At 61.9% G+C, this 66,393-nt stretch overlaps 4 protein-coding genes, 1 long non-coding RNA gene and 1 other non-coding gene across 8 annotated transcripts; 3 read left to right on the forward strand and 3 right to left on the reverse strand.

Annotated features, from left to right (window-relative positions):
- Positions 1–3,787: 3,787 nt before the first annotated feature.
- Positions 3,788–12,931, reverse strand: CYGB (cytoglobin). The gene is made up of 4 exons (XM_036412377.2): positions 12,720–12,931; positions 7,702–7,933; positions 7,346–7,509; positions 3,788–4,979 (listed from the first exon to the last, which is right to left on the reverse strand). The coding sequence occupies exons 1-4, from the start codon at positions 12,860–12,862 to the stop codon at positions 4,940–4,942; spliced, it is 579 nt and encodes a 192-aa protein (XP_036268270.1). The 5' UTR covers positions 12,863–12,931; the 3' UTR covers positions 3,788–4,939.
- Positions 12,932–15,563: 2,632 nt separating this feature from the next.
- On the forward strand, positions 15,564–18,951 carry PRCD (photoreceptor disc component). Its single transcript, XM_045572171.1, has 4 exons — positions 15,564–15,694; positions 15,985–16,053; positions 17,834–17,910; positions 18,770–18,951. The coding sequence occupies exons 1-3, from the start codon at positions 15,621–15,623 to the stop codon at positions 17,850–17,852; spliced, it is 162 nt and encodes a 53-aa protein (XP_045428127.1). The 5' UTR covers positions 15,564–15,620; the 3' UTR covers positions 17,853–17,910; positions 18,770–18,951.
- A 7,283-nt stretch (positions 18,952–26,234) lies between these two features.
- LOC118704587 lies at positions 26,235–30,702 on the forward strand. 2 transcript variants are annotated; one of them, XR_006739892.1, is made up of 6 exons: positions 26,235–26,380; positions 27,075–27,166; positions 27,827–27,924; positions 29,437–29,495; positions 29,575–29,639; positions 30,596–30,702. It is a non-coding gene; the product is annotated as an uncharacterized LOC118704587 (long non-coding RNA). The 2 variants fall into 2 exon arrangements; XR_006739891.1 differs by having other exon boundaries at positions 26,237–26,380; positions 27,075–27,149.
- On the forward strand, positions 27,671–27,748 carry LOC118704656. Its single transcript, XR_004983468.1, has one exon. It is a non-coding gene; the product is annotated as a small nucleolar RNA R38 (small nucleolar RNA).
- Positions 30,703–31,181: 479 nt separating the features above from the next.
- Positions 31,182–44,023, reverse strand: ST6GALNAC2 (ST6 N-acetylgalactosaminide alpha-2,6-sialyltransferase 2). Of its 2 annotated transcripts, XM_036412412.2 has the most exons (9): positions 43,850–44,021; positions 40,714–40,765; positions 37,765–37,939; positions 37,148–37,313; positions 36,622–36,760; positions 36,367–36,470; positions 34,607–34,690; positions 32,866–32,965; positions 31,182–32,322 (listed from the first exon to the last, which is right to left on the reverse strand). In XM_036412412.2, the coding sequence occupies exons 1-9, from the start codon at positions 43,969–43,971 to the stop codon at positions 32,149–32,151; spliced, it is 1,116 nt and encodes a 371-aa protein (XP_036268305.1). In that variant the 5' UTR covers positions 43,972–44,021; the 3' UTR covers positions 31,182–32,148. The 2 variants fall into 2 exon arrangements, with proteins under 2 accessions (XP_036268305.1, XP_045428113.1); XM_045572157.1 differs by lacking the exon at positions 32,866–32,965 and having other exon boundaries at positions 43,850–44,023.
- Positions 35,742–58,526, reverse strand: ST6GALNAC1 (ST6 N-acetylgalactosaminide alpha-2,6-sialyltransferase 1). Its single transcript, XM_036412331.2, has 11 exons — positions 58,486–58,526; positions 58,145–58,330; positions 57,709–57,916; positions 56,755–56,923; positions 55,858–56,029; positions 55,289–55,427; positions 54,990–55,093; positions 54,737–54,826; positions 54,564–54,663; positions 54,180–54,390; positions 35,742–35,757 (listed from the first exon to the last, which is right to left on the reverse strand). Exons 1-10 carry the CDS (start codon positions 58,524–58,526, stop codon positions 54,199–54,201), a joined length of 1,401 nt encoding a protein of 466 aa, XP_036268224.2. The 3' UTR covers positions 35,742–35,757; positions 54,180–54,198.
- Between the last annotated feature and the right edge of the window lie 7,867 nt (positions 58,527–66,393).

Below are 66,393 nucleotides of genomic sequence, written 5' to 3' on the forward strand. Positions count from 1 at the left end.
ACTTTTTAAAAAATTGATTTTTTCTTTTTTAAAAAAATATATTTTATTGATTTCTTACAGAGAGGAAGGGAGAGAGATAGCTAGAAACATCAATGAGAGAGAAACATCCATCAGCTGCCTCTTACACGCCCCCCCCCCCCCACCCACACACACCACCACCACTGGTACATGCCCTTGACCAGAATTGAACCTGGGACTCTTCAGTCTGCAGGCAGATGCTCTATCCACTGAGCCAAACCGGTTAGGGCCTTTTTTTTTCTTAATATATTTTTATTGGTTTCAGAGAGGAAGGGAGAGGGACAGAGAGAGATAGAAGCATCAATGATGGGAGAGAATCAGAGATCAGCTGCCTCCTGCACACCCCTGCACTGCGGATCGAGCCCACAACGCAAACATGTGCCCTGCCGGGGAATGGAACCCTGATCTCCTGGGTCATAGGTCAAGGCTTAACCACTGAGCCATCGGGCCGGGCTCCCCCTGGGCTCTTCATCTCCCCCTCCCCCCGCCCCCAGCTGATGTGGGACCCACCGGGGCCTGCCTTCAGCACGAACCCTGCCGGTCGGTTTGGGCTGAACTCCCTCCCTCACGCCAGGTGTTTCCTCTCAGTAACCTCCCCTCCAAACCGCCACCGCCAACCCCCTTCCATCCAGCACCTCAGCTGCCTCAGTCCGCCTGCCCACGCTGCCTTCTGCGCTGGCCGGCTCTAGGTTCTATGCTGAGGTCTCTCTTTCCCGTTGCAATCGTCCTGAGCAAAATTGGCTTTTATGCTTTAACGGCTGTGCAGCCGTTTCTCTAGGACAAAAGTCACCCTGTCAGGCAGGCATGCTTCTCAGGAGTCACCTGCCATCCCTTTCTTAGCAAATCCTCTCCCTCTCCTCCACCCTCAGTGCGCGCACCCACTGGCCTCTCGGGGAATGACCTTGACTTCAGGAGAGGTGGTCAGCAGGCGGCTCCCGGCAGGTCCTCTGTGGCCTCAGGACACGCTCTCCCGGCAGCTTCTAGGTTCTGTCCCAGCCCCTGGCTCCGCCTCCGTCCCTTCCCGGGCTGGGCTCCTCCCTTCACCTCTGACCTCGGGGTCCAGTGCTCCAGGGCCCTGGCCTGCTCCTCCTCTCTTCCCACAGCCTCTGCCCAGGGACCCCATCCCACCCCCAGTGTAAGTCCCCATGGGCTTCCGGGGACAAAGGGACCTCGTGATGGGCTGCCCGCCCCCACCTGCTCTTCCCTGGCCGTGTCCCCGGGGGACCGGGCGCGCTCAGCTGTCCTCTCTCTCACCCCCCAGCGTCCAACCCACCAAGAAACCGTGTTGGGCCAACTTTAAAAATAATCCTGACTCTACCGCCTCCCAAGCCTCCGCTGCCGAGGGCGCCCTGGCCTCCCGGCTCCCCCACGGCCCCCTGCGGCCTCGGCCCCGCAGCCAGGCAGCCACCGAGCCAGGCTAGTCAAGGGGGCAGGCCACCCGCCCCTCCCGGGAGGAGGCGGCGCTCAGCCATCAGCATTCTGAGCCAGGGCTGGTGCCGGTTCTCATGAGCCTCCGAGCTGGTTCCCAGCTGAGCCGCTTGTCCGTGCGGACGAGGGCAGGCCGGCAGCTGGGCTTGGGGGGGGGCCCACAGAGGAGGCCTTTCTTCCCATCAGAGCACTGACTGCATGCTCCCACGCGGCCCAGATACGGAGGACAGTCCCCTAAGTGCGGGCCGGGCGCACCTGCGTCCTGCTGGCCTCGCTCAGCCCGGTGCTGCCTCTCAGGTTAGGAAAGGCCCGGGTCCTGTCGCCCCAGCCCCGGCGGAGGCTGCGGGGTGAAGTTCCCACCGCGGCCAGCAGGGGTCGCGGCGGGACCGCGCGGCCAGGCCGGCTCGGCGGGAGGCGCCGCAGACTGCGCCCCGCGGCTGCTGCTGACACCCCGCCGCGCGCAGCAGGAGCCCGGGGTGTGTGTGTGTGTGTGTGTGTGTGACCCAGTTGCTCGGCTCTCCCGTGACAGGGCGGCCCTGCGTGCAGAGCGCAGAACAGAACCCCAGGCAGCGCACGCCTCCCCGCGGCCCCGGGCCCGCCCTGCCCAGCATCGGCAGAGGACCGGGGTGCCCCCCACCCGGCGTCCCCCCACCCTCCCAGCATCGACTAGCGAATCATTGATTGCCAATGTCCTCTCTCTGGAGGGTGGGGAGTGGGGAGAACCTTTCCCAAGGGCGACATTCCTGAATGATTCTGTTTGGGCTGGTTCAGCGGCCCCTTCATCACCCAGAAGCCAATGGAAGTGAAATTGGGGAGGGGATCTTCCTTCCCAGGGACTAGCTACCCCCCACCCGACTGCGGACACCCCTCTGTCCGTCTGCACAGTCCCCAAGGCCTCAGCTCACCTGCCCGGGAGGCCCGCTGCCGCCAGGCAGGCCTCCTGGGTTGCCTCCACTTCCCTGTCCCTCGCCTCTGCCTCCCAAGACCACCCTGTCGTTCCACCTCCCAGCCTCTTTCCTCCTCTGCCCGCCTCTCTCCCTGGCTCCTCTGGCCCAGTCCAACCTCCTCCTCCTCCCACTCCTGCTTCCGATGGCCAGACCTTCCCTCTCTGAGCACCCCGGCCCCCAGCCCTGGGGCACCCACCCTCCTCCTCCTCCTGGCACCTGCCCTGCAAGGCAGGCCTCCGGTTCACTCCCACTTCCGTTCTTAAAATTTTCCATGGACTTCAGAGGACGTGGAAGGGAGGGGGAGAGACGGAGAGAAACATGGATGTGAGAGAGACACAGGGCCTGGCTGCCTCCTGCAGGAGTCCCCACCAGGGCAGCCTCGAGCCTGCCTTCAGCCGGTGTGCGTGCCTTTGACCCCCTGCCTGGACTCAAACCCGGGACCCTCGGTCCCTGGGCTGACGCTCTCGCCCCTGAGGCGGCAGCGGTGCCTGTGGCCGCTCAGCCCGCCGGAGCGAGGCACCCAGTCACAGGGCACCACAGGGCGTCGCGCTGCCAGCCCGGCACCGGCCTCGCTGGCAAGGCTCTGCCCACGCGTCCCGTCCACTCCGCACTGGCGTCCCCGTCCGCACGGCTCCCGCTTGGCCGGAGCACGGCTTCTGCTTTCTAAGAGCGGCATTTGTTTATTCCCCGGACTTCCATCGCGGCTCCCGGGCCAGGCCAGAGCCGGAGGCGGGGTTCGCGGCTGCTCGGGGAGCCTGTGTGCCGGCCGCGTCTTCCCAGGCAGCCCGGGTCTCCCCAGGGGCAGAGGCTGCTTCCTGCAGCACCCGCAGCCCCGGGGGCAGTGACCTCCGGTCCCTCCTCCGGGAGTCCGTCCTGCTGCTGCTCCATCCTGTGCGGGGGCTGGGCGGCCGGCCGGGCCGTGGGATGCAGGACGGACGGCTTGGGAGGGGGGTCTGGGAGCAGAGAGCTCGGGGAAAGTGCTGGGATTTGGGACTGAGAGCACAGTCCTTCCCCCGCACCCACAGCGGACCCCCCACCCTGAATGTAACCTGAGCAGCAGGCCAGGCCTTGGCCCCAGCCCCCTCACCCCCCTAACCCCCCCCCCAAAGATCAAGGCCTCACTGGGACCCTGGGACCGGCTGGGCCCCCCTCCCTCCCTTATCCCACTCTCACTGGGGAGGTCGCCAGAACAAAAGATGAGAGCCCCCCCTGGCCCCGACTTCAAACCCCCCACCCCCCACCAAAGCCCGGCTCCCAGTCTCCAGCCGGGCGGACCCCTCTCCCAGGGCCCAGCACCAGCCCAGGCAGACACGGGGTTGGGTGGGGGAGATAGGGAGGCTGGGGGGTGGGGGAGGCCGAGGGAGAGGCAGATGGCAGGAAGCGCGAGGAGCAGACACAGGAAGAGGAGTCTGTTTAATGACACGCCGGGTCTGGTTACAAACATCAGAAACTACAAAAGGAGGACAGGCAGTCACACGGAGGGCACCGGAGGGGACACGGCACAACAGTCACAGCAGCAGAACATCCTGAGGACGGCGACACACGTGACCGAGGGGCGCACACGGGGTGTCCCCGCCGCCCTGACCCAGCAGCCGGGAGGGCGGGGACGGGGGGCCCCAGCCTCCGAGCTCCACAGGGAGGCGATGAGGCAGCTGGCCCTGCCCGCCGCCCCCTCCCGCTGGGGCCGCCGGCTTCGTGACAAAGGCAGATGGGGCTCCACCTCCGCCCCTCCCCCTTGCAGGCGTCCCGGCCTGGGACTCCCGGCCCCCCTGCCTGCCCTTGACCTTGAGGGAGCAGGGCAGCGAGCCACACGCATCCCTCTGTGTGGGGTAAAAGCGGGGAGAGCCAAATCCTTCTCGCAGGGAGGCGGGAGCCGGTCCCAGAATGGGCTGCGTCACCCCAGCCCTGCCCACGCGGGCCCTGGGGTCGCCCCCAACCCCGCCCACAGGCCCAGCTCCCCTCTGTGCCCACGCGGGACCCTCATCTCTGCCAGAACACCCCGTCCTCTGCCCAGAAGCACGGGCAGGGCCCCTCCCTGCCCCGCGCGCAGGGGAGCAGGCCCGAGGCCCCTCCCCGGGGGTACACAGTATAGATGTGAGTGTATATATATCTTTATAGAGGCTGCATATAGAATATATCGTGTGTGACATGGTAGATACGTGTGCGTGATGTTCTAGAGGTGACGGAGACCTGCATGCTGGCCGGGCGACAGAAGCCGGGCGGGCCTGGCGCAGCCGCGGCCACACACAGACCCGCCGCGTCCCGCCCGCCGCCTGCGGGCTCTCCACGGTGATAAGTAGAAAAGCTAAGGAGCGTGGGCCTGGCTCTTGGAGGGGAAAGGGCCCCCCACCCCGCAGGCCGCGCCACCGCGGGGTCAGCATCCAGCGCCGCCTCCGGGGGCTGGAGGCAGAGGCCCGTCCAGGAAGACGCCCGGCCGGGGTCCCTCCGGCCTCCCTGGCGCCCAGCAGCGGAGGGTCAAGGAGGGTCTTCAGAGCGCGGCCTTCCGCTCCGGGTGCTGCCGGCGAGCGGGGCAGACAGCGGGGGCCCTAGGGCCCCGACGAGGGGGAAGGCAGCGTGGCCGGGGGGCTGTGGACGAGAGAGGGAGCAGCAGGTCACGGGGGGCACAGACTGGGACCGGGGGTCAGGAATGGGGGGGCGTGGGGCGGGGTGCTAGCAGCTGAGACCCCGCATGGCACAGGGGACAGCAGCCCAGGGGCCCGTGGAAGGGGACCTGGGCCTCAGGCAGGTCCGTGGGCCGCCCGAACCCCAGCCCGTGGTCCCTACAGCAGGGGATGGTGGGCACGGTCTCCCAGCTGCCAAGAGCCAGGCAAATGGAGCTGCTCTGCTGTGATGGACAGGAGTGCGTGCTCGGCCCGCCTGCGGCCCCCGCGGACCACCCAGGGGCAGGCTCCGTACACACGGCCCTTTGCTCTCGGCACCGCATGCCCCCCCCCGCCCGCCTTCGCACCCACAAACACGCACCCACACCCTCAGGCAGAGACAGCTCGGTAAACAGGGCGTCTGGCCCACCCGTCCCGATAAGAGGACCTGGATGGAGGCCCTCCTCCCACGTCGGCCGGTCCCTCCCTCCCTCCTGGCTCCCGGCTCCGGCTCCGGGCTCCGGCCGCCTGGGGCCTCAGCAGAGTTGGGGGGGATGGAGGGGGGAGAACCATCCCCACGATGGCCCAGCTGGGGAGAGGGGTACCCCCATTGCTCGGTGGCGGGCCCAGGTGGGAGCAGGGCCTGGCCACCCTCCCCAGAAGCCGTCTCCACGGAGACGCAGGGGCGGATGAGGAGGCCGGATGGTTTCCTAATTCTCGGGGTTGGGGGGGGGCGTTTAAGTCCCCGGGGCCCAGCGGGGGCAAGAAGGGGGCGGGGCGGGGCTTGGTGTCGGGAAGCGGGTCCACGTGTTTCTGATTCACGGGCCTCGCTGGCCAGCTCGCGCTCGGTCCCTGCAGGCCCCGGTGGAAAGGCCTTCTCTGGAAGCAGGAAGTGTCGGCCCCTGGCTGTAAACAAGCCCGCTGGCGGCAGAGGCTGCCTGGGGAGAGGGTGGGAGGGCAAGTCTCTCCCCTCTATCCCCACCCACCCCCAGCCACTGGCCCCCTGCCCCTCTGGCTCCCCAGCCCGTCCCCGGGCCCTGTCAGCGCCTCCCTGGCAGGTAACCGTCTGCCTCCATCCACCCGGGGCCGGGCAGAGCAGGGCCAGCTGTGCACACCCGGAGGCTGAGGGCGATGGGGGCGGGGAAGGAAGCGAAGAGCCCGGCCAGCATCCTCAGGGGACGGATGGATGGATGGCCGGTCCGAGGCCTGGCCTCCCAAGGCCGCCCAGGGGACCTCCCCTCGGAGCTGCGCCCACAGCCCACCAGGAGGCTGAGAGCAAGCAGCCCGGCCCCGGGCCAGTGGGGAGCGGGGCGGGCCGCCCCAGGCCTGGGAACCCGCGGGGGATGTTTCTCTACAGCGCGTGTCCGGGCTGCTGGCTGACCCCGCTTCCCATCCCGCCTCCGCTCCCGCCCCGCCTCGCCCAGCTCCGCCAGCCGCCCCTGGGGGCCCCGGAGGCCGAGCCTTCCCAGCCGCGTCTGGGCGGGGGCCAGCCCGCCCCTCGGCTCCGAGCCGGCCGCCACCCTCGCGGAGCCACCCGGCTCACCCAGAACTGGGAACCGCCCTGGGGTCAGCGCAGAAGTAAACACCGTGGTGTGTGTGCGTGAGGGACACCCCGGCCTCCCGCTGGGCTGGCCGCGCTGGCGAGTGTGCGGCCCGCGTGACTGCCCTCCCGCCGCGCTGGCCCAGGAGAGCGGCCGCCCAGGTGGAAACAGCCATGTACCCGTGCCCAGGGAGCGGCCAGCAAGCGCCCGCTGCCTCTGGGCCCGGGAGCCAGCCTCCCCGCCCAGGCTCTGCCCTCCCCACCCAGGCTCTGCCCTCCCCGCCCAGGCTCTGCCCTCCCCGCCCAGGCTCTGCCCTCCCCGCCCAGCCTCTGCCCTCCCCGCCCAGCCTCTGCCCTCCCCGCCCAGGCTCTGCCCTCCCCGCCCAGGCTCTGCCCTCCCCGCCCAGCCTCTGCCCTCCCCGCCCAGCCTCTGCCCTCCCCCACCAGCCTCTGCCCTCCCCCACCAGTCTCTGCCCTCCCCTCCTAGGGGCTCTGCCCTCCCCTCCTAGGGGCTCTGCCCTCCCCTCCTAAGGGCTCTGCCCTCCCCTCCTAGGGGCTCTGCCCTCCCCTCCTAGGGGCTCTGCCCTCCCTGCCTAGGGGCCTAGGTGCTGAGAAGGCGCCCCCTGGGCTGGGGTCTAATGGGCGCTCACAGCTCACGCAGGCCGGGCGGCGGGCATAGAGGCCCAGGTTTATGCGGCCTTTCCAGCTGCGTCTGCTCCCAGGCCCGCCTCCCTCAGGGCTCCTGCCAGGCCCGCCCTGGGCCCCGGGGAGACAGAGACCAGGGAGCGCCCGGCCCACCCTCGGCTCCTCACGTGGTGGCGTTGGGGACCTGCTGTACCCAGCCCACGTCCTTGTAGGCCGCGGTCACGTGGCTGTAGATGAGGCCGCGCAGCTTGGCCCAGGCTCTCTGCGTCTCGGGCGGGAAGTCGTTGGCAAACTCCTCGGCGATCACCTCCAGAATGACCCCCAAGAGGATCTGAGGGCGGGAGGAGGAGGGGGCGTCAATGCCTGGGCGCCCTGCCCCCCCAGGCCCCAGCACCCACACACCAGCCCCTCCATCCTGCTGCCCGTCCCTGTCACAGCCCAGCCGGGGGGACTGGGTGGCCCAGTGGTCACTCGCTGTCTGGGGAGCCCCCCGCCCCAGCCTGTAGGCGAGGGGGGGACACACCTTGAAGTACACGGGCTCCACCTTGTGCTTGAGGGCGTGGGCCTTGCCCACCAGGGCGAGCACGGAAGACACCCTCTCGGGGTCATGCAGGCTCTCCACCACCGAGTTGAGGGCTCCCATGACGCGGCGGGCGTGCTTCCGCAGCTGCGGGCTGCGCTCCATCTCCAGCGGCTCCTCCATGTGCTGGAACTGGCTGAAGTACTGCTTGGCCGACGGGAAGTTCACGAAGAACCTGGGGGGGGGGACGGGGCGATGAGGCAGGGGCGGCCCGGGCCCCCCTCGGGCGACCAGGACACGGGGTGCGGGCCGGGAGAGGCAGGGCCCACGGCCGCCCGTTTTCAGCACCCTGCGCTGTCCCGCACAGACAGACCTCCTGCGGCCCCCTCCCCCACCCCGGCCATTCTGTGGGCCAGACTCGGCCTTACCCCGGCCTCTGCCTTCCTTGCCCTCGCCCCTTCCCAAGCCCTCACTCCCCACAACGCGCAGCGAGGCGAGAGCTTATCTCTGTCTCTCTCTCTCTCTCTCTCAGGAATGCCCGGCCCGTTATTTAGCCTTTGCCAGCCTCAGGGTCCTCATCGGTGAAATGGCTCCATGGTTCCTCTCGCGTCTGTGAGCTGTCTGAGATGAAACGAGACCTGGACACTGAGCGGAGCCCTCACAGAGCAGGCCGGGCCCGGGAGCCGGCCGTCGGGCTGCTGGAGCCGGAGCCCCTTTGTGGCTGCCCCCACTCCCCGGCCTCCCAGCCGACGGGACAGACAGACTCGCCCTTCTTCACCCGCCTCTGCCCGCAGTGACCAGCAGCTGGGGGGGGGGGGGGACGTAGTCACAGAGCCGCGGAGTCCCTGCCTGGCAGCCCTGAGTGCCTTCGCGCCCTCCCGGGAGCCTGCCCGCTGCAGCACCAGGCCCTTCTCCAGCCCCTCCCATGCCGTGCGTGTGTGCACATGTGTATGCATGTGTATGTGCACATATGTGTACGTGCATGTGTGTGTGCATGTGGAATGCATGCACGTACTCTCATCACATCCCTCTCAGGCTCCGACACTGTCAGCGGCTCCTCACTGTTCACCTCCCTACCCTGGGTCCCAGCCTCCTTCAGACGTCCACCCTCAGACCTGCCCACGCCCGCGCCTCCAGCCCCATCGCACTCCCTGCCTCCGGACAACCCCAGCCCCGCAGCCGCCCCGGCCGCTGGCAGGAGTCCCTGGGTGCCTTCCCCTGGCCCAGCACCCCGCTTCCCCGCACTGGGCTGGGTTCCCGCCACCCGTTACCGGGCTCCACAGCCGGCGGGCAGAGCGGGGCTCAGCTCCCTCTGGCTCACCCGCAGGCCCCAGGCCCAGGACGCTGACAGCGCGCAGGAGGCCCCGGGAGGCGAACGCACAGACCGTGGGCACGCAGACCCAACGGAAGCCTGGAGGACACAAGGATGTCTCAGACCCGCTTCCTCAGGCTGTTTCCTGTTCTGCAGCGGCCCCGCGGTGAGCAGAGAGCTGATCATCTGCCCAAACGGCCCTCAGACCCCAGAGCCAGAGCAGAGGCAGAGGGGCCGCTGGCCCCGTCCGGAGGGACAGCACACGGCCCGGTGGAGCCGGGGGAAGCCCCTCTCTGAGGCCAAGCGTGGCCTCGGGCAGAGGATTCGCCGTCCCGTCTGCGCACGTGAGAGGGTCCCTTCGCCCGGCACGCGCCACCTCACAGACACGTCCGCCAGTGCGGACAGCGGAGGCGATGAGTCTCAAGATAGAAGCATCGTGCCCTGACCGGTGTGGCTCAGTGGATAGAGTGTCGGCCTGTGGACTGAAGGGTTCCGGGTTCGATTCCGGTCAGGGGCATGTACATTGGTTGCGGGCACATCCCCAGTAAGAGCTGTGCAGGAGGCAGCTGATGGATGTTTCTCTCTCATCGATGTTTCTAACTCTCTATCCCTCTCCCTTCCTCTCTGTAAAATAAATCAATAAAATATATTAAGAAAACAAAACAAAAAAAACCCAGAAGCATCGCCACGAAGCACAGATGTGCAGACCCGGCCCTCCTGGGGCTGCGGACCCTGGGGAGTGAGAGTGCAGTGAAAAGAGTGGTTTCTATTGGCAGGTGGTGTGTGTGTGTGTGTGTGTGTGTGTGTGCGCGCGCGCGCGCTCGGGGGGCACAACCTCCCCGCCTGTTCTCTCCGTTAATTCGCACGACTGAGCAGTCACTCCACCCACTTCACGGTGAGGACCGACCGGGAGCACTTGCTGAGCACCTACTGTGTGAGCTCGTTCACCGAGCTCTGCCCGGCGCTGATGGAGCTGGCGGCTGGCCAGGAGGGGGCGGCGGTCCCCGCTCGGACAGTTTCCCCCTGGCAGTGTGGGGGTGGGGAGGGGGTGTCCTGGGACCCAGGTCAGTGTCCTGCCTCAGCCCCTGATGGTGGCCCTGAGGGATGATGGTCCAGGGAGCCCCTCTTCCGTGCAGGGGAGTCCAGGGCCGGGTGCTCTGCTCCTCCGTCCTGGCTTTGCTCCTGGCTCCCAGTGTTTACTCCTGACCCTCCTCCCCCCGCCCCCATCGGGGCCTGTGCATCCCGGAGAAGCCCCAGCCGCGGGGAGCTGCTCTGCTCCAGAGGCAGCGAGGCTTCCGGGGGAGCCTGCCCCCGGCTTGTCTGCGTGTGGGGGGAAGCGCTTGGGTGTTCCCTCTCCACTCCCTGCAGGGAGTGGGGGTGGGCTGCTCAGACCCCCAGCCCTCCACTGCCACCAGCGCTGTGGCTGCTAACTCCCGGGTGGGGGTCAGGGGCTCCACTGCCTCAGCCCAGGGGGAGGGCGGAGAGTGGTGGTCCCGGGGCCTGTCCTCGGAGGGGGAGACAGGAGGGGCTGTGACAAACCTGAGGGCACATGGCTGCTTTGGGACACCTGAGAAGCTTACCACACCCTTGCCCTTATCCCCTATAGGCCCCATGGGCCAGGTCCTGGGAGAGAGCGGGGGGGGGGGGGGGACGAAAGGGAAAAAGGCTGGTGAGGCTGGGGCTGGGGCTGGGCTGGGCTGGGGCTGGGGCTGGGGCTGGGGCTGGGGCCGGGTTGGGGCTGGGGCCGGGTTGGGCTGGGGCTGGGCTGGGCTGGGGCTGGGCTGGGGCTGGGCCCGCTGGACCCTGCTCAGCACAGAGTGGGCTCCGGGGAGCGTGCCCTGGGTTGCGGGCAGGTCAGATCTCGGGCCTTCTCAGACCAAGGGTGGGCCCGTCTCAGTGCCCAGCGCTCGGGTCAACACGCCTGCAGCCCAGCCCAGGGCCCTGTGAGGGTCAAGGTCGGAGCACGAGGGGTGCCGATGGGGGAAGGAACCTTCGCAGAGCTCAGAGCTCAGAGCTCAGGCAGCCCAGCGCCTTCCTCTGTGCGCCCCCATCCCGGGGGGGGGGGGGGACGACCCAGGAGCCACATCTTAGACACGTCCTGTCCCAGGACTGTCATTTCCTCCTGGCAATCCCTGGTGCACCCTCGCGTCCTGAGGCGGGGCGGGGGGCTGGGGGGGCGCCTGCACAGGGCTGAGAGCGGCCCGGGAGGCAGCTGGCTCTGGCGCGGCTGGGACTGCCCACGGTGGGCCTGTGTGGGCGCTCCCCCGTGTGGATCTGCGCCTCCGAATGCCTGAGGCTCCAGGATCTGAACCCCCCTCTCCGCTCCCCCTCCACCCCTGTCCCCACCACCCCCGGGCGCTGCAGAAACAGCTGCCCCTCCTCAGGACGCCTCCTCCAACTCCCCGGAGTGCTGCCTGTTCTCTCTCCTCCCAAATGTTTCCTCGTTGGAACTGGGGCGCATCCGTGCGGAGCTGGGAGGTCCCAGGCTTGGGGGAGGCAGAGGGAGAGAGCGGGGCGGGGAGAGGGGAGAGGAGCCAGGCTGGGCCAGGACTGGGAGACAGACAGGCGGACGGACAGACAGGCTGCACTCGAGTCCTTTCCCCAGCGAGGTCCCATCGTCAGGGGTATGACGGCCCTGCTCTGCCCCAGACTGCAGAGCTCCCCTCGGCCAGGGCCAGGGGCGGGGAGGGGGGCGAGGGCAGGGGACAGCCCTCTCTGCGGGCACCCCAGGCCCCGCACTTGTGGGAAGTGAGCAGCGATCGGGAGCTACAGTCAGCAGTGGCGAGTGGGGCTCGGGGACACTTTATAGGAACGGTGTGAGTGTGTGTGTGTATGTGTGTGTGTTGTGTGTGAGTGTGTGTGTATGTGTGTGTGATTGTGTGTGTGTGTGTATGTGTGTGTGAGTGTGTGTGTGTGGTGTGTGTGTATGTGTGTGTGATTGTGTGTGTGTGTGTGTGTGTGTGAGTGTGTGTGTGTATGTGTGTGTGAGTGTGTGTGTTGGGGGGGGCCGAGGGGCCCCTCCGCCCACCTGGTGCCCTAATGACCCCTGAGCTCAGACACATGGCCTCTGCCCCCAGGAGGTGACTCAGGGTGCGGCCTGCCTCCTGTCCTGCCCCCTTCCCGCCACAGGAGCTGGAGGGATGGGGTCGGGGGACTCTGGCTCACCTGCACCTCACCTGGGACTCCCAGGGCGCTCCGGGGCGGGGAGGCGGGGAGGCCTGTGGGCTCGGCCTCCGTTCCTCCCGGCCTCTCCCCTCTTGCCCTTTGCTCTGTCCTTCTGAGAGGCTTTACCATCTTCAAGGGGATGAGCTGCAGAGAGTGCTCCGCTCCTCCTGATCCCCTCGCGGGCTGAGCCTCAGTTTTCCCTTCTCTAAAATGGGGAGCCCCGCTGAGGCACCCCTCTGGGGGTGAGTGAAACGTGTCCGGAGCAGCTCAGCCGGATGCCTGGCTGAGTTCCCAGGGCAGGAGGCGGGGGACGGGGCGCCCTCCTTCATCGGGGTCCTGGTTCCCGGGGAGCCCGCGCCCCGAGCCAGGGAGGCTCCGTGAGAGCTCTGCCACCCACGGCGCCCGCGCTGCTGGGACCCTGCCGGCTGGCCCCGCCGCGTCTGGGAGCTCGGACCCGGGCCACCTGGGCCACCCGGGCCGAGCCCGCCCGCCCGCCCGAAGCCAGCCGCTGCCGCCTCCCTCCCTCCCCGGCCCCGACACCTACCGCACCAGGATGGCCACCCCCACGTCCTCGCAGTTGGCGTAGAGCCGGGCCCACGTCGCCTGCACCGCCGTCCTCTCCGCCTCGGACAGCTCCTCGCCGCGCTCCCGGCGCTCGCTCTCCATCTCGCCCGGCACTTTCTCCATCGGCGGCGCCCGCGGCCTCGCTCGGCGGCGGCGGGGGGCGCGGGGCGGAGCGGGCGGCTGCGTGCGCGGCGGGCGGCGCGGGAGCGGGAGGCGCGGGGGGGGAGGGAGGGAGCGTGTGTGCGCGCCGCGCGGGTGTGCGTGCGTGTCTGTGCGTATCTGTGTGTGCGCGTCTGTGTGCGTGTATGTGCGTATCTGTGTGTGTGTGTCTGCGCGTGTGTGCGTGCGCGTGTCTCTGTGTGTGTCTGCGCGCTGGTATATGTGCGGGGGGCGGGGGCCGCGGGCGGGGCGGGGATGCGGTCTGCTGGGAAAATGTTGCAAAAACAAATCCGCTCCAAACCCCCAGCCCGGCGTCCCGGGCCGGGCCCTGCAAGGTGAGGGCCGGGCCGTGCGGGGCGGGGCGGGGCGCGCGGAGTTTGGCCGCGGGAGGGGCCGCGCTGGGTGGTCCCGGCGGCGGGCGGCCGGGCGCCGGGGCGGGGGCCGCCGGGAGGCGCGGGGCGGGGCAGGTCTGGGGAGCGGCGTCTCCGCTCGCGCTGCGGTGGGAGTGGGGCGCGGGCGTGTGCCCCCTTCTCGCCGCGGGGAACGGGCTGAAGTCCTACACGTCCGGGCATTGGCGGTGGGGCCGCCCGCCACGGGGTGGACGCGAGCTCCTCCGGGGCGCCCGGTCCGATCGGAGTTCCCGGGGAGGGAGGGGGCTTCTGGCCTCGCCCCCCGCGGCGCCGCCCCCAGCCCCGGGCCGGCCACGGAGGTTGGGACTGAGGTCTCCCTGCCCCAGTGCCTTCCGCAGTCACCCACTTCGGGGATGGGGACTGTCAGACGGCGCGCCAGAGGCCCTCCGCCCAGCCCCAGCCCCCATGTAACACCCATGTCGTCGGAGGGAAGTCCTGGGTGGCCTACATGGCACTGGCCCTGGTGAGCAAAGTGTGGAGAGGCAGCCGGCTGGGCACAGCGGACCTGGGAGGGTCAGGCAGGCGTGGGGAGGCCCCTGGTAGGGAGGGTCCTGGGTGGAGGGGACACATTCTGCCTCTGAGCGCCCCAGGGGTCCCGCCCTGCCAGCAGAGGGGCGGCCAGGTCCCCATGGAAGCCGGAGGCCAGGCTAGGCGGCTCCTCTGAACCATGTGAGGGCATCCATCCGGTGTGTCCAGTCCCCCGCCCCCAGGCTCCCTGTGACCCCGCCTCCCAAGCCCTCATCCCAAGGACTGCCAGAGGCCGGCTCCCTCTTCAACCTCATGTTTATCTGAAAACACGCACTTCCGAGCAGACGGCCCCCCTGGGACCTCAGGCTCGGCTCCTTCCTGCAGTCCAGGCGGCCGTGGCAGGGGCCTCTGGACATGGCTCCATCTCAGCGGAGGGAGGGAAAATCTGGCTTCATCTAGGAGAGGGTGTGGGCTCAGTGTCTTATCATCACTCCCGGATCCAGGTCCCCCTGCACCCCGTCTGGGCCAAGACCGAGCGCACTGCCCTGGGCCACCCCCAAACTCATGACCGTTTCCCAGAGCCAGTTCGGCGGCCTTCCCAGCGGCCGCCCAAGAAGTTCCTCTGGGATGTGGAAAGCGAGTAGAAGAATTGCTCATTTTTATCTCTTATCTTCTAAAAAGATACATATTTTGATTGATCTCAGAAGGGAAAGGGAGAGAGAGAAACATCAATGATGAGAGGGAATCATGGAGCGGCTGCCTCCTGCACGCCCCACACTGGGGTCAAACCCACCACGTGGGCCTGTGCCCTGACCGGGAATCCAACTGTGACCTCCTGGTTCCTGGGTCAACGCTCCACCACCAGGCCACGCGGGCGGGGCTGTTTTTACTTCAATCTTCACACGTTTTAGGTGTGTTGGTGGCGCAGGACGTGTGTGCACAGTAGCACGTATACCATCCGTGAGCGGATGCACAGATTATTCCGGGAGCACACGCTTACCCACCGCCGTCCTTACTGAAGAGCCGCTGGGAGGGAACTGCCCGGAGGGTGGGACGGAGCCACTGAGCCGGCCTTCGCTCGCTGGCCTCTGTCTTTCCGGCTTCATCTGCTATCCCTCCCCTCTCCTCCCCTGGGCGCCCCCGGCGCCTGTGACATCACCGCCCTCTGCCTCTTACCTTCCGGTTGCTGGAACCTTCGCTTTCAGGCCCCTGGCAGGGCCTCCGGTCTGAGGACCACCCTTCCCTGAGCGCCTGCTTCCCGCGCTCCAGCTCCCAGCATGCCCGGTGGCCACTCTGTGATGGTGACTGCTCACCTTAGTGCCCTGGTCGGCAAACTCGTTAGTCCGCAGAGCTAAATACCAACAGGACAACGATGGACATTTCTTTGGAGAGCCACATTTTTTAAACTTAAACTTCTTCTAACGCCACTTCTTCAGCATAGACTCGCCCAGGCAGAGCCACACTCAAGGGGCCAAAGAGCCGCATGTGGTTTGCGAGCCGCAGTTTGCCCACCATGGCTTTAGTGCGTTGGTCTGCACTACCTCCGCCTGGAGGGCCAGGCCACGTCTAGTCCGTCTAGAGCCAGAACAGACCAAGGCCTATTTCCCTGGCACGGGGGGGTGGGGTGGGGTGGGGGGGGTGGGAGGGGACGGTGGGGGGGGCAGCGGGGCCCAGGGAGGGTAATCATCTGCACAAGGTCAGGCCTGCTGACCCCAGTAATCAGCTTGAGCCTCCTAATCCATCACAGCAGGAACATAGGATGCACGGCGGGGGCCTGGGAGCCGGCAGGGGCCATCTTGGCCTCCTTGGCAGACTCAGCCCCGAGGGGATGGGGCAGCCGAGCCATGTGCACCACCCTCCTCCTGCTCAGCACCTTGGCTATGCTCTGGCGCCGACGCTTTGCCAACCGGGTCCAACCGTGAGAAACCGACTGGGCCATGGGCTGGGGTGGGGAGAAATTGTGTGGCGGAGCTGGAGGGGGGCAGGGCTGCCCGGACCTCTGCAGGGAGTGGGGGGGGGCGCTCCAGGGGTTTGCAGGGACTTCTCAGGAGGCTCCCCATCAGAGTAGGGGACTTGAGCTCTTCAGAGACATTGGCTGCCACCACCTCCGGCCAGTCCCACAGCCCCGGTGGCCAGGCCCCGCGGAGGAGCGGGAGAGGGGTCTGGCTCTGGCCCACAGCTCTTGCCGCCTGCCCTCTCCTCCCGCAGAGAGCCGGGCGAAGTGGACGGGGCAGCCCTGGGCAGCAGCCTGGAAGCAGACACCCGGTCCCGCGGCAGGTAAGGCAGAGAGTCTGGGGCGGAGGAGGGTGCTGTCTGTCCCCAGACCCTGTCCCCGGGGAGGTACAGGGGTGCACTGTGAGCTGGCCCCTGCCCCCGGTGCCTGGTGGGCAGGCTCCACGCCTGTGTTCTCCAGCCTGTCCTGGGCCAGAGCGGCTCTGCTCTGCTGGCCCGGGGGTGCAGGTGGCCCCATCCCTTCGTCCCCGGTAGGATGCTCAGGGGGACCCGAGGGAGGGCTGAGGCCGCTCTGCCCGCAGCCCTCCCTGCCCGCCCTCCCGGCCCCGCCCAGCGCCGGCGGCTCCGCGGCAGGATTGGCGGGCCAGCCACCAATAGGAGGCGCAGGAGGCGCATGACATCACCAGCTCTGCGTGTCATTGGCTGGGCAGCCCCGCCGGCAGGGCGCTGTCTCCGGTGGCCACAAAGTGAACTCCGCCCGGGGCAGAAGTCATGTGGCCTTTCCAGGGGGTGAAGTTGGGGAACTTTGGGCTTGTCCTTCCCTGGGTGACGGCGTCCTGTGCTGAGAGGGGCTCCCAGGCCCAACAAAACACAGGAAAACCAGCCAATGTTTATGAAGAACATTCTAGTGCGGAGACGTCTGCAGAGTTCGTTCTTCCTGCAGAAGCAGGAGTTGCCCTGGCACAGCCGGGCCCCCTCCTCCTGGGGCCAAGGCCCGGGGCCCCGGGAAGGTGCCTCTCAGGGCTCAGGCGGCTGTGACAGCAGCATGCCTGTGCCAGGTCCCTTTGGGGCTGAGGAACCTGCCTGCCGAGCGCCCCTTAGAGGTAGTGGGAGCCCAGAGGCCTGGTCTTCGGGTCCGATTCCCCAGGTTCCAGTGTCAGGAGCCACTGCCATCTCATCTGAAAACTGCGCCCCAGGAGCAGAGGCACAGAGCAGACCTTGCCGGGAGTCCCTCCAGATCTGTCTCTGAGGATGGTCCCTCGGGGGCCTAGGAGGCTCTGGCCAACAGGATGACGTGAGCAGCGTGAGGGGCTCCTCCTGTACTTCAGAGGGTGAGAGGGAGGAGAGCATCCTGATAGGCCGCTGGCCACCGGAGTCAGGCGACCGAGGTTGAGTCTGGATGTGATGCCCACTCGCCTGCCACCCTATTGTCACCCACCAGTAACCGCCTGGCGTCTCAACACTCTTCCTCTGTTAGCACAGCCCCAAGCTGTGGGGGGTTCAGTGGGGGAATTCCGGTGAAATACGCATCTCGGAGCCAGGCGCAGAGTCTGTGCTGGGTAACTGGCAGCTGTGCTGCCCCCCCCCCCCCCAAACCCTAGAACCTCCCCCTCCAGCCGCCCGGGGCCCAGGCATGGTTCAGGCAGCTTTGTCCTCCGGTGGGGGAGCATCTTTCCCTCTCAGCCCACTCAGTCTCCAAAGGCCACGCTGAGTGAAAGACCTCTCCAGGCGGACAGCCTTCCTCTCCGGGCAGAGCAGGCGCCCGTAGAACCTGCTACAGGAGTTAACGTTCAGCCCGTGGCCCCGCTGCCCTGCCCAGAGCCCTGCTCAGCCACCCCCGGCAAGGACAGGCTCCCGGCTCTGAGCCGGGCTGTGCGGGGATGGACGGCGCCAGCGGCGGGCTGTGGGCTGGTCAGGGTGTGGGCTGGGACCACGGCAGCTCTTGTGCTGCCGCGTCAACTGTATTCTCTTCCCAACACCGATTAAAGAGTCAAAAAGATGGTGGGGTGAGTCACTAGGCATGGGGTGTGAGGAAGCGGAAGGCTGGAAACCTGGGAAGGAGCCTCACCCCTGCACCCCAACTCCCAAGCTGTCCTCTGTTCAGGGAGAAGCCTGTGGAGTGAGGCCTCACCTCCTCAGGTGCAGCTCAGCCCCAGCGAGTGGGATCAGCTGGCCCAGCAGGTAGGCCCTGAAAGGCAGAGGGCAGAGGGCGGGGCTGGGGACTAGGAAGGAAGGATGTGCAGGCCTGACCATGAGTCTGTATGTTCGCTGCCAGGGGCCAAGTGTTAGCTGTAAGAGCACCACATGCATCATTTATTTTATTTCATTATTATTATTTTTATCAATTTCAGAGAGTAAGGGAGAGGGATAGACAGAAACATCAATGATGAGAGAGAGTCACAGATCAGTGGTCTCCTCGCCCCCCATAGGGGATGGAGCTTGCAACCCAGGCTTGTGCCTGACTGGGGATCGAACTGTGACCTCCTGGCTCATAGGTTGACGCTGAACCACTGAGCCACGCCAGCCAGGCCATCACGTGGGTCTTGGCAGTGTTTTCCAGGATTGGGGAGGAGCAGTGGCCGTGCTGCGGCCTCTCGGCGGAGGGCTGCTCCGCCTGGGCGCGGGAGGAAGGGCGATCTGGTTGGGCGTCTGCAGCTCAGGTCCCGTGTGCCCCTCCCCCGGGAGGATGCTGTGGGGGAAGCAGCTGCAGGTGGGGAGGGGAAGAATGAGAAAAGGCAGCAACTGAGAAGGTAGGCCCTCCCTCTGCGCCTGGACCCCATCCTCACCGCTCCCCAGGCCCTGGCTGTGCGGGCCCAGAGGCCGGGCTGGCTGGAGCAGGCAGGAGGGGCAGAGAGATGCTCACTGCTCTAGGACGGACTCCCTCTGAGCTCCTGGGCACCTCACCTCGGAGGCAGGCCGAGGGAGGGACTCAGAGGGCCCACGGGGTTAACCCCGCAGCCCAGCAGGGGCAGGAACTGGGGAGTGGGAGACTTTACCAAGCAAGGGCTTCCCATTTATTCTCTGCTCTACTCCGTGCGAGAACCCGGAGGCCTGTCCTGTATCCCCGCATCGGAGAAATGAGGACACAGAGAGGCTAGCTGATTTGCCCACATCACCTCGCTGGTAAGTGGGGGGCCCGGGGGCCCCCATGGAGGCTGCACGAACCTCCGGAAGCGCTGGGAGTTCACAGCTGCGGGGGGCGGGGGGTGTCCCAGCCTGGCCGCCTCCCTGGCTCAGGAGCTCCATGGTAACCCTTAGCCGTGGTCCAGGGCTGAGCGGTGGCTCTCACTCCCGGTGGCATTGGCCTCTCCTGGTCCCCAGCACTCACCTGCCACCGGCTGTGCCGCTGAAGTGATCAGTGAGACGGCCAGTTGGCTTCGTGACCTGCGTGCCTGCAGCTAGCCGGCAGCCGCCCTGGCCTGGCCCGTGTTTTTTGAGTGTGTTCACGTGTGTGCGTGTTCCAAATGGGCAGTAGCGTGTGGGGAGGGGAAAGCATGACACTTGTTTTTGTGGCCGGCTGACTGTTCAGCTCCTGGAGCTGCCAGGGCCCCCCGCTGCTCTGCCATTTCTCTCCTCCAAGTCCTGCTGATCCGAGCAGAGATAAAAGCGGATTTCCGCTCCTGCTCCCCCTGGATCCCGGCGCAGACCCTAAAGGCAGCTGCTCCCCACCAGCTGCAGAGCCCAGAGCCGTCCATCTTCCACAGCCCCCCCCCCCGCCAATCCCCCCACTGCCCCTGCACGCCTCTCCCCCCATCCAGCTGCTGGGCCCACCCAGGAAGCAGAGGGGAGATGGAGGGGCGCTCTGGACAGCAGCACCCCGCCTCTGAAGGGGAGGAAGGGAAGGGGGAGCCGGAGGGGACCATGTGAAGCCCCGGGGAGGGGGTGCTGGCCTGCAGGGGGCTGGCACGCCTGGTGGAGCCCCCAAAGTAGGGCAGGTGGAGGCTGGGGAGGAGTCACCCCGGCAGGTGCTCTGTGCTGGGACCACGTCAGGGCCCCGCTGCCCACCTGACAGGGGCCGCAGGTTCCAGCCACCGTGTGGGTGCCTGTCTGCCTGTCTTCCTCCGGAGGCAGGGCCCTGTGACAGGCTGTCAGGCTGAGGGCCAGAGGGCACTGTTCCCAGACAGTCTGGGCTCCTGGCCGTTTTCACATCCTCCCTCTAGTCCACGTGCCACGTCCCTGTCACTTCGTCCTCGCCTCGCTCCCTGCTGTTTCCGAGTTGCCTGTCTCCTTCCCTGGGACTGAGGAATTGGCCGACAAGGTCAGCGGGCTGTGCCGGGCTGGCTCCCAGCCAGGGACACCCCTTCGCAGCACTCAGGGCGGCTCAGGAGCCGTGGCTCCTCCAGGGACCCACTCCGGAGGGAGGGAGGGACCAGGAGGAAGGGGCTGGGGCCGTGGGGGCTCTGGCCGCGGAGTGGGGACGGGGTGGTGGGGAGGCCATGTGGGCCGGGAGGGAGGGCTGTCCCCCGGGGCGCAGGCTGCTGTGGGGGAGCAGGTTGTTTACGCCTTTCCCCACACCCAGCCCACGCTCCCCCCGATTCCTGGGCCCCCCAGCCCGGGCTGCCTGCACAGTCCGCCCCGAAAACGGCTGCCCTGGGCCTCGGACCCTCTGCACAAGGTGCCGGCCCGATCGCCCTTTCCTGGCCCACTGTCTCCGTCCCAGAGGCTGGGGTGAAGCCCACGGACCCGCCGGACACCATGTCCCCCAGGCTGACGGCTCCTCCCCCCACTTCCTGGAAGAGCCGCTGCTTGGAAAGTCCAGGCCTGGGAGACACCGTCACTATCCCCGGAGGGAGGGACGGAGGGCAGGGGAGCCGCTGAGCGCGGTGGGCCACCCCGGTCCGGCTCAGGAGCGGCTGTGCGGGTTCCAGAGTGAAGTGTGTGGCACGCTGCGTTCCACGCGTGAGCTGGGTGCTTGTTTGTGGCCGTCCGTTACTGAACAATCCTGGCTCCCAACAGCCAGTCCTCATCCCCTGCCCTCACTCCTGCCCTGTCTCTGCACACACAGTATCTGGGGGGAAGGGAGGGTTCTGGGGGGGGGATGACATAAATGAGAGGACAGCAGAGGGAGCACTGCTGGCTGGGGGCCTAGGAAGGCTGGAGGTGAGAAACCGGGAGCCTCTGGAGCCCAGCAGCCTGTGCCCACCTCCCGTGGGGTCCTGGCTGGACACCTCCCGCCGTTGGCTCTGCTTCCAGCCACGAGTCTCAATCTGCGGAGACAGGAGGTGGCTGTCCTGTCGCTTTCCGTCCTCCATCTGGACGCTCACCTCTCTGTCCTCTCCGATGCCAATCCCTGCCGGCGGAGCCCGGTGGCAGGGCGGGCTGCTCCTGGCTGCCGAATGAGATGCACTCTAGAAGCAGAGCCCGAGGCCGGGAGGGGGACTCAGGGCGCTGCGGTCTCCCCTGGAAGACGCCCGGGGGCTGAGGAGGGGGCGGGCGGGCACAGCACCGCTGTCCTGTCACCCAGCGTGCAGATGCCACCTCGGGAGCACTGCCCATCCCGAACGTGTGCTGTGTGGAAGCGGGCAGTGTGGTCCCGGAGGAGGGTACGTAGAGAGGCGCTGGCCCGAGATGAGGTGGGCACGGCCTTCCTGCGGCCGCTGGCTGGCATGGGGGCAGGGTGCCCGCTGGCCGCAGGCTCCAGGGCCTCCGCTGGAGGAAAGTCACGCTGCTTTGGGGGCCTCAGAGGGGAATGGCCGGCGGCTGGCACTGGGCCCACGTTAATGCAGCAGTAATGATGCACTAACGTGAGTAATAATGGCTCACGTGTCTCAAACGCTGGTGAGCTGGGCATGGTGGCTGGTGAGCTGGGCACGGTGCCCAGGGCTGTATCGGAGCCTCGTCTTGTTGGTGAGGCAGGAATCACGGTCTCCGCCCCTCCCGTAAGGGCAGAGTCTGCTCCAGGTCACCCCAGCCAGGGGGAAGCAGGACTTGCACCAGCACCTGATGCCAGAGCTTGTGAGCCGTGGGGCACAGGCCCTGAGTCCAGAGCCGGTGTGACCTGTGGCCGGGCGCAGGGATGCGCGGTGGCCCCGCCCTGTGCCGCCTTTGCAGGTGTTTGCCCGGCCCCTCCCATGGCTCTCTCCCCGGGACCCTGCCACTCAGGGCCGACCAGACAGGCCATGAGGACTGCCAGGGAGGGGGCGAGGGAGCTGCCGCTCCAGGCCCTTCCTCAGGGAGGAAGCGGCGGCCGGGATGACGGACAGTGAGGTCACCGCTCAGCCGCGGCGCCTGCTCCCCCTCAGGGGTGGGAGAGGGAGCTGGAGGAGGGAGGGTTTGTTTTGGGTTCTGCGGGGGGAGGGTGCAGAGCATGGGGACCAAGAGGGACCCAAGGACGCAAGGGGGACCCGAGGACGTGAGCTGGAGAGATCCCTGTGCCCATGACTGCAGGCCCTCTCTGTGGGACACGCATGCCCCCTGGTGGGGTATTGCTGAGGGCGGTGGAGAGCATTTAAGATCTGCTGAGGGGATGGGTCTAGCCGCTAGACCCATGAGCCTGGGTAGGAATGGTCAGTCCTGTCTACGTGAACACACACACACACACGCACACGCTTTATACTACAGGCAGGAGCCAGCTGACATAAGCATTAAAAAATATACATTTCATCTATTCCACTGGGCCCTCCGGTTAGCACAGCATGAGATCCCCACCCAGAACGCCCAACTCCGCCCGCCCCGCAGCTGGCTGGCCCCAGACCCTGCCCTCTCTGGCCCTCGGTGCCCCCTCTGATAAGCATGTGTGAGCCGGTGTGCTGTGCTGGGGACGTTAGGACTAATGACCGTCTTCGGGAAGACACCTGGAAGTGACATGAAGGGAAGGGGGGGCCTCTGGGGCCCTCAGAGCCACCCAATCACAGAGGAGAGTGAGTCGCACCCGGAGACCTCACCAAGACTCGCCTACGCATGAGCATTTCGGAGCGCCCGTGTGCCAGTACTGTGGGCACAAGAGGGATTCCAGCGCCTTCCACAGACAAGCAGAACACTGGGCACAACGTAAGCACACCTTCGCCCACAGGCAGCAGCTGGGAAGGTGACCCCGGACCCTCAGCGCCTGCCTCCGACGACGGGGCCCGTGGCTCCGGGAGGGAAGCCAGGCCGGACAGCCTCGCCGAGGACAGGAGGCGAGCTCCGCGCTCGGGCAGCGTGGCGTCCCCAGGACGGGCACACAGGTGCCACGAAGGCGATTCACCGGGGAAAGGGAAGGCCCCTGCGCAGACCACAGGAAGCACTGACCAAAGAGGAAAAATGGACTCACTGGACTCGGTCAAAATTCTCGGAAAGACTGTGAGGAAATACCTGCCAAGCAGATAGCTGAGGAAGGACCTGGATCCAAAATAGAGAGAGAAATGTTACAATTTAACATGAGTAAGACAGCCCATCAAAAGGGGGAGGGTCTTAATAGACACGTCACACAAAAAGTATTCATATGGCCAATCCACACAGAAAGATGTTTGACATGATAGGTCATCAGAGAAATGCAAATCCAAATCTTGAGATCCTACTAATTTCAACCACCAAAGTGGTTAAAATGAAAGACTGGCCACATAGGTGTTGGCGAGGGTGTGGACAACTGTCATATCTGCTTGGGAAACAAAGCCCTCAGCAGTTTCCTGTGAAGTTATCCATGAGGAATGAAGACTCGTGTTCACAAAAGGGCTGATGCAAAAAAACGTTCTCAGCAGCTTTCTTAATAATCGCTGCAAGCTGGAAGCTGGAAGCCACCCAGATACAAGGGAGCAGATAAGAACAGTGGTATGTTCATATAATGGGATAACAGTCAGCAATGGAAAGGAAATGAACTCCTGACGCAAGCCACAACGTGGATAATTGAGAGAAGCCAGACATAAAAGAATACCCGCTGTACGAATCCATTTGTATGAAATTCTAGAACAGGCCAAACTAATTCATAGTGACAGGAAGCAGACCAGTGGTTGCCTGGAAACGGAGACTGGCAGCAAAAATGGTATGAAGGTGCTCTCTAGAGTGATGACATGTCCTAGATGGTGACTGGGGTTGAGGTTATGTGGGTGCATATGTTTATTGGATTATTGAACTGTACACTGTAAATAGATGCAATGGTATGTAATAAAGATGAGTTAAAAAGAAGCAACACAAGAATGAAGACCTGATCCTTGTCTAGTGGAAAAGTCAGATTTGGAAACAATCATAAAAGAGTGAATATTTAAAGAATTATGTTCAGCCCTAGCTGGTTTGGCTCAGTGGATAGATCATTGGCCTGTAGACTGAAGGGTCCCAGGTTCGATTCCGGTTAAGGGCAAATGCCCAGATTTTGGGCTCAATCCCCAGTATGGAGCTTTCAGGAGGCAGCCGAATGATGATTCTCTCTCATCATTGATGTTTTTATCTTTTTCTCCCTCTCCCTTCCTCTCTGAAATCAATCAAAAAACTATATTAAAAAAGAAGCACGTTCAGCCGAAGCCGGTTTAGCTCAGTGGTAGAGCATTGGTCTGCGGACTGAAAGGTCCCGGGTTCAATCCCGGTCAAGGGCATGCACCTTGGTTGCGGGCACATCCCCAGTGGGGGGTGTGCAGGAGGCAGCTGGTCGATGTTTCTCTCTCATCGACATTTCTAGCTCTCTATCCCTCTCGCTTCCTCTCTGTAAAAAATCAATAAAATATATTTAAAAAAAAAAAAAAAAAAAAAAAAAAAAAAGAAGCAAGTTCAAACCACAAGAGTCCTGTTTCTTGCCCGAGTCCCAGTGCCAGGCCCGTGCTGGGTGCTTCCCAGGCACAATCCTAAGAGTCTCCTCCATGTGTGAGATGGAGGAAGAACAGCTGCCGGTGCCAACCAGCAGTGCCTACCGTGCCAGCGCCCCATGTAAGCAGCCAGCTGCTCGGGATGTGCCTACCCTCCTCATATTCTTACTAAGAGAATGAAAGACCCTCTCCAGGTTAAGAAATGAACGTATGCCAAAGACTCTGCTTTCTATTCCTGTGGGTTTCCGATACCATATTTGTTTGTTTGTTTGTTTGTTTGTTTTTACAGAGAGGGAGAGTTAGAAACATCAATGAGAGAGAAACATCAATCAGCTGCCTCCTGCACGCCCCCTACTGGGGATGTGCCCTTGACCGGAATCAAACCTGGGACCCTTGAGTCCGCAGGCCAATGCTCTATCCACTGAGCCAAACCGGTTTCAGCCTTTTTTTATTTTTTATTTTTTTTTATTTTTAATAAATAAATATTTTTATTGATTTCAGAGAGGAAGGGAGAAACATCAGTGATGAGAATCATTGATCGGCTGGCCCCCTACTGGGGACTGAGCCTGCAACCCAGGTATGTGCCCTGACCGGGAATTGAACTGTGATATCTTGGTTCATTCTGAGGCTCAATCACTGAGCCACGCGAGCGGGGCCGAGTTTCCTCTTTAAGTCTGAAATGAAAGGGGCTTAGTTTGCAGGGAGAGAGAACCCATTCTTCCTCCCAGTATGAGACAAATAATGTCTTCAAGGGTAAGGCAGAGAAACGCAACAACCAATTTCACAAGATAGAGGTTACTGCTGAGTTAATGATTATTTGTTCAGTTCTTACTGGGAGCAAAGGCAACTGAATAGCAAGTAGGCACTGTGAGGACATTAAAAAAGGGAAAAAATGGTAATTAAAAAAAAAAAAGACTTCTCCTGCTCACAGGCCTGGTAATCAAATTAAGGGAGTCAAATGTAAACAGATGCGGAAACTTGAAAACAAGCACCTGGGACATATTACCGCTCCAACGCATTAGCAGGCATTACGGTGCACAGAATAATCCAGACGAAATACCTCCGGGCAGAGCCGAAGAGCGGCGGAGGAGGGGAGAGAGCAATGCAGAAAGGGCTCCCTGGTCTTGCACATTTAACCTGATTCCCAGATCCGCGTGGATTCTGGCCCTGGCTCCAGTTGTTTTGTTGCCCTATTGTCTGCTTCAAAAACGAGGCCAGGGCAAACATTCAGAAGTACCGGTGGGTGTTACATTATTCTCCCTTCTTTTTCAAAATGTGATTATCTTTCCTTCTCGATATTGGCAGCGGGGACCCATAGCGCCTGGCTTCAGGGGAATTCAGAGCAGCCCGGCCCCTGGCTCTCGGGCGCCCCCTGCCGCCCGGGCCTCACCGCGCTCGCACCAACTTTAAAAGCAGCTGAGCGGGGCGTGGGAACCAACCACCCCAGGTGACCCCTCCCCGCCCCGGCCGAAATCCACAGGAGGATTTAGATGAGATCCAGCCGTGCCTCAGTTTCCTCACGGGTTCCCCTCGTGAGGCCCCCTCCAACTTTCTGCGTCCACCACCGCCCCCCAGCCCTCCAGCCACAGTAGCCAAAGCGACCGTCTAGCTTCTTTTCCACTCGGCGGTAACTTCATACATAGATCAATCCTCCCACCCCCGGGCCCTCTGCTGCCCCTGGTGGTGGCCACCATCTTACCCCTGGCTCCACGGTCGCGCCCAAAACGCGGCCACCCGCAGCGGCCGTGGTTTTAGACTACGTTTCCCATGAGCCCTTTCTCAACATCGCGATAACTCCAGCGAGACTGCCGAGAAGACTTGCGCGCAGGCGCGGCCCCGCCCTCCTCCTCGAGGTCGGCCGCGTGGCTGGCGGTCATGGCTGCTTCCGTGCGGGCCCGGGTGGGCGAGCAGCCTCGGGCCTCAGGCCTTTGGCGATGGTAAGACTGCGGGAGCGGGGACTCGGGTCTTCTGTGGGCGCTAGCACACTTGGCCTCCCTTTTTCACAGGCGAAATGGTGACGCCAGCCCTGGCTGGTTTGGCTCAGAGGATGGAGCGTCGGCCTGCGGACTGAGGGGTCCCAGGTTCAGGTCCAGCCGAGGGCACCTGCCGGGGCTGCAGGCTCGATCCCCCACAGTGGGGGCCAATCAGTGGTTCTCTCTCTCATCATTGATGTTTCTCTCTATCCTTCTCCCCTCCTCCCTAAAGTTAACTTTAAAATAAGTAAGAAAAGGGAATGGTGACGCCAAACCTCTCCTCCTCCTTACAGGGTGGTTGGGAGGATTAGCTAAGATACTGGAAGGGGAAACGCTTTCCAAACGGCGCGCGGGTTCGCGGTTGGAGGGAGGGCTGGAGTCCGCCTTCGGCGGGAAGGGCCCTCCGCGCAGCCGCCTGTGGGCTGAGCTTCAGGGCCCGCGGGGTCCCGGGCCCCCCCGAGGGGCCGGCCGGCCGTGGCAGGAGTTAATCCAGGTCGCGAGTGTGAACGCCCGAAACCCTGACGGCCCCCGGAGAGCCCTGAGAGCCGCCCCCGTCGGTTTCTGCAGAATTCTGCGTTTGGCAATGAGCGGGCCTGGAGGTTTTGGAAAGCCGCCTTCTCACAGTTCCTCACACGGTCACCCTTTTCCTTCCCCGCAGGCCTGCCTGGAGCATCTGCAGAGACGGAAGCGGACTTGCAGGTTGAAGCCCGAGAGGAACGAATGGAGCCCCGAAGTGAGGAGGATGGCCGGGTGCAGGCGGGGTCGGGGTGGGTCCCAGCAGTGAGGAAGCCGGGCCGGTGTGAAGGCCTGGCACATGCAGGGTCACTACGCCGCCTCGTACTTTATCCCGAAGTTTTACTTCAGAACAGGTCCGTTCTGTGACTCATGTTGGTCTAAATCTAGAATCCGGAAGTGAGGGGCCTGTGCCAGTGTGGTTGGGAGGCCGCTAGGTGTCGCTGTTTGGAGCCATTGCGTAGGCATTGTGTGGTCGGCAAACTCAGTCACTAGCCAAATGTTCAGAGTACAACGATTGAAATTTCCTTTGAAGCCAAATTTTTCAAACTTATCCTAACACCATTTACTCAAAATAGACTCGCCCAGGCCGTGGTATTTTGTGGAAGAGCCACACTCAAGGGGCCAAAGAGTCGGATGTGGCTCGTGAGTCGCAGTTTGCAGACCACCGGTGTAGGGGGTGAAAGGGAGCCTTGGGTAGGAGTGGGCTGCTATCGGGGGTTTAGAAGGGTTGGCTACAGCCTGAGCTGAGGATGGTTTAACGTTATACCTGTCGGAGAGGCCTTCCTTGGTGAAGAGTTCCGACTTGCTGAGGCTCAGCTGTGTGAATGCGTCTTGAGAACAAACACCATTGTGTCTAGTGGGATGAGAAATATGTTACCTGCATTTCTCCTTCAGGTTCAAGATGTGGACTGTGGGCTGAGAAAAGTCACGTGAAAACCATCATTTTCAGATGTTGAGTGTAAGGATCTTCGTGATGGAAACTTCTATAAATGGTGAGATTTTTAGCTCTTTCACCGAGATGTGGGGTCTTTCCGGATTGTTACTGCTGGGCTAAGGGGAGTAAGTACCGTGTTTCTCCGAAAATAAGACCTAGCACATCTTTGGGAGCAAAAATTAATATAAGACACTGTCTTATTTTCGGGGAAACAGGGTAGTAAGGAGCCCTGTGCTAGGCTCCTCACCAAGCTGTCTCACACACAGCATTTGTTACAGCTGTTGTGAGGATTCGATTAGACCCGTGGTTCTCAGGTGGGGCCAGGCGGTGTGGCTGGGATCTGGTGGGGGCTGCTCAGTGGTTTACAAAGCACAGGACAGCTCCCGCACAAAAGAACTGTCCTCCCAGAAGGTCAGTAGAGCTGAGATTGTAACCCTGTATCGGACCAACGGGAGTGATTTGAGCTCTAGCTGGCCAGGTGCCAGATAGCCGCACAGAGCCTTATTCACTCTTTTGTAACAGGGTCAGGTGTTTCTCAGACCTGTCTGTGCGTCAAAATCACTTACGATGTTACACTGGACACATTCCTGGACACCCCTCCGCCCCCTCCAGCCATGGATGCGTGGGCCCAAGAATCAGGTGTGGCGGTGTGGGAGCAGGCACGGAGGGATAGGTGATCGGATCTGCTTTTAGCTGGGACTTTTATTACAGCAAGATTATAGGACTGGCTATTTTTAACCAGCTCACAGGCGGATCGTAATCCTGTCTTAAAAAACAAAGCCACTTGCCTGCTCTGCACAGAGATGAGTGAAAAACGGCTTTTCATTAATTCTTGGCCTCAGGCACTGTTTGTGCTGCCGGAAGGAGTGATCTGCACTTGACTGACATGTGAAAGACTAGGCTACACACACACACACACCCCATGTCTGTAAGACAGCAGGGCTGAGGGAGACCCTGCCTTTCAAAGGGTAGGAACTGCCCTGGCCGGTCTGGCTCATTGGATAGAGCGTTGGCCCTCAGACCAAATGGTCTCGGGCTTGACTCCTAGTCAAGGGCACGGACCTTGGTTGTAGGCTCGATCTGCAGCCCAAGGTGCATGCAGGAGGCAACCACTCAACCTGTCACTCCTCTCACATCGATGTTTCTCTCCTCCCCTCCTCCTTTCCACCCTAAAAATCAATGGAAGAAGGTCCTCAGGGGAGGGTTATCAAAAAATAAAGGTTATGAACTGTCAGTGTGTCAGGTCTGGACACTAGATAGGGTCAGTGTTTGCCCTTGAGGGAAAGTACCCTCTAACATAGTAGGTGTGGTTGGATGAGAGTGCTCACCAGGGGAGTACAGCAGTTCGGTAAGAAAACACTAGTTTGCATGTGCTGTGGTGGGAGCCGAGTCCATGATGATGTGTTATCCCTGTCTGAAGGCCAAAAGGCCTTTCAGTGTGGAATGTGGTTGTCTGAGACTCAGTTTCCCAAGTTCCTTATAGATAATTTGTGCCTGGTTTGAAAGTGAGTGGTCAGAGAGGTACCTGCATATTCTTGAGCCAGTTTTCTTTGCAATTTCTCTCTGCCAGGCCAGTCCAGCTTGGTTTCGGACCGAAACAGACCCTCCAGGAGAAGCCTCTGAGCGGCAGTAAGTAGCCCTGGGCCTGCCGGGCGTGGGGTTCTGTGAGGGGCTGGAAGGACTGACACAGGCTTGTCTTCTCCGTCAGATGCCGCAGGGTGAGGCACAGAACTGAACGCTGTGCCCGAAGCAAGTGAGACGGTTCCTCCCGCTGTAAGTTTTCTGTTTCCGTCTCACCTGCTTGTCTCTAAGCAGCCCCAGCCTGTGATGGTTCGTTATCCCTGTCTGAACCTCTGACTGAGGGAGAACAGTCTGTTCTGAGGCTTGCGGTGGCTTGGCCCTGCGCTCTTAAAGGTGCAGGTTTTATAGGGAATCACATTGCATGGACCCAAGGGAAGCTGGGTACCCTGAAGACCAATGGCGTGGCCCCTGGGTTAATGTCTCTGAGGGACGGGCTGCCGAGAGACGGCAGGGCTGGGCAGTGGCCAGCGCTGGCTTAGGCCCTCACTGAGATGAAAGAGGGATTGTCACATCTCTCAGGAAAGCAGACGGGAAGTCAAGTGTCTGCAGCTGCGCAGGGGGATCCTGGGGCCGGCCCTGCTGTTTGGTTTCGGGTGCTTCACCCCAGAGTCTCTAAGATTGGCTCCGGTTGCACCTGAAAGGCATGACTGGCATGTGGGCAAGAAGGTGCCAGTGGCTCTGGACATGCTTAGTGCCAGGCCCGAGGGGCACCACTTGAAAGTGGGGCGTGTGTGGCCTCTATTCGAGGCCACTTGTTTGTTCAGTCACCACGGAAGCTGTTTGGGGTGAGGCTTGGTGAGCCTGAAAACAGCCCCAACCAACTGAAAGGGCGTGTTACTAGGGTCTGGAGCAGGTGAATGCACGTCCCCAGAGCCTCGTGGCTGGTCTTGACTGGCTACTCCCCAAACACTGCAACACTCCCCCCCACCCCCACACACACACCTGAGAACAAGCTGCCTGTCTCCAGGGGGCCTCACCGGCCGCATGGGACCATCTGATCGTACCCATCATGCCTCATCACGCACTGGGCGTCCTGGGTTCGAATGCGTGCCTCTGGTTGCCTTTTCCCTAACCTGGTGATTCTTCAAAGCTAGCCTCAGGTTGAGTCACTATTGGCTGTTGTGTCAAATGATTCTCTGGTTTTACAGGTGACCTCCCAGGTGTGCCGGCTGGATCCCCGCAGCCCCTGTTGCTAATAGTGACGCCTGTAAATGATCCCAAAGGAGAATCATGTCAGAGCTCTGTGGACTTCATCTTCAAAAATAGCCAAACAGCCCTAGCTGGTTTGGCACAGTGGATAGAGCATTGGCTTGCAGACCAATGGGTCCCAGGTTCGATTCTGGTCAAGGGTGCATGCCCCAGGTTGTGTGCTCAATCCCCAGTATGGGGTGTGCAGGGGGGCAGCCAATCAATGATTGTCATCATTGATGTTTCTATCTCTCCCTCTCTGAAATCAATAAAAAAGTATATTTTTGAAAATAGCCTAATAATTTGAGAGAAAATGAGTTTATTCCAGAACATCTTGGGCAATTAGTGAAATTGGGGAATAACCAAGAACATTCGGAAACCGCGGTATGGGATCTATTTCCTTGTGTATTGGTGCGGCTGCAGCGAACGGAAGGTGATTAACGTGTACAGAGTGTGCTCTTTTGTGGGAAGCAGGTGCTCCGCCTAGAAAAATGTTTCTCACAGTGGAATTCCTGTCAAGCACAAATAAACAGCTTCGAATGACTAGCATTGTGGATTTCAGATTGAGACCCAAGAACAGTACGTTGTGACTCGGCATTCCTCGGTAAATGAGTTTCACCGAACAACAATTGGGTTTAACAACACATAGGATGCAATCAGATGTGTTGGAGTGTTTGTAGGTTTCCCACTAAATTGATTTTATATCCCTTTATTTGGCTGCCAGAGGCCTTGCCTACCAGCCAGCCCTGTGGAGACCCCTGCCCCGCACAGTGCAGGCAGCAGACTCCTGGGAGCTGCTGGGTTGGGGATCCCAGGGCTAAGGGCTGGGTGTGCCAGCTGGGCTTCCAGTGGGCACCTATAAGGCCTGAGTGAGACTGCCTGTCAGTCAGGTTCCCATTGTTGGCACAAGCTCAGTGCTGAGTGAGGGGGTTCATTACAGGGTACCATCCTTTTGGTGACCAGGTGGCACTATGTCTAACAGGAATCCCCTCAGAGGCAGGCAGCCTTCTGTGTACTGGGCACCCCCATCAAATACCAGAACCTTCCATGGTTCTCTGATCGCCACGTCACACCCTGCATGGTACATTCTACTCCACACACACAGCGAAGGTAGCCATCCATGTTTATGCAATGATCTGGGGTTAGGTTACATTCTGCCCTCTGCGCCCCCTCCCCATGGCTCTCATATGGTGGTCATGGCCGCAGAAAGGTGAAGGCGTGTCCTTGAGAACTGGCTGGGAGTGTGCAGGTGCCAGTGATGGAGTGTGGCCGAGCCCTCCACTGACTTCCGGTGCTGCCCGGCTCCCGCTGGCCTTGGGTATGCCTGCCCTTGGTGCGGTGACAGTCACATCCTGGGAGTGTTGTCTGTCTCAGACTCGGGGTTTTCTTGGATGAGCCAAGGGCAAGATGGGGTGTTCACAGTGAACAGGCGGCAGTGATGTCACAAAGGCACCTCGGTGCCACCTGAGGGGAGGAGTGGGTCTCGGGGAGCTGGCCCCCGGCTGGGCAAGGGTCACGCTCGGTGCTGGTACAGGTGCAGGATGCCCGCCTTGTGCAGGTCCCACCACAGCTCTGCCTCCAGGGACAGATCGTGGTTTGCATAGAATATCAGTGGCTGCTTAACTCGGTCGTAGTAGTGGTCGGAGAATTTCCAGTAGTTACTTGTGATGAATCCATAGGCACTAACCTGCACAGAGACGCATCGAGCTGCTGTGTGCACACGTCAGGTGACAGGAATTCAGGAAAGCCCAAGTCCAGTCGCGCCCCTGCCCCACCCCCACCCCACACCTGTGTGAAGATGCAGGTGAACATGGTTGCAGCTCACAAATGAGATTCCCGCTTCACAGAGGCCCCGAGTCAGGTGGCCTCAGGTCACTGCCTGCCTTTGAGTCTTCCCTGTGGCCCCTGTGGTAGTCCCTCAGTGACCAGCGAGTGTGTGTGTGGTAACCCTGCTATCCCAGCCACTTCCGTTGAGAAGGCAGCTTTCAGAAGAGTAGATTGGTCATGTGCCTTGGTCATGTGTAGAGTGGCTGCCCTGGGATGAGGGCAGGGGGCTGGCCTCTCCAGGACCCTGGGTATTGGGTGCGATTCCCCCATGCCTTCCCCAGACCCCTCCTGCAGCTGGGGGATCCTTCCCCCACAAGACAGGCCCAGCAGGTGAGGTGAGAGGCTCTGGGATTAAACCGGTCCCATCCACACCTGCACTCTGTTCCCGAGAGCAGGCTCTTACCTGGTCACAGGTGTGTAACGCTGTCAGCAGCATGAGGGCCCCGGTACTAGGCATATATATGTCTTTAAATTTTGAGATAATCCGCTTTGATTTCAAAAACCTGGAAGCAAATCGGCATTGAAACTCATTTAGGTCTTGCATACCTGCTTGATAATTACATCATCACAGTGACCACCAAAAGGCCCCTCCCGCCGAGTCTCTCCTGGGGGACAGTGAGCTCCTGTGACCTCCGCTCCTGTGAGCCGCCTCCTTAGGCGACGGGTGCGGAAGAGGGTGGGCCCGTCGGGAGCCACAGCAGGATCCAGCCTGACTGCCACCTCCTGCCCTCCCCCCGGGCAGGCAGGCTGGCCTCGGCCCGTGTTTTCCTCTGCACGTGCTGCGATTGCTGGGCTCCCGCCTGCCCAGGCCCACCGTCCCCTCACTGCTCCCGGATCTCACCCAGCTGCTGCACTAGACACTTTCAAGGGCCAGTGGTTGAGCATCGACCTATGAACCAGGAGGTCACAGTTTGATTCCCAGTCAGGGCACAGGCCCAGGTTGCAGGCTCGATCAGAGTGGGGAGTGTGCAGGAGGCAGCCGATCAATGATCCTCTAATCTAGGGGTGTCGAACTCAATCAGAGAAGGGGCCAAAATCTAAAATCCAGCCTAAATCGCGGGCCGAATGGTTTACTGAACAGTCATAAACTATCATTGTGATGGAAACGCAGCGGAATGCAGTGATGACAGTGCGGTGCGGGCCACATTGCAAGGCCTGGCGGGACGGATTTGGCCCGCGGGCCTTGTGTTTGACACATGTGCTCTAATCATTGATGTTTTTCTCCCTCCCTCCCTCTCTGAAGTCAATGAGAATACATTTAAAAGTAAATGAAGGGCCAGGTCGCTCTCGGCTGCCGGGCGTCCTGTGCATTACAGATGGTCAGCAGCAGCCCTGGCCTCTCCTGCTAGTGGTGCTTGCACTCCTGGTGACCCTGCCCGGCCACAGAGAAGCACAGGCAGGGTCTGGGGAGGAGATCAGCTCTTGCTCCCTGGCTCCTCCCTATGCTCGTCTCAGCCTGAACACAGGTGGCAGCTCAGCTCCCATTACTGACCCGCACCCAGCCTGCGCCTGTGTGAACAGCCCTGGCGCCCCATCGGCGCTGCCCCATCCACCTATGAACCAGGAGGTCACCGTTTGATTCCTGATCAGGGCACACACCCGGGTTGCAGGCTTGATCCCCAGTGTGGGGCGTGCAGGAGGCAGCTGATCAATGATTCTCTCATTGATGCTTCTATACCTCTCCGTTCCTCTCTGAAATCAGTATTTTTTTTTAAAATATATTTTATTGATTTTGTACAGAGAGGAAGGGAGAGAGATAGAGAGTTAGAAACATCGATGAGAGATAGACATCGATCAGCTGCCTCTTGCACACCCCCTACTGGGGATATGCCCGCAACCAAGGTACATGCCTTTGACGGGAATCGAACCCGGGACCTTTCAGTCCACAAGCCGACGCTCTATCCATTGAGCCAAACCGGTCTTGGCTGAAATCAGTATTTTTAAAAAATAAACAGCCCTGGCAAATAGGCCTCGAGTCCTCCCCGGTTTCCTGATCCCCTGATTGACGCACCACCTCCACCGAGGCACGGAAGTAGAGACCAGACCAGTGGAAGGCCTCGGCAGGCGGCTCTGGCTCGGTTACAGCAGGTGGTCCTGAGGGCAGGCCTGCGGGGGCGGGGGAGGCGCTGTCTCCCACCACCTACCTCTCTGTCAGGTAGCTGATGAAGGCTGGGTGGAGCAGCTTGAATTTGCTGGCAGGGGCTTCTGGTCCGAAATAGGTGCGGGGCCTATTTGGAGATGAAGCGGACGGAGCGGTTGAGGCTCTCGAACTGCATGGAGCGGCGGTGGGGCAGGGTGCGGTAGTAGAAGCGCGGCTGGGAGTAGTAGCGGGAGAAGGGCGTGTAGAAGGTGGCGGGCAGCACCGAGGCCACCACCGGCGGCTTGGCGCCCACCAGCACGTCGGTGGGCAGCCTGTAGGTGAGCGAGCTCGGGGGCGTGAACAGGTTGGGGGGCGTCCGGAAGTTGCAGGTGGAGTTGGGGTAGTGGGGCGGGGGCGGGAGGAGGGGGAAGTAGAGGGAGTCCGGGGGCGGGGGGCGCTGGGGGGGGGTGGGCCGCCGCTCGTACTTGGGGGGCGGGCACAGGGGCAAGGAGGATGTGGGGGGCTGGAAGAAGGGGGGCTCCTTCAGGAAGCGGGGCACATAGGGGGTGATCTGGGCCGGGATGCCCGAAAGGGAAATGGACCCGATGTAGGACCCTGAGCTGATGGGGCTGTAGGAGGGGGACCTGGAGGAGTGCCCCGGGGGGGTCTGGGAGTGGTTTCGGGAGGCGGGCTTCACGCCAGACTGGGAGGGAGACTTGGAGGGGGGTGGGGTGGCGCTCTGGGGAGACGTGCGAGACACGTGTTGAGAATGAGGGCTGGGGTTCAGGGAGGGGTTGCGGGAGGTGGGTTGGGAGGTGGGTTGGGAGGGGGGTTGGGAAGCCGTAGGAGTGGAAGGGTGAGAGGGGCCGCGGGAGGAGGGCCGGGTGGGGGATGGGGACGGGGCTGAACCACCCGAGCTGGAGTAGGGCTGCTGGCTGGCTGGGCTGCTGTTGTAGTTGGTCCGGGACTGGGAGGGGGACTGGGTAGGGGACGGATTAGGGGTTTGGGAGGGGGAACTCATTGGTGTTGGGAAGGCTTGTGAGCACCCCAAGGGCCCTGAGCCAGCAGCCCCAGAGCCTGGCCCCCCTCCCATGTCACAAAGCCCCTCCTCTGACCCCTGAGCATTGTGGGTGATTGTTGGGTAACCACGGCGGGGGAGGGGCGGGGGAGGGGCGGGGGAGGGGCGGGGGAGGGGCGGGGGAGGGGCGGGGGGCCCCGCCGGGAGGGGGGGTGCTATCCTGGCCTTGGAGGGGGAACCGCCCCTCCCGGGCTGGGGGGCTCTGAGATTGGCGGGGTCCCTGTGTGGCCAGGGGTGGGGTGACTTCCCAGCACCTGATTCAGAGGAAGGGCCAGCAGCACCCTTCCTCAGCAGCAAGGGCCGGGCTGAGGCCAGGACGTGCTCAGGAGAGCTGGACCCAGGCCTGTGCCCAGGACACGGGCGGCCGGACAGAGTGCCCTTTGTTCCCGCTCCCGGGGCGCCGGGCCACAGGCCAGCCTTGGGAGGTGTCCGCCGGGAGGATGGCGTGGCGGCCGGCCCTCTGCTCTCCGGGCCGGCTGGCGGCAGGCTGGTTTGGGGACAGCAGCCCGGAGCTCAGAAGCCAGGTCTGCCTGCTCCTTCAGAACAGCGGCCCCTGGAGCCTGCAGCCAGCGGGCCGGGAGGTGCGGGGACCGGGAGGTGCAGAACGTGAGGCTTACCTGGCCCTCCTGGGGGGAAGGACAGCACCCCGAGCCCTGGGAGCTGCGCTTGCCCTCGCCCACCTGGCCTCCTGGGGGTCTCCGGGGCAGCGATGGCCTCCCCACGCCCTGCTCTGCGCGGCTGCTCACCTGTCACCCTTATCGTGGCCACTGGGGACCGGCACGCCCAGGACGGCCGATCTCAGCATCACGTAGTCACGGAGGCCTGAGGGGATGACGATGTAGCGCAGGTCCTGCGGGGACAGCAGGGCCGGCCGGTGGGAACAGGCCACGTCTGGTCCTGCCCGCAGGGAGGCCCTGCCCCCCCAGGACAGCCCCCTCCTCAGCAGCTCCATCCCGCAGCCAGGGGCCCAGGCTCGGGAGCCCTGGGCTCCCAGGCCTCACCGGCCCTTGGGGCACGGAGGTGAAGCCCGCTGCGCTGTAGGCGATGAGTGAGTTCTTCATGGTGTTCACAGTGAAGCCGTAGAAGGAGGTCTTGGTGCCCACGTCCTGCTCGAAGCCTTTGATCACAGCACCATTGAGTCTGGTCCAAACAGAGCCCATGACCGGGCGGTCACCCACGTGTTTGGGACTCCCTCCCCCCGGCCCGGCCACCCGGCCCCGCCTACAGGCCACTCCCCGGGCCAGGGGCCGGCTCCCATCCTCCTCCTCCACAGGACGCCCCTGCATCGAGCGGGCACATCTGTCCGGGCGGCTCCTTCCTCTCAGGGGCCGTGGCATGTCTGTCTGCACATGCCCGTGCCCATGCCTGTAACAACTGCAGAGCCACCTGGGGCTGCTGTGTGGCCCACACCATGGAGGATGCTCCCTCCGGGGACAGCTCCTCCCCACTCCTGCCTGCCCCCCTCCCCTCCCCCTGTCCCTTCCCCTCTTGTCACCCTCCCCTCCTCGCTGCCCCTGCTCTATGTACCTGAACACGTAGTCGTGGGCATCAATGTTGAGCCCCTGGCGGGAGCCATTGAGGATGCCCCCGTTGCCCACCACGGCGCACCGGACGCAGTCCCCACGCGGCTCCCTGGAGCCCAGCAGCTGGGCGCTCTCGGAGCTGTTGAGGAGGCTCAGGGTGGAGGCGATGTCTGTGGGTCGGGAGGGGACCTCATGCAGAGGCTGGCGTGGGGACAACAGCCCCTCCCAGGAGGCACACGGTGGGGGGTGACATGTCCGAGGGGGAAAGGTATTCCAGGAGGAATAACCTGGGCATGGGGGTGGGCGGAGCTAGTGGGGTGCGGGGAGGGGGGGTCTGACAGCAGCTCCGTCCGGCAGGCTGCTTGGGGCCCCATGCCCTGTCTTCTGCCAGGGAGGCCCCAGGGCGGTGAGAGCATTGGGGTGGGCGGGGAGCCAAGCCCCTCTCGCGGACCCCTGGTGCTTGTGGGCAGGAAAGTGAGCGGAGTCCGGAGTCCGGAGCCTGGGGTGGAGCTCAGCCTCCGGGGGGGAAGGGGCACCGGGCAGGGCCACATCCCAGTGCTGGGAGGGCAGGAAGGCCTGGCCTCAGGGCCTACAGCCAGCTGGGGCCAGGGGTGAGGTTACCTTGGCGGGGGAGCCCCTGCCAGCCGTAGGGGGCTCTGCGCTGGCTCAGGCTGTCCCAGAGCTCCTGGGAGAAGAGGCCCCCGGCCAGCAGCACCGGCTGCGAGAAGTTGAACAGAGCCCGGAAGTGGGGGTGCTGCTGGACGGCCTGAGCGAGCGAGTGTCTGCAGGGCCTGCTCTGTGGGTGAGAAGAGAGAGGGCTGAACTCGGGGGCTGGGAACCTTCCAGGAGCTGAAGGCCCCACGGGGGTGGGAGGGAAGAGGTGGCCTCCCTCCTCCAGACTTGGGGATCAGAGAGCTTTCTGGGTTTCCCCTGCCCAGCCCCCTGGACGCCACATCTCTGTGGCCTGCTGGCTCTGCCTCCGGCTCCAGCTCCTCACTCGGGGGTAAATTTTGGGGCGTTTTCCCACCTATGGGTGAGACCTGCCCGCCTTTGGAGGAGGTGAGCTAGCCAATTCTCTGGGGTCTCCTGTGGGCTCTGGCATCTTGCTGCGGGGCTGGGAGACAGGGCTGCGGGAGACGCAAGCGTGTGTTTCTTCCAGCCGCTGCTCACGCTGCGCTGAACGGTGTCTACCCGGAGTCCTGTCTGCCCAGACCCTCGGGACGCGGCCTGGTTGGAAGTGGGGCCTGTGCAGATGGAGGTTGAGATGAGGTCACACTGCAACCAGGTGAGCCCCAAGCTCAGTGCCCCTCGAGGAAGCCCCGTGTTGACAGCAGAGTGCGGGACGTGGCTACAGGCCGAGGAGGCCTGGAGCCCCAGAAGGTGCAGGCGGCCAGGACGCGTCCCCCAGACAGTCCCGCGGACGCCTGGGTGTCAGCCTTCTGGCCTCTGGGACTGCGAGGAACAATGTCTCTCGTTTTAAGCCACCGCGTTTGTCCTAGGAAACTGAGCATAGTAACCTCCCTCTGTAAAAACTGCTGCTTGAAATATTAACCCTGCTATTCTGGCCTCTGTAAACGCTTGCTTGCTTAAATAATAGGGAAAATGAGGCCACTCCCATCCAGAGAGGCCGACAGAGTTGTCAGTGCTGGCAGCAGGCCTTGAGAGACGGTCTCACGGCCCTGTCCCAGTACACAGGACTTTTCTCAGAAGTCTGCAAGTCTTGTTCCAAATTTGGAAGACAAAGAACTGAAAAAGGTATATGTAGAAAGGACTTCCTCTGTTTGGGGCCCCAGAATTTGAGAAGCAAGTATTTCCTCTGGGCCTGCTGGCACTAGCAAAATGAAAAAGACTCCAAATAAACATGACTTATCGATGAAGGCGTCTTCTGATTTACAACCTAACAAACCTCTCAGTGCCTGGGCACACAGAGACCTGGGGGGAGGAGGGCAGATACCGAACAGGCCCCGGGGCAGAGTCCCACCCCGATGCCTGGCGGGCTTCTTCCCCGAGGGGCCTCCTGGTCAGGGTGCCGGTTTGGTCAGGGCCCCGCAGGGAAGAGCTGCATGCGGTCATTCCTGCTGTAATGTGACGCAGACGTTCCTCGGTGACCTTGAAGCTGTGCACTCAGGCGCCAGGGCTTGTGGGAAACGGGCTGGGGCCCAGCACTCGCCCACAGGCGCTCAGCACCGGGGGACGTGAGCGCTGCTCATTGTGGCGTTTGACCTCGGAGAGCCACTGTGGCCTGGGCATCGCCGGGCGGCTCCTGAGCTCTATGGAATGGCAGGGGAGGGTTTACCACCGACGGGGCAGGCGGAGTGTGTGTGCACGCATGTGTGTTCCTCCACGTCCCTTCCTGGGGGTGGCGCTCGCGTGTCCCCGGTGCTCTCCCCGGCACTGGCTCGGAGCACACACAGCTTGTGCAGCACATGGCGCAGCGTCCCTGCTGCTCCCTCCTCCGGGCCAGCTCAGGGCTCTCGGCTTCGCCTCGGGAGGCTGTGTGGCCCTCGGGCAGCCGGCCGCTTTCCCCCGGGACCTGCCAGGGAGCTCAGGGCCAGTCCCCGGCCTGTCTCACCTGGTGGCACTGCTGCCGTGCGCTTACCAGCCATCTCACTTTCCAACCTTTTCCTTTGCAGTTTCTTTATTTTATTCGCTTTGTTTTTGCCTGGTTATATGTACTTAAAAGCTACCTCAAGTCCTTTTAAACCGGAGGGGGTACTTGCCACTTAGCCACAAGCAGCTCAGGGGAAGGACTTGAGTGTGAAGATGATCTGGCCCCGGCTGCTGTGGCTCAGTGGATAGAGCCTCGGCCTGCGGACTGAAGGGACCCAGGTTCGATTCTGGTCAAGGACACCGGCCCAGGTTGCGGGCTCAGTGCCCAGTAGGGGGTGTGCAGGAGGCAGCCAATCAACGATTCTCTCTCATCGTTGATGTTTCTATCTCTTTCTCTACCTTCCTCTCTGAAACCAATAAAAATATATTAAAAAAGGAAAAAGATGACCTGGCCAAGCACGCTCTGCGGCTCTGGTTCAGAGCAGGTTCTGGGGCAGAGGCTCAAACCCCAGCGCCACCTCTCCCCCCACGGGCCCTGAGCCGGAGTCTGATCCTCGCCGTGAGGCTCACGTGTGAGAGCGCAGGTCAGGTGCTGGGGTGGCACCTCACCCACAGCCGCCACGGGCTCCGCTGCACAGCTGGGCCGGAAGGGTCTCACACCCTCAAGGCAAACACGGTCGTCTCCCCAGGGCTTGGTGTCTGCTCTGGCGAGCGGTTTCAGTGTGGCTTCTATAGTAAGAAGGCATTTGGGGAAGTAGAACCTCAAACCCACAGGCCTTTTCCACATAAATCACAGGACTTCCAAGAACTGCTCAGCTGGCTGTGCCCCAGGGGGCCTACTGCTCCGTCCTCTCTCGGGGGCAGAGGGCCCAGTGGCCAGGTCTGAGGAGCCCTGATGGCTGTTGGCTTCATTCTGGGGCCCAGGGGTGGGGCCCGAAGAGCTTGTCCTCCTGGGCTTGTCTTCCTGCCCCCCTCCCCGCTGACGGGAGATGCTCTGAGCACAGAGTGCGGCCACTATACCTTCCTCGTCCCAGAAAGCGCTGCCTCGGGTCCAGTGAACGCTGTGGTGGTCCTGGGAGAGAAGGCACACGTCAGGGGTCTGGCTCCGTCAGGGTCAAAGGCTTCCGTCCCTCTGACCCTATTTCTGAGCTGATGCCTGCTCGGGCCTCGCTCCTGAGGCACAGAGTGCTCCCACACAATTACGTCTGACCGCCGGATCCCCGAGGGGAGAGACCCTGGCAAGCAGCAGCATGTGCGTTCACAGGGCCAGTGGTTCAGAGACGAAGATACGGCGCTGCTTGGTTGCTCAGTGGTTAGAGGCCGGCCCCCTGACCGAAGAATTGAGGGTTCGATTCCCGGGCATGTACCTCTTACAGGTTTGATCCCGGCTCTGGTCCAAGCGCGTATAGGAGGCAACCAGTCCATGTGTCTCTCTCACATCAATGTTCCTCTCTCTCTCTCCCCCTCCCCCACCCTTCCAAGCTCCCTCTAAAGATCAATGGGGGGGAAATATCCTCAGGTAAGGATTAAAAGCAAACAAGATGAAAGCTTGCCAGCCCGCTGGAATTGTGACCATATGAGAGGGTGCCCTTGGCGACGGTGGGGGAGGTGGGGCGGGGAAAGGGTCACCCTGGCTCCAGCCCTCAGGGTTACGGTCAAGGGCAGGTCTGCCCCCGACTCCCGGAGTCTGCAGTCCATGATCTCGGGAAGTTACTAAACTCGGAACCTGAGTCCGAGCCAGGACAGCAGGGATAACCGTGTTGACATGACCGGTAATCCCGTCACGTGTCACCCAGTTGTGAGTCCAAACGGAGCACCTGTTCCCTCACACCGTGTCCTCTACCCAAACGTTACTATGGTTACCAGCCTCTGGCCGGTGTCCCTTCGGCAGGGGCAAGAGGCTGAGGTTATGGCCCAGCCCCACCTCCCAGGAGGCTCCAGGCAAAGGGGAACCTCCACCCCGGAAGGAAGGAGGGGGCCCTGGCCTCTCCGCCCCCCTGCCCTCTGCACAGGAGCAGGCGGCCTGCGGGGAACAAAGGCCCTTGTTGTTTGCTCTGAGCTCGGGACAGCGCGTCACAATGAAGTCTGCCCTGCCTCCCTGCAGGTTTCTGAGGCCGGAGGGCGGGCAGGGCACCCCCATAACCGGCCACCTGGCCACCCACTCGTCCTGTGGTTCCGTCCATGGGCACAGCAGGGCCTCTGGGGAGGAACCGGGACGCTTCTCTCGGCCTAGAGCCCGCAGTGAGCTGAAAGCACTGGCCTCGGCCCCACCCGGAGGCTCTGACTGATGGGCGGCTGGCGGAGGACAGGCAGGATGCAGACAAGAGGGAGAGGTCAGGGGACGAGGGGGGCCTGCCCTGCACCCCCCAGTCTCAGGGAGGCTGCTCATCTCTAGGCGCCGTCAGTGCCCAGGTCTCCCAGCCCCGCGCAGCTCTGAGGACTCCCTGGGAGGTGCCTGCGGGAGGCAACCAACCAGTGTGTGTGTCTTCCCTCCCTCCTCTTCCACTCTCTCTAAAAATCAACGGGAAAATATCCTCAGGTAAGGATTAGCCAAAAGTACATACGTACATACGTACATACATACATACATACATACATAAAGCTTTGTTGAGGTATAATGGGGATGTGCAGCAAACCTCATATTTAAAAGTGTATCCAATACTTTCAAAGGACGTTTAATGGTATATTATTATTTAATTTTTTGTTAATCTTCCCCAGAGGATATTTTTTCCATTTATTTTTAGAGAGTGGAAGGGAGGTAGGGAAGGAGAGAGAGAGAGAGAGAGAGAGAGAGAGAGAGAGAGAGAGAGAGATATCACAGGTCCACACTGGCCAGGGCTGTCTGTATTTTCAAACATCCTATAATAAAAGCCTAATATGCTAAGTGCCCAGTTTTCTGTTCAACCAATCAAAGTGTACTATGCTGATGATATGCTAGGGCCACTCAATAGCTCACTATGATAAGCACTGACCACCAGGGGGCAGACACTGTGACAGTCCAGCCACTTGGAACTGAGTGAGACAGGCCGGATGTGCCCTGGAACCCTCCCACGGTCCCTCCTCGGCTGGCCAACCTCCCGCATCCCTCCCGCATCCCTCCCCAGTCCCGATGGTGCACCGCAGGGTCCCTCGGCCTGGCCTGTGCCCTCTCGCAATCGGACCCCTCGGGATGTTGGGGAGCCAATGTCAGCCTGATCCCACAGGCCAGGCCTCTAGTCTTTACATAAAGTTCACAAGATCCCTTCCTTAGCAGCTCACCCCTCTCCAGCTCTTCCCTTATGTAATTTCCCACCACAGGAGATTCCATAACTTCAGCCGTGACTGCTGGCTAGAGCGCCCTTCATTCTGGAGGGACTGAGCGAGCTTTGTTTTGTAACTGTGGGTGTCCTCTGTCCCCCCACCAAGCAGGCTAGGGTTTGCTTTCGTCCCATTCCACCTGCAGCAAGGGACCAGGCTGAGCGCGGAAGGGCAGGTGCGAAGGCGCTGGGGAGCCCCTGCAGCCCCCACCCGGGCTGTCCGCGGCGGCTCCGGGCTGGAGCCCACCGGCAGGCTCGGGTTTCTCCCCGCGGGGCGCACCTGAAGGCAGGTGCCGGGGCGCTGGGAGGGGGCAGAGCGCGGAGGGCAAACCTGCCTGGAGCCCAGAGCTGGCCCCGCTCCCGGGAGTCCGCCCGGCGGCGCTTATCCACCCGACGAACCGCGGGCAGAGGGAGCCGCCCGGGCAGGCAGGGACGGCGCCAGGGCGCGGGGATCCGGCCACGTGGGAACCGGAAGACGTGGGTCCTGGCCCCCAAAGTTACCGAGAGGGCTCCCCGCAAACGGGAGAGAGGGCTCCCCGCAGACACGGGAGGGGGGTCCCCGCAGACACCGGGGAGAAGGGGCTGGGAGAGGGGCTCCCCGCACACACGGGGGAGAGAGGGCTCCCCGCACACACGGGAGAGGGGCTCCCCGCACACACGGGGGGGAGAGGGCTCCCCGCAGACACGGGGCTGTGTGATCGGACGCAGAGTTTCCCATCGGGGCGCGGGGGGACACCTGCAGGCGGGGCGCACGGGCAGGTCCCGGGACGAGGCTGTGGTCCCGGCAGCGCGGTCGGACGGAGAGGGGGTCCGGGTCCCGCTGGAGCCGCCCGCCCGCCCCCTCAGTCCGGCCGCCCTACCTGGCTCCGGCCCAGAGCCCCGGGCGCGGCCCCGCCGCGGAGAGGAGCGTGAGGAGGATCCCCGCGCCCACGGCGCCGAGCAGCAGCAGCCGCCAGAGCAGCGCGCCGCGCGGGAGCCCCATGCAGCCCCGCCGGGCGCCCCGTCTGCGGTCCCCCGGGAGCCGGCGCCTCCGAGGCCGCGGCCCCGCCCCGCCCCGCCCGCCTCCGCGCCCGCCCCGCCCGCCCCCGCCCGGACCGCCCGCCCCGCCCGGACCGGCCTCCGGAAGCGCCCGCCGACGGGTGGGGCTGGGGAGGCGGGAGTCGCCGGCGGCCCGCCCCGCCCTGTGCCCGGTGGCCCGGAGCTGCGGGCGCCCTCCCCGCCGGGGCCTCGCCCTGCGCCTGTCCGGCTCCCGGATTCCCGAGGCGGCGGGGCGGCCCCTCGAAAGGCGCCCCAGAATCCCCGTGGGGCCTGGCCGCGGACCGGGGGCTGAGCGCCGGCCTAGGACCGGGCATGGTCAGGGCACAGGTCCGGGCCGCTCCATCCCCAGCGGGGCGCGCAGGCGGCAGCCGGCCGTGGTTCCCTCTCACTGATGTTGCTCGCTCTCTCCCTCTCCCCTCCGCTCTGGAGTCAGTACAAATGTGGAAGGAATGGGGGTGGTGTGAGCATCTGGGGCCTTTCCGGAATCTGGGGATTGGGTGTGATGAGCCGGTTCACCCAACAGCTGAGATGGGGAGGGTGGAGGACCCCAGACGCTCCGCGCTGACGGTGGGCTGAGGCCGGAGCCTGCAGGATGGGCTGAGGGGAGCGGAGGCTGCAGGATGGGCTGGGGGGAGCGGAGGCTGCAGGATGGGCTGAGGGGAGCGGAGGCTGCAGGATGGGCTGGGGGGAGCGGAGGCTGCAGGATGGTCTGGGGGGGAGCGGAGGCCTGCAGGATGGGCTGGGGGGGAGCGGAGGCTGCAGGATGGGCTGGGGGGGAGCGGAGGCTGCAGGATGGGCTGAGGGGAGCGGAGGCTGCAGGATGGGCTGGGGGGGAGCGGAGGCTGCAGGATGGGCTGGGGGGCGCGGAGGCTGCAGGATGGGCTGGGGGGGAGCGGAGGCTGCAGGATGGGCTGGGGGGAGCGGAGGCTGCAGGATGGGCTGGGGGGAGCGGAGGCTGCAGGATGGGCTGGGGGAGCGGAGGCTGCAGGATGGGCTGGGGGGAGCGGAGGCTGCAGGATGGGCTGGGGGGAGCGGAGGCTGCAGGATGGGCTGGGGGGGAGCGGAGGCTGCAGGATGGGCTGGGGGGGAGCGGAGGCTGCAGGATGGGCTGGGGGGGAGCGGAGGCTGCAGGATGGGCTGGGGGGGAGCGGCGGCTGCAGATGGGCTGGGGGGAGCGGAGGCTGCAGGATGGGCTGGGGGGGGAGCGGAGGCTGCAGGATGGGCTGGGGGGAGCGGAGGCTGCAGGATGGGCTGGGGGGGAGCGGAGGCTGCAGGATGGGCTGGGGGGAGCGGAGGCTGCAGGATGGGCTGGGGGAGCGGAGGCTGCAGGATGGGCTGGGGGGAGCGGAGGCTGCAGGATGGGCTGGGGGGAGCGGAGGCTGCAGGATGGGCTGGGGGGGAGCGGAGGCTGCAGGATGGGCTGGAGGGGAGCGGAGGCTGCAGGATGGGCTGAGGGGAGCGGAGGCTGCAGGATGGGCTGGGGGGGAGCGGAGGCTGCAGGATGGGCTGGGGAGCGGAGGCTGTGCGCTGCTCACTTGGTGACTGTCCTTGGCGGCCAGGCCCTCATGCCCTGCATCCCCTTTACAAAGCGAGGCCCCTGGAGGTCTGAGCGCAGGGGGAGCACCGAGAGTCTCTGGCAGGGGCTTCCGAGTCCGCAGGAGGAGGAGTGCGGGCACCTGTGCTCTGACACAGAGCCCCACCCCCACCATTTCCCCTGTGGTGACTGTTCTCCAGTGGGCATGCTCCTGGGCAGAGCCCTGGGACCTGTGAAACCCTCCAGCGCCCCCCAACGGTCAGGAGCTGCAGGGACCAGAGGGACCTGGCCCCGGCCCCAGCTTTCTGATCTCACCTGTGGGGCAAGTCTGCTCTCACCTTAGTCAATTGCAAGTCTTCCCAAAAGCTTCCCGGAGCCATGCCTGTGGTCAGGATGGGTCATTTAGTCTCAGTTCTCGTGATTAAAAAAAAACACCTGCATTGCCCAGCCAGTGCGGCTCAGTGGTTGAGCATCAACTTATGAACAGAGGTCACAGTTCTATATATTATGGTCAGGGCACAGAGGAAGGGAGAGGGAGAGAAAGATAGAAACAGCAGTGATGAGAGAGAATCATTGATCGGCTGCCTCCTGCACAACCCTGCTGGGGATGGGGCCCCTACCCTGGGCATGAGCCCTTGACCGGAATCGAACCCAGGACCCTTCAGTCCAAAGGCCAATGCTTTGCCGGGACCGGTTTGGCTCAATGGATAGAGCGTCGGCTTGGGGACTGAAGGGCCCCGGGTTCGATTCCGGTCAAGGGCATGTACCTTGGTTGCGGGCATATCCCCAGTAGGGGATGTGCAAGAGGCAGCTGATCGATGACTCTCTCTCATTGATGTTTCTAACTATCTCTCTCCCTTCCTCTCTGTACAAAAATCAATAAAATATATTTTTTAAAAAATCAACAACAAAAAAAAAAACAAAGGCCAATGCTTTATCCACTGAGCCAAACCAGCTAGGGTGAGGATATTTCTAGGGAGAGTGGAAGAGAGAGAGAAAGACAGAGAGAAACATCGATGTGAGAGAAACACAGCGATTGATTGCCTGCTGCACGCACTCTGACCAGGGCCCAGGCCAGGGAGGAGTCTGCAACCAAGGTACATGCCCCTGACCTGAATGGAACCCAGGACCCTTTGGTCTGCAGGTTGACGCTCTATCCACTGAGCCACACCAGCCAGGGCAAAAATATATTTAAAAAAAAGAAAAGAAAAGAAAAGAAAAGAAATGGGACGTTTTAGATAATATATTGTAGCAACTCTGGGTCCTGGGAACCCTCTCCCCGCTGATTCGCTGTCTCCTTAGTGATTGGCAGGCTTGTTTTGTGAAGTCCCACCCTCACTCCCTTGAAGGGTTAGGCCCTGGATGTTGCTCTGCAGGGAAGCAGGTCAGTGCACTCACTGGCCTGGGAGGCAGAGATGGGCTGGGCTCTTCCCATCTCTTCCCCTGACTCCAGCAGTTAAGCTCCGTTCGGCCTGCTGATTGCCCTATGCTTACAAGATTGGCGAGGAGCTGATCCTTCTTATATTAATGATTACATAGGTCATTATCTATAGGAGCTGCAAAGGGCAGCTCGTTACTCAATTCTTTTTACTTTGCTTGAATATGTTTGTATATGCTTGAAATTTTCCATCTCATAAAGTTAAATTTATTTCTTTGTCTGTATGTGAAATAGACCTCATCAGATTCTTTAGAAATATAAGGTCATCATTAAGTTGAATTAAAATCTTGAAAAGTATTTATAGATACTTTTCACTCAAGAGGTGGATTATGGTTTTACAAAACCGAGTAATGAAAACTTCCAAGTATTCCGTGTTCTGAAACCATCTTGTGTAAGCATCTTTGTAAAAATACAAAGATTCGCCTATTTCTCACTATCCGAAATGGCATGGAATTACAAGTAAGTTCCTAATCAAAATTTATTAAATGTGGTAATGATATACCACAGGCTGGTTTTGTCATTGCAATCAAAACCATCTTTAGGTGGTTAGTTATTTTATGGGAAAAAAAGCCATGATGGACATGGTTCCAGTTGTATTTCAGGAATCTATAAGAAGACACATTTATGCACTGAATTGAGCTGAGTGGAAACTGAGCTTGCAAAAAGCTGACGACTGAATTTTAAATATTAGCTGGGATGTTCTGGGTCTGGGATTAGCGCTTGTGATTCAGACAATTAGAGCCCAAAGCTTTTCAAGATTTAAAAGGGTTTTTAAATATTTTTTCTATAGACCTAGTCCTGGGAAGTTTTTTTCAACCTCTTAGAAATGTTAATTTCTTTAAAAGATAAGTGATTTGGCCGAAACCGGTTTGGCTCAGTGGATAGAGTGTCGGTCTGTGGACTGAAGGGTCCCGGGTTCGATTTCGGTCAAGGGCATGTACCTTGGTTGCGGACATATCCCCAGTAGTAAGTATGCAGGAGGCAGCTGATCGATATCTCTCTCTCATCGATGTTTCTAACTCTATCCCTCTTCCTCTCTGTAAAAAATCAATAAAATACATGTTTTAAAAAAGATAATAAATCTAGCCGAGACCGGTTTGGCTCAATGGATAGAGCATCGGCTTGGGGACTGAAGGGTCCCGGGTTCGATTCCAGTCAAGGGCATGTACCTTGGTTGCAGGCATATCCCCAGTGGGGGGTGTGCAAGAGGCAGCTGATCGATGACTCTCTCTCGTCAATGTTTCTAACTCTCTATCTCTCTCCCTTCCTCTCTGTAAAAAAAATCAATAAAATATATTTTAAAAAAAAGATAATAAACCTTAAAAGTATTCCCAGCACATTTTTTTTGTTAGTTTGGAATCCAAATTGGACCCATTTGCTATCTTGGTCCTAAATACTTTTCAAATCTGTGTTCATCTCTTCAGCCACATGGCGTGCACTGGCTGTGTCCCCCGCGATACAGCTGTCCTCTGACTCCCCCATCTCTCCTTGTGTCACTCAGCTCGTAGCCACTGGGACGTGTGTGAGGCGGAGACTCCTGTGTGGTCCACGTCACTGACGGTGACCCGCAAGCCGGGGCACAGACAGGAAAGCCCGCCCTCCGGTGCAGAGACAGGGCAGGAGCTGAAGGGTGACCGTGTACCTCGTCACACGTGCACACGTGGGCACTGGAACACGTGGAGTGCTTGCTTATCAGAGCCCAGCTGACGAAGAAGGCTTACAGTAAAAGCTTGTTTTATTTTAAAAAATATATTCTTATTGATCTCAGAGAGGAAGGAAGAAGGGGGAGAGATAGAAACATCATTGATGAGAGAGAATCATAGATCTGCTGCCTACTCACACCCCCTACTGGGGACCAGGCCTGCAAACGGGCATGTGCCCTTCTCTGGAATCGAACCCCGGACCCTTCAGTCTGCAGGCCGACGGACGCTCTCTCCACTGACCCAAACCGGCTAGGGCTCTGGAAAAATTTTAAGACATGATTAAGCTGAAAACACTAAACTAAATTCTTCATGGGCTCCGGATGAAGATGGCAGAGTGGACATGTGCATCCAATCACATTCCTTCCTGAACCCGCACTCAGATGCTAAGAGAGAATTTTTAAAAGCACAGAGTCAGGGAGGAGAGGGTTGGGGGCCACAGCGACACAGTCCCGGAAACGGAAAGCAGAGGATAAGAGGCAACGGATTTAACGTTACCCCAAAACATCCCCATCGCCCCTCAGCCATGTGCCCTTCAGAGAAAACCCTATTCCTCACGTGAACCTGCTGTGGGTGTTCCCAAACCTCACAAACGGGACCCTCATTGTGCCGCCCGCGTGCCCTATCACGGCGAGTGCTTCCCATCCCCGGGTGAACAGCCCCCCGCCCCCCTTTCACATCCATCCCCGGGTGAACAGCACCCCGCTTTCCCATCCATCCCTGGGGACGGCCACCCAAGCTGCTCCAGTTCCTGTTCGAACACTTGGCACAGGCCTTCCTGCCAATCCCTGGTGGCAGCAACATGGCCTTGTCCCCGACAGACAGCTCCAGGGACAAGCTCCCAGCCTGGCGAGCTGCCTGGTCACATGACCGCCTTTGGAGGGGGGGAAACAAGGGGACCTGGTTGAGATTGGGGGGTGGGGGGGCACATGGGGTGTGGTAAGGGAAGCTGCCCGCCTGGGACTGGACAGACCTGCCCGCCCCCGCTCCTGGCCGAGTGCCCGGCCGGGGCGCTGCTCTGGGGTCCCTGGGGAGCCCCTCACTCCGCACCAGACAATCAAGTCCTCACCTGCCTCCCCCGGGCTCCCTGGCACAGGTGTCCTCGCCAAGCCCGGCCCTGGCTCCCTGGCTGCCGTGACTTCAAAGAGCTGGTGGCAGAAATGGGGGAGAGGCAGGTGTGTGTGTGTGGGGGTGCTGCAGCCACTACCCCTACCCCCACCCCCTGAGCACACCCAGTCAGACACAGAGGAGCCGGCGGCCGGGTGCTGAGGGCGCAGAGCTCCGGGCGGGCGGGCGGGCGGGCAGGAGGGCGCACACCGGGGAGGCTCACGGCAGCACCTGACCGGCCCCTGGCGCTGGCGGAGGGGGGCCGGGAAGCCTGACCGGCAGGATCCGTCCTTTTAGGTCACAGGGGTCCTCAAACTTTTTAAAATGGGGGCCAGAGCACGGTCCCTCAGAGAGCTGGAGGGCCGGACTATATGAACTACTAATTCCTACTGTAACACCTCGGCTGCGCTCACTGCCCAAAAAACCTGGCGGGCCGGATCAGACTCCTCTGCGGGCCGCATGTGGCCCGCGGGCCGTAGTTTGAAGACCCCTGTATCCTGTGGGACATTCACAAGGTGTTCTGGGGCTAAAACCACATGTTTTTTTGTTTTGGTTTTTTTTTAAAGAAAACGCTTTATTAGACAATATGAAAAAAGAGGATAGTCTTTGTTGAAATCCAAATAATTGGTACACAGGCAGAAAGAGGAAGTAAGTTACTCAACAGAAAGAGGCCTGGAGGAGCTCAAGCGGAAGGTGGAGCAACATCAGGCCCGGGCGGGAGGAGGGCGTCCGGGTCTGGGACGGGAGCGGCGCCTGCGGGGTCTGCCTGCGGGGTCTGCGGTCAGGGCGCTGCCTTTCCCTGGCGGGGCCGGGCGGCTGGGGGGTGGGGAGGAATGGCCCCTCTCGCCCTCGTTTCCCGCCCGGAGGCGGGGCAGGTCTGTGGGCTGCGTGGGTGCGTGTGATTCCCACACGGGCCACAGGTGGCGTGCCCGCCGCACGCTCCGGGTCACACTCAGCTTGTCTGGACGCTGCCCCCGCAGACACCCGCCTGAGCCCCCGCCCGCCGGCCCCCTCTCCCACCCGCATCCTCCGCGGGATGTGTGAGCGCAGCTCCTCCGCCCGAACTCTGAGTTGCCATCGCCCTGGCGTTGGGTGACGCCCAAAACAGCCAGTTAGATCCCAACCGGAGGCGCCCGCCAGGAGTGCGGGGCCTGCTGCTCCCGCACCAGCTCCCCGAGTGGTGGGAGCTGGGGGGGTGCCCTGGGGGGATGCCCTGGGGGTGCCGTTTGCTCTGGGATCTTGTGGTGCCTGACGTGTACGTGTGCGTGTGCGTGTGCATGTACATGTGTAAGTGCAGGGTCAGGACAGGCCTCCGCCGCCTGGTTCCCCCCCCCCCCCCGCTGGTGCCCCTGCCCAGGACGTGACGAGGCACATGTGTGGCAAACAGCTCTGAGCACAGGGCACACACGCTCTGGCGTGTCTGGTGCCTGGACCTGACCTTGGCAGCTGGGCCGGGCGAGAGGCGGGGACCGCTGCCAGTCTCCCCAGAGCAAGCCCCACCCTCCCGCCCTCTGCAGCACCACCACCCCGTCACCCACTCTCCCCTGAACCTCAGACACCCCCAGCGCCCCGCCCCGCAGCCAGAGCCACACCCGCTGAGCGAGGCTCTGGGCAGCAGCGCAGGGCGAGCAGGAAGTGCGGCCGAGGCCGAGTGGTACTTGACCCTGTCACGTCTGTTAGGGTCACGGAAGGAGGCACGTACGAGCTGACAGGGGTGACGGCCAGAAATCTGTGAGGGCGTCTGGAACCCACATGGCGCCGGCACCCAGGCATGGGGCGCTGGAGGTTTCATTTTTGTTTTTATTTATTTATTTTCATATATATTTTATTGATTTAAAAAAATATATATTTTATTGATTTTTTACAGAGAGGAAGAGAGAGGGATAGAGAGTTAGAAACATCGATGAGAGAGAATCATTGATCAGCTGCCTCCTGCACGCCTCCTACTGGGGGTCGAACCTGAAACACAGGCACGTGCCCTTGACTGGAATCGAACCCGGGACTCTTCAGTCCACAGGACGATGATGCTCTATCCACTGAGCAACACCAGCTAGGTCCAGACTTTTGAATTCTTGCTAGTTCACTCCTGGTGGGAAGAGGCCTGGGGTTCGATGGCCCTCGGGCTCCTGGTCCAGGCTGGATTGGGTCGAGGGAAAGGGCAGGAGCTATTTAGTGCGAAAACTGCTCTCTCTGAACTGTGTGTCCCTGTGAAGGTTTTATTTCAAACTGGTGAGAGTCCGAGAAAGCGTCCGGCATGTGTTTCTGGGTGACAGTTGTCGTAGGAAAGAAGGGCTTGGTGACAGGGTGAGGCTGCGTGCCCCAAAGGGAGGTGTGGTTAGAGGTGCTAAGCTTACCCCAGGAGTAGTCAGCCGTGGGGGGCAGAGGCCCCAGGAGGGGGGGCAGCGCCTGAGGCATGGCGGGCAGGTGGGTGACGGCAGGAGGCTCCTCAGGAGATACCTGGAGCCGGAGGGGCTGCGCCCAATGAAGACGACCTTGGGTCTCAGGTGAAGGCGACCCAAGGGCAGGTCCCACCACAGACTGTCCTGACCTAAAGCAACCGGCAGGGCCGTTGCACCCTCCGGGGAGGGGCATTGGCTTCCAGGGGTGAGGGGGGTGGAGTGCCCCGTCCTCTCTGAAATCAATAAAAATGTGTTTTTAAATATACATTTAAAAAAGAAAGAAAAAAGAACTGGGAACACCTGGGGGGAAAAAGCAAAAAAAGCTGGGCATTAAAGAGAATGGTGCGCCGAGATGCTGCCACCTACCGCCCTGCGCTGGTACTGCACCCTTTCCCAGCAAAGCAAGCCAGTCCTCTGGGCGCTGCGGGTAGAAATTCTGTTTAGCTCCTTGGGGCTCTGGGCTTCAGAGTCCAGTCCTGGAGCTAGGGCCCAGTGAAGGTGACGGAAATGACTCTGGGTTAGCCCAGTCTCCCGGTGGGGGCTGAGAGCGTGCGGGGAGGATGGGAGAATGACAGGAGTTCCTGGTTCGTCAGATGTGCTCGCGCAGCGGTTATTAAAAACCTGTGACATGGACGCCCTGGGAGCCACGCTGCAGACTAGAGGCCCCTCAGAAAGGGGTAAGGGGTGCTTCTCACAGGGGAGACTGTGATTCATGAAAGAGGGGACGGGAAGGTGTGAACGCTGGTTCCCAGGGGAGCCCAAAGCACACGCACACGTGCCAGAGCCCAACGAGACGCTAAGGCGTGTTTACTGACAGGTACAAACCGGCCGCCACCCACAGGGACAGCCACCCGTGTCTCCACTGTACAACACGGACAGCCACCCGTGTCTCCATTTACAACATGGACCACCACCCACGGGGACAGCCACCCGTGTCTCCACTGTACAACACGGACCGCCACCCATGTCTCTATTGTACAACACGGACCGCCACCCGTGGGGACAGTTATCAGTGTCTCCACTGTACAAATCGGGCCACTACCCACGGGGACAGCCACCGTGTCTCTGTCGTACAACATGTATTTGCATCTCCGTGGACAAGACTTTTTTTATCCCCAGTTCCCCTCCCCCACCCCAAAGCCCAAAGACAAGATGGCTGCTCAGAGAACCCCAGCGGCCCTCAACCCTCTTCATCTCAGGGCTCCCATACGCGAGCGACTGGAATTCTGCAGCACACCCCAAAGCGTGGTTTTTTGCAAAAACAAAAGAGGTATAATGGTGATTCATTCGCGCCGGCTGGCCGGCCACGGCGGTCACGTGTTTATTCCGCTCTGAGGGGAAGGCCCGAGGGCCACTGCAGCCAGGGCTGCGGCCAGGACCCACCGCCCGGACGTCCGCAGTGAACTGAGCGCCTCCAGGCTTCCCCGCTGCGAAGAGACCGGACTTCACACCCGCGTTCCCATCCCTCCGCTCCTGTCTCTGCCCACAGCTTCTGCAGGGAGCGTGGTTTTCAGCGGATATCGGTTCACTTAAAATTCCTCCGTCTCAAGAAGGGAGCCCTGCCCTATCCGGTGTGGCTCAGTGGATAGAGCGTCGGCCTGCGGACCGAAGGGTCCCGGGTTCGAATCCGAACAAAGGCCCCGAACCTCGGTGGCAGGCTCCTCCCGGGCCTGGGCCCCGGTCAGGGCTCATGCAGGAGGCAACCAACCGACGTGCTTCTCTCACATCGATGCTTCTCTCTGGCTCCCTCTCTCCCCCTCTCTCCCTGACCATCAATGGGAAATACCCTCCGGCGAGGATTTAAAGAAGGAAAAATAAAAGAAAGGCCCTTGTCCTCCCCATCCTGGGACGGAACATTCCGCCACTTTCCAGGCTCTCCCAACCAACGCCAGTCACGGCCGCCTGAGGGCGGGCCTCGGGGTGCGGACGGACGGACGGACGGACGGATGGACGGACGGCGTCCCCTCCCGGCTGGGGCCGGGCCTCCGGGGCCTCAGGCCCGCGGCGGGGGCGCCTCGGGGCGCTGGTACAGCCGGATGATGCCCTCGTCGTGCAGCCGCTTCCAGAGCGCCCTCTCGAGGCGGAAGTCGTGGTTGACGTAGAAGACGGTCCTCCTCCACTCCCGGTCGTAGTAGTGGTCGGAGAAGCGCTCGTGGCCGGCCGTGATGAAGCCGTAGGCACTCACCTGGAGGGGAGGAGGAGGAAGGGCCCGTCGCTCCCGGCCTCTTCTCGGGTCTGTGCGCGCCGGGGTGCCCCTCCGCTCCCCTCCCCGCCAGGTCCGGGGTGCCCTCCCCTCCCCTCCCCGCCAGGTTCGGGGCGCCCGCGCCCGCGCCCCCGCCCCGGGCGCCCGCGCCTCGCCTGGTCGCAGAGCTGCAGGGCGGTGAGCAGCAGCAGGGCGCCGGTGGTGGGCCGGTAGATCCGCCAGTGCGCCGTGTCCAGCGTGCGGGACCGCAGGAACCTGGACAGGCCCGCCCGCCCCGTCAGAGGCTGCTGGGCGCGCACACCCGCCCCCCCTCCGGGCGCCGGCCCACCTGTTCTTCATGTAGCGCAGCAGGTCCGGGTGCAGCAGCAGGTACCGGTCCAGCCGCAGCGCCTCCCGGAAGGCCGCCCGCGGCCTGTGCCTGCGGCAGGGGGTCACCGCTCCGTCTGCTCCCGCCCGGGCCTGGCGCCCCGCCATTGCTCTGCACGCACACGCACACGCACGCACATGCACACGCAGACTCACACGTGCATGCACACGCACACACAAGTACATGCATGCACACATGCCCGCACACACGGTACCTGAACCAGAAGAGGTTGCCTGTCTTGTACGTCTGGTTCAGGAGCAGCGCCTCCAGCCACTCATAGTCCCGGGAGCCTTCCAGGAAGTGCAGGTAGCGGACGTCCTGGGACCAAGGACGGGGCTGGGGCCCGGCTCTGCCTGCAGCCCCCGTGCGGCTCCCAGGCCTGGTCCCCCTGCCCGCCCCGCCCCTCCCTGTGAGCGGAGCCTGTGCGATCCTGTGCGGCCACAGCTTCCCGGGATGCTCGCCCCCTCCCTGGGCGCCCCCTCCGGGGGCCGCCGGCCAGGCCACCCCCCTCACCTCCCCCAGCGGCGCATGCAGGAAGCCGCGGCTGCCCAGCAGGTACAGGGACTGCGTCAGGGAGAAGGCGGTGAAGCCGTAGAAGGAGGTCCGCGTGCCCACGTCCTGCTCGTAGCCCTTGGTGAGGGCGCCGCTCAGCCTGTGCGAGGGACAGGTCAGAGGTCAGAGGTCAGACGGCCGGCGCAGAGGGAGCTGCTGTGGGGAGGCGAGGGCTGGAGGGAGTGCCCTCCCCTGGGGAGGTGAGGGCTGGAGGGAGTGCCCTCCCCTGGGGAGGTGAGGGCTGGAGGGAGTGCCCTCCCCTGGGGAGGCGAGGGCTGGAGAGGGTGCCCTCCCCTGGGGGGACGAGGGCTGGAGAGGGTGCCCTCCCCTGGGGGGACGAGGGCTGGAGAGAGTGCCCTCCCCTGGGGGGACGAGGGCTGGAGAGGGTGCCCTCCCCTGGGGAGGTGAGGGCTGGAGGGAGTGCCCTCCCCTGGGGGGACGAGGGCTGGAGAGTGCCCTCCACAGGTCCGGGGCCGATGTGCAGAGCCGGGCTCTGCAGGAGAGGCTGGGGCGGGGTGAGGGGGGCTCACCGGAACACGTAGTCGTGGTGGTCGATCTCCTCGCCCACGTGGGAGTTGTTCAGGATGCCCCCGTTGCCCACCACGGCGCAGCTGACGCACTGGGTGCTGCCGGCAGGGAGGCCGGCCAGGAGCAGCTGCTGCTGGGCCACGGGCGGGAAGCGGGACACCACCTCCTGCACCACTGGAAGCGGGGCGGTCAGAACCGGGGGGGGGGGGGGGGGGGGGGGGGGGGGGGGGGGGGGGGGGGGGGGGGGGGGGGGGGGGGGGGGGGGGGGGGGGGGGGGGGGGGGGGGGGGGGCGGTCAGAGCCCGGGGGGGGGGCGGTCAGAGCCGGGGGGGGGGGGCAGTCAGAGCCCAGGGGGGGCCCGCGGTGGCCCGGGGGGGCAGTCAGAACCCGGGGCCTGCGATGGCCCGGGGGGGGGCAGTCAGAGCCGGGGGGGCCCACAGTGGCCTGGGGGGGGCAGTCAGAGCCCCGGGGGGGGGCAGTCAGAGCCCGGGGGGGGGCGGTCAGAGCCCAGGGGGGCGGTCAGAGCCCGGGGGGGGGCGGTCAGAGCCCGGGGGGTGGCAGTCAGAGCCAGGGTGGGCAGTCAGAGCCCGGGGGGGGGGCCGCGGTGGCCGGGGGGGGGCAGTCAGAGCCGGGGTGGGCAGTCAGAGCCGGGGGGGGGCAGTCAGAGCCGGGGGGGGCAGTCAGAGCCCAGGGGGGCAGTCAGAGCCGGGGGGGGGCAGTCAGAGCCGGGGGGGGCAGTCAGAGCCCGGGGGGGCAGTCAGAGCCGGGGGGGGCAGTCAGAGCCCGGGGGGGCAGTCAGAGCCGGGGGGGGCAGTCAGAGCCCGGGGGGGCAGTCAGAGCCGGGGGGGCAGTCAGAGCCGGGGGCCGCGGGGGCGGGGGCGGGGGCAGCCCCGCACTCACAGGAGCGGTTGAGCTCCATGAAGCCAAAGGGCGGTGCGAAGTGCTCCAGGCGCGCCCACTCGCTGGGGCTGAAGTGCCGGGCGTCCAGGAAGAGGGTGAGGTTGGGCAGGAAGAGGCGCTGCAGCCAGGGCGACTTGGCGGCTCGCACCTTCACGGAGTCCGGGCAGCTCTGGAGGCAGGGCGGTCAGCCGGGCGGAGGGCATGGCCGGCGGGCGCGGGGGGAGCCGGCCGGCCGGAGGCCTCCCCCAGGCCCGCCACCTCCGTAAGCCCCCTCTGGGCCCGGAGGCCAGGCCCCTCTGTCAGCGCGGGGAGGGGGCAGCGGGAGGGGTGCCCGGGTGCTGCCTGGGTGTGGGGGCAGTTATGTGTGAGGTACTTGTTTCCTGTGTGATCTCTCAGGGAGGGAAGCCAGGGGAGGTGGTGGGACCACTCTCTGCAGCAGACACGGTATTCCCAGGCACTAGCCTGGGCACCTGGCTGGGCATTCTTCAATATATACATCTACATCTACACATACATGTATGTACATTTACATATATATACATTATATATACACACATATACAATGTATACATATATAATTGATCTCAGAGAGGTCAGGAAAGGGAGAGAGATAGAAACATCAATGATGAAAGAGAATCATGGATCGGCTGCCTCCTGCAAGCCCCCTACTGTGGATGGAGCCCGCAACCCAGGCCTGTGCCCTTCATGGGAATTGAACCGTGACCTCCTGGTTCGTGGGGCAAAGCTCTACCCCTGAGCCACGCCGGCCAGCACCAAGTCGGGCATCCTTGTCTGTTGGCACAGGAAGGATGGGGCGACCCAGGGGGTGGGGGAAGGGGCACCAGGCCGAGCCCAGGAGCGGAGCCTGGGAGGCGAGGGCGCGGTGGGCGGAGTGCCGGGAGGGGCGGTGGAGGCAGAGGCGGCGGTGGAGGGCAGGGTCCTGGCAAAACTCACCGTCTGCAGGCTGCCCCCGTCCATGCTGTACTGCTCCTCAAAGTCCCACTTGGGCTCGGCCTTGAAATTGGCGGCCCGCAGCCCGGAGGTGGTCCGTGTGGTGGGGCTGCGGGAGGGGGTGGCGCGTGGGGCAGCCCTTGCCGGGGTCCCGCCTTTGGTTTTCCTCGCGGGTGACCCCGCTCCCGGGGGGGTCAGCACCTCGGCCCGGCTGTGGGGCAGGGGTGTCCCTGCCGGGAGCGCCCGGGGCTGCGCCGGTGCTGTCCCCGCGGCCCTGGCCGTCTCGTTCCTGTCCCTCCTCCCTCCGCTTGTCCTCGCACCCAGAACCCGCGGTGCCCCTGTCCCAGGGGGGGCTGGCCCCCCAGCCCGACTGCGCGGAAACGGCGTGCCCGCCGTGGTGCCCTGACTCCTCAACAGTGCCGTCCTGGCTGTGCCGCGCGCTCTGGCCGTGATGTGGCCCGTGGCCTCTTTGTGGCCCGTGGCCTCCGTGTGGCCCGTGGCCTCCGTGTGGCCCGTGGCCTCAGGGTGCGTGTCCAGCGTGCTGCTCTCCTGCGCGGACCCTGCGTGGGTGGGGGCCCTCCTGTGCACGGGGGGCGCCAGGGCCGTGGTCCTCTGTCTGTGCTGCCTGGGGACAGAGAACGTCTGATGAGGGGAAGTGCCCTTTGGGAGGAAACGGCACCCTCCCCCCTCAGAGAGGAAGCCTGGCCTCTGGGGCCTCCCCGTGGAGCACCCTGCCGGCTGGGGCTCGGGTGGAGCACCGCCTAGGAGCCAGGAGGTCACAGCTGGTTCCCGGTCAGGCCCAGGCCGGGCTGCGGCTCCATCCCGGCGGGGATCCTGTGGGCGTGCAGGAGGCAGCGGCCGTGGCTCTCTCTCGTTGTTGTTCCCCCTCCCCCTCCCTCTCGGCGGGTTCTCCGAGGCTCCCAGGGCACTGCTCCGCCTGAGGTCTAAGACTGAGTGTGCGGCCGAGGGCTGGCGCTTGGTCTGGTGGCCGTGCCCTTCAGCCGACCTCGGGCTGTTTGTGTTTTGATTTTAAATGAAGTGCAGGGAACAATAGCAACCTTGTTCAAAGAAGATGGGCTGCGAACCGTGACTTTGAAATCCAGGGCCTTGCCGAAACCGGTTTGGCTCAGTGGTAGAGCGTCGGCCTGCGGACTGAAAGGTCCCGGGTTCGATTCCGGTCAGGGGCATGTACGTTGGTTGCGGGCACATCCCCAGTGGGGGGTGTGCAAGAGGCAGCTGGTCGATGTTTCTCTCTCATCAACGTTTCTAGCTCTCTAGCTCTCTCCCTTCCTCTCTGTACAAAATCAAAAAAATATATTTAAAAAAAAAAAAGAAAAAGAAAGAAATCCAGGGCCTTGGACCGGGCCTGCCTTCCAGGTTCGCTCGAGGCGCGGCCTGAGCCGGGAGGGAGGAGTGACCGGTGGAGGGCCCAGGCCCGGGCTCGGGGCTCGTCCCCCGCAGCAGCTCCTTCTCTCTTTCTCGCCGGCCTTCAGCCCCGGGGCGTGGGGACAGCCACCCCTCGCACCGGTTCTGGGGATTGTCGGCTCTCTGAGCTCCCAAGGCCCCATTTTGGGGGCCGAGATTCTACCCACTTAGGCCTTTTCTCCATCCCTGGCCAGGGGCTGGGTAATACCATGGGTGACATCCCGGGGCCCAGCCTGTGCACAGAAGGACGTCAGTCTCCAGAGACAGAGGGGGTCACGGGCGCCTGCGATGGCGGACGCCCCCAGAGCGCTCACTGTGAGAGAATGCTGCCCCAGGGCGGGGCAGGAGGCAGCGGCAGAGGATTCTCTCTCACCATCGATGCTTCTGTCACGCTCTCCCTCTCCCTCCCTCTCCGAAGTCAATAAAAACCTTTTTATAAAAAATAGAGAACGCCAGCCCCTGCCCAGGGAAAGCTGGCGATGGGTGTGAGCTGCTGTGTTCAGGAGGAAGACGGTGCACCCTCCCCGAGCCACCCTTTAGCCCATAATTGAGCTGAAGCTCCGAGGGCAGCCCAGAAGCCCGGGTGCTAACCCACTTGGCAAACAGCGGCTGCTCGGGCTGACTCCTGGGTGCGCCTCCACTTCCAGCGCCCAGACCGCGCAGCTGGAAATGCCACCTGTCTTTACGGGAAGTGTCAGCAGTGACCCAGGTAGTGACAGCAGGACGCCGTTCTGTTTCATTTTAATTCCCTGTAATTGCACACACCTGTGATTGCTAAGGAGGCGGGTGTTTATCCAGGCATTACCGAGTCTCAGGTAGGTGTTTGCTGAGTGTTCTGATGTGAAACTTCCATCCTTTGTACACCAAGGGCTGGGCTGGGGGAGGGTGAGGTGGGGTGGGGTGCAGGGCGGGGGGGCGGGGGGACCTCTTTCTATTGAGAGCCTGTAGCTCAGAGGGCCAGGCAAACCACTCGTGGGTCACAGCCAAGCCGGATGCCGGAAGCAATTTAATTTCCTGACTCCGACCTATTTGGGAGGTAAAGATACACGGCTGCACTGGGAGTATAAGATCTGGAAACCACTGGATCCCATAAATGAAACACAATCTGGCATCCTCCTCCCTCTACATTCTTAGTTTGTTAGTTTGTTTGTTAATCCTCTCCTGAGGGTACTAGTATTTTCCCATTGATTTTTAGGGAGAGTGGGAAAGAGAGGGAAAGAGAGAGAAACATCCATGTGAGAGAAACACATCCATCGGTTGCTCCTGCATGAGTCCCGACCAGGGCCCGGGCCAGGGAGGAGCCTGCCACCCAGGTAGGTGCCCTTGACCGGAATCGAACCCAGACCCTTTGGTCCGGCAGCAAACACTCTATCCCCTGAGCCAAACCCGCTAGGGCTCCCTCTGAGTTCTTCTTTAAAAAAAATTTAAAAAAATATACACACACACACACACACACACACACACACACACCGTGTTTCCCCGAAAATAAGACATCCCCTGAAAATAAGACCTAGTGCAACTTTGGGAAAAAAAGTTAATATAAGACACTGTCTTATTTTCGGGGAAACAAGGTGTGTGTGTGTGTGTGTGTATATATATATATATATATATATATATATATATATATATATAATTGATGTTTTACAGAGAGGAAGGGAGAGGGACAGAGTTAGAAACATCGATGAGAGAGAAACATCAATCAGCTGCCTCCTGCACACCCCCTACTGGGGATGTGCCCGCAACCAAGGTACATGCCCTTGACCGGAATCGAACCTGGAACCTCTCAGTCCGCAGGCCGGCGCTCTATCCACTGAGCCACACCCACTAGTTCTTACGTTTGCGTCACACGAGGGGACTCTGGGAGCAAAGACAAGACTGAATGTTCGAAGCGCATTGAGACAGTGCTTTCCCGGAGAGAGGACCGCTGGCCCTGCCCTGGCCAGGCCCCTCCGCTGGCTGGGAGGCGGAGACAAATGGGACGGTTGGTCCCACCCACAAGAAATTCAGAAAAAACAGCCGCTTTGGGTTTCCGCTGGTGCCCGGCGGCTGGGCAGAGGGCGGTGATGCCCCGGGTCCTGGCTGAGACCTGGCGCCGGGGCTGGCGGGACAGGTGGCCTCACCCCTTTATCTGTGCGAGGAGGGGAGGGTGACGATAGTGTCCGCCCGGCAGGCTTGCCGGACGGTCAGCGGCCGAGGCCGAGGCCGAGACCGGGCGTGGTGGTCGCACGCCCACCACTCACCAGCCTCCCCGCGCGGGAGGCCTTTCCCTCCACAGACGTGCCCGCTCTCCCCTGCGATGCTCCCGCCGCCGGCCGCCCCGTCCCAGCAGGTGCGGCCGCTGCCCTCCCTCCGCCCGCCCTGCCCAGGAACGGCCTTGTCCACAGGCTGCCCCGCACAGACCTGGGTTCCTTACCCCCCTGCTGCGCTGTTTGTAAACAAACAATCAGCAACACAACCCGGGAGCCCAGGTTACTATCTGTAAACCTCCTCCATCTCTGAAACGACCCTGCCATAACATGCCATAAAAGTGCCATAAAAGTGCCATAAAAGGCCGAAACTGGTTTGGCTCAATGGATAGAGCGTTGGCTTGGGGACTGAAAGGTCCCGGGTTCGATTCTGGTCAAGGGCACGTACCTTGGTTGCGGGCATATCCCCAGTAGGGGGTGTGCAAGAGGCAGCTGATCGATGACTCTCTCTCATCGATGTTTCTAACTCTCTATCTCTCTCCCTTCCTCTCTGTACAAAAATCAATAAAATATATTAAAAAAAAAAAAAAGTGCCATAAAAGAAATGCCATAGCCGAAACCAGTTTAGCTCAGTTTAGCTCAGTGGTAGAGCGTCGGTCTGCGGACTGAAAGCTCCCAGGTTCGATTCCGGTCAAAGCATGTACCTTGGTTGCAGGCACATCCCTGGTGGGGGGTGTGCAGGAGGCGGCTGGTCAATATTTCTCTCTCATCGACGTTTCTGGCTCTCTATCTCTCTCCCTTCCTCTCTGTAAAAAAATTAATAAAATATATTTAAATAAATAAATAAATAAATAAATAAATAAAAATAAAGCTTCCACTTTCAAAACTTAAAAAAAAGAAAGAAAAAAAGAAATGACAAAAGTGCCAACAGCCCTTTGATGAGTGACCTTCACATACCAAGGCTTCCTGACCTTGGCAAACTCTCCACCCTCGGGGTTGGTGGTTTACAGCTTTCTTTCTCTCTCTTTCTTTTCTTCTTTTTTTAAAAAAAATACATTTTATTGATTTTCCACAGAGAGGAAGGGAGAGGGATAAGGAGCTAGAAATGTTGATGAGAGAGAAACATCGACCAGCTGCCTCTTGCACACCCCCTACCAGGGATGTGCCCGCAACCAATGTACATGCCCTTGCCCGGAATCGAACCTGGGACCTTTCAGTCCTCAGACCAACTCTCTACCACTGAGCCAAACTGGCTTCGGCTGGCTTGCTTTTCTTTCTTCCTTCCTTCCTTTTCTTTCTTCTTCCTTTCCTTCCTTCCTTCTTCCTTCCTTCCTCCTTCCTTCCCTTCCTTTTCCTTTCTTCTTTTCTTTCTTTCTTCTTTTCTTTCTTTCTTTCTTTCTTTCTTTCTTTCTTCTTTCTTTCTTTCTTTCTTTCTTTCTTTCTTTCTTTCTTTCTTTCCTCTCTCTCTTCCTTCTTCCCTTCCTTCCTTTCTTCCTTCCTTTTTATAATTTTTTAGAATAGTTTGATCATTTTTAGAGAGAGGGGAAGGGAGAGAAGCATCAATGTGGGAGGGCACCTCCATTGGCTCCTCCTGCACGCCCCTCACCAGGGCTGCAACCTGGGCATGTGCCTGCCTGGGAGTTGAACTTGTGACCCTTGGATGCAAGAGACGACACCCCACCACCTGAGCCACAGCAGCAAGGCTCCCTTCAGTTCCTGACTTTCCTCCCCGCCCAGCAGCGCCGTGGGGAGGAGAGTCTCCATCGCAACAGTCCTATCCTCCTCCCTCTCTCTCTCTCTCTCTCTCTCTCTCTCTCTCTCCTCTCTCTCTCTCTCCTCTCTCTCTCTCTCTCTCTCTCTCTCTCTCTCTCTCTCCCTCCTCTCTCTCTCTCTCCTCTCTCTCTCTCTCTCTCCTCTCTCTCTCTCTCTCTCTCTCTTCTCTCTCTCTCTCCTCTCTCTCTCTTTCACTCCCACTCTCCCTCCCCCCCCCTCTCTCTGTTAATCCTCACCTGAGGATATTTTCCTACTGATTTTTAGGGAGGAGGAACACACTTTCTCGCAGCAGCAGACTGAGCTTTAACAGAGGTCAGAGGTCACACCTGTGGCTGTGAGTTTCTCAGAGGAGGGCTGATGGTATCCATCGCTCCGTGATGTGAACACAGCCCTCGTCTGGGCAAGTCCACTTCCAGGAATCTACCTGCAGGAATCCTTAGCGTGAGGACTCACCGGTGTGAGAGAAACTAGTGACAGCTCCAGTGTCCATCGATAGGAGCTAACGAAATAGATGACAGCGTTCCGTGGAGTACTATACAGCCAGGAAAAAGGAGGGAGCGGCTCTATGAGCCCAGGAAAGGATGCCCAGAGCGAGTGTCGATTTAAGAAGTCCACCTGCGGACCAGTGTGCACTACCCACCTGTCGCCCACCTCCTTCCCTGCCCCCGCCCGCCTCCAGAGCGCACGGGGAGAGCACAGCTGCGGAACCCAGATGCTGGGTTTGAACCGGGTCCTGCAGCGTCCTAGCAGGGTGAGCTGGTGACTCACGTGAGCTCCAGTTTCAGGATGCTCACAACCACAAGCATAAAGCCTACAGGGTCCCGCCCGCCCCGCATCTAGAGAATTCCGCAGAAGTCTTAGCTGCGATCCTATCTACTAAAGAGGGAATGTGCTAATGGCCATCACTCCCTCACAAAGATGGCTGCACCCACAGCTGAGGCCAAGCTCCCTTAAGGAGCCTTAACGAGCAATCAGCAGGGACCTGAGCCTACGCCCTGCCCTGCCCCGCCCCTGAGGGGCTTGACAGGGGACCCCAGGCCATGCCCCACCCCCCCGCCTGGCATCAGGCTTAACAGGGCACCTCAGGGTGTGCTTCCCATCCCGGTGCTGGGCTCGGGGTACCTCAGACAGCACCCCCCACCTGGCTGGGCTTGACAAGGGTGGGACTGGCCGGGTCTGGATCTAGCCCAATTAGGGGGAGGGGGCAGCCGGGTCTGGGGTCTCACGCGATTTTGAGGCGCATGTGGGTGGGCGAGGACCTGACTCTGGGTCCCGTGGTGTGCCCCAGGCTCTGACAGGAGGAAGGCTTTTCATATACATTTTACTAATTTTCTTTCCTCTCTGACACTTCTATTACAGAGAAAGGGCAAATAGCACTATTAAATTATTTCCTCTAATGATCCCCTTTTAACGCGCACGAATTTCACTAGTAACATAATAACCACATGTGCACCAGGTATCAGGAGCGGTCACCCCGAAGAGTGGGTAGAGATGGGGTGTAATGGAGAGACCCCCCTTCCGGCTTCCCCTTTCTGTATTTTGGTAAACTCCACGAGAACACGCACAGCTGTCGGATTTTCAGAGGGGTGAAACAAGGTTTTAGAAAGTTGAGTCTAGAAAGAACAGGGTCTCTCCCTGCTGGAGATGTGCTTCTTCTCTAAGAAAACCGGTCCATCCCGGCGAGCGTGGCTCAGTGGTGGCACATCGACCAGTGAACCAGGAGGCCATGTTCGATTCCCAGTCAGGGCTCACGCCCGGGAGGGAGAGGGCTGGATCCTGGTGTGGAGCGTGCAGGAGGCAGTTGATCAGTTAATCTCTCTCATCATTGATGTTTCTCTCTCCCCCTCTCCCTTCCTCTCTCTGAAATCAATGGAAAACTGGTCTAGGAAATTCTCTCCAAGGATTCTTTTTAACCTTTTGTTTAAAATATTTGATTGATTTTTTACAGAGAGGAAGGGAGAGGGATGGAGAGTTAGAAACATCGATGGGAGAGAATCATCGATCAGCTGCCTCCTGCCCACTGGGGATGTGTCCACAGCCAAGATACGTGCCCTTGACCGGAATCGAACCTGGGACCCTTCAGTCCGTAGGCCGACGCTCTATCCACTGAGCCACACCGGTCAGGGCTCTTCAAGGATTCTTGAGGCCCAGGGTTTAAGCTGCCTCCCAGTGCTCAGGCTTCGTAGGGAGAGGTGGTTGCGAAGGGAAGGGATGGGTACACGGGGTAAGTCTTGTGCTTCGAGGCCCTGAGTGGCACGTGAGAGCTAACCCAGAGCCGCCCTCAAACTCACAGGCCCAGGGACAGACTCTTGCTTCCTGTCTGCCTTCGGGAGCCCAATCCGCGGCTCTGCCCCCAGGCCCCGGGGCCTCCCCCTCCCTCCACCTCCACCGTCCCAGGCGGCCCCTGGGCACAGGCCGTGGACCGCTGTCCCCCACGCGGGCACAGCCGTGTCTCCGAGTTCCCCCGCCCTCCCCCCGTTTCCATTCCCGCTAACGAATGGCCGGGAGCCTAGCCCGTGGTCTCACCTGGTGGGCTTCGTGCTCGGCGCCTTCACCAGGGCGGCCAGCGTGAACAGGAGGAAGATCAGCCCGGCCAGGAGCAGCAGCCAGCGGGCGGCGCGGCCCGGGGCACCGAGCCTGGGCAGGGGGGGCCTCATGCTGGCGGGTCGGGCCCTCGGGAGGCGCCCGCATGTCCCGGGGCCTTGGCTCGGCCTGCGGCGGTGTGGGGAGCCGCTCGGGGATCCTGGCCGGGGAGCGCACGCCCTTTGTCCTCAGGGAGCCACGGGGAGCCCGGTACAGGTGTCTGCCAGGGGGAGGAGCGGAGCCCGTCTGCGTCTGCGGAGGAAAACTCCTTTTGTTCAGACAAGTTCCCCTTCCGTCCCTTTGTCCCGAAGCCAGCCTCGGAGCGGAGGACTCCGCGTACGACAAACACCCTCAGACGGCAGGAAACCTGCCTCCGTCCCCGTCCCACACCCCTGGGGACCCCGGCGGGCACCGCCTCCGCACAGGAGGTGAGGTTTTTTTTGTTTTGTCTTGTTTTTAATATACACGTTATTGATGTTTACAGAGAGGAAGGGAGAGGGATAGAGAGCCAGAAACGTCGATGAGAGAGAAACATCGACCAGCTGCCTCCTGCACACCCCCCACTGGAGATGTGCCCGCAACCCAGGTACATGCCCTTGACTGGAATCGAACCTGGGACCCTTCAGTCCGCAGACCTATGCTCTATCCACTGAGCCAAACTGGTTTCGACACGAGGTGAGTTTTATGACAAAAATAAGGGGACCCACCGAAACCGGTTTGG

This window comes from Pipistrellus kuhlii, unplaced genomic scaffold (genome assembly GCF_014108245.1).
Source record: "Pipistrellus kuhlii isolate mPipKuh1 unplaced genomic scaffold, mPipKuh1.p scaffold_m20_p_44, whole genome shotgun sequence".
NCBI classification, from domain to species: domain Eukaryota; kingdom Metazoa; phylum Chordata; class Mammalia; order Chiroptera; family Vespertilionidae; genus Pipistrellus; species Pipistrellus kuhlii.

Excerpts from the sequence above, each read along its gene's own strand:
- CYGB (XM_036412377.2), bottom strand. The coding sequence starts at position 12,862 with ATGGAGAAAGTGCCGGGCGAGATGGAGAGCGAGCGCCGGGAGCGCGGC. Across the intron at positions 7,934-12,719 it reads GGGGTGGCCATCCTGGTGCG|GTTCTTCGTGAACTTCCCGT; the intron begins GTAGGTGTCGGG and ends CCCCCCCCCCAG. Across the intron at positions 4,980-7,345 it reads CAGGTCCCCAACGCCACCAC|CCCCCCGGCCACGCTGCCTT; the intron begins GTGAGGAGCCGA and ends TCTCGTCCACAG.
- PRCD (XM_045572171.1), top strand. The coding sequence starts at position 15,621 with ATGTGCACCACCCTCCTCCTGCTCAGCACCTTGGCTATGCTCTGGCGC. Across the intron at positions 15,695-15,984 it reads TTTGCCAACCGGGTCCAACC|AGAGCCGGGCGAAGTGGACG; the intron begins GTGAGAAACCGA and ends CTCCTCCCGCAG.
- ST6GALNAC2 (XM_036412412.2), bottom strand. The coding sequence starts at position 43,971 with ATGGGGCTCCCGCGCGGCGCGCTGCTCTGGCGGCTGCTGCTGCTCGGC. Across the intron at positions 37,314-37,764 it reads GCAGGGGCTCCCCCGCCAAG|ACATCGCCTCCACCCTGAGC; the intron begins GTAACCTCACCC and ends CCCGACCCACAG. Across the intron at positions 36,761-37,147 it reads GCCCACGACTACGTGTTCAG|ACTCAATGGTGCTGTGATCA; the intron begins GTACATAGAGCA and ends TGTTTGGACCAG.
- ST6GALNAC1 (XM_036412331.2), bottom strand. The coding sequence starts at position 58,526 with ATGGAGCCGCAGCCCGGCCTGGGCCTGACCGGGAACCAGCT. Across the intron at positions 58,331-58,485 it reads GGCCTGACCGGGAACCAGCT|GCAGCACAGACAGAGGACCA; the intron begins GTGACCTCCTGG and ends CTCTGTCCCCAG. Across the intron at positions 54,664-54,736 it reads CTGCGCTACATGAAGAACAG|GTTCCTGCGGTCCCGCACGC; the intron begins GTGGGCCGGCGC and ends GGGCCTGTCCAG.